The sequence below is a fragment of the Nicotiana attenuata genome, unplaced genomic scaffold (assembly GCF_001879085.1).
Source record: "Nicotiana attenuata strain UT unplaced genomic scaffold, NIATTr2, whole genome shotgun sequence".
Classification (NCBI taxonomy): domain Eukaryota; kingdom Viridiplantae; phylum Streptophyta; class Magnoliopsida; order Solanales; family Solanaceae; genus Nicotiana; species Nicotiana attenuata.
In genome coordinates, this window is record NW_017671532.1 from 97,950 (window position 1) to 170,038 (window position 72,089).

At 36.4% G+C, this 72,089-nt stretch overlaps 5 protein-coding genes and 1 non-coding gene across 6 annotated transcripts; 3 read left to right on the plus strand and 3 right to left on the minus strand.

Moving 5' to 3' along the window:
• The first annotated feature begins 14,234 nt into the window (after positions 1-14,234).
• TRNAS-AGA lies at positions 14,235-14,316 on the plus strand. The gene has a single exon. It is a non-coding gene; the product is annotated as a tRNA-Ser (tRNA).
• A 1,960-nt stretch (positions 14,317-16,276) lies between these two features.
• LOC109208834 lies at positions 16,277-18,243 on the plus strand. Its single transcript, XM_019371985.1, has 3 exons — positions 16,277-16,688; positions 16,775-17,718; positions 17,824-18,243. Exons 1-3 carry the CDS (start codon positions 16,277-16,279, stop codon positions 18,241-18,243), a joined length of 1,776 nt encoding a protein of 591 aa, XP_019227530.1.
• Positions 18,244-29,154: 10,911 nt separating this feature from the next.
• LOC109208828 (thaumatin-like protein 1b) lies at positions 29,155-32,047 on the minus strand. The gene is made up of 3 exons (XM_019371979.1): positions 31,673-32,047; positions 30,876-31,581; positions 29,155-29,798 (listed from the first exon to the last, which is right to left on the minus strand). The coding sequence occupies exons 1-3, from the start codon at positions 31,731-31,733 to the stop codon at positions 29,654-29,656; spliced, it is 912 nt and encodes a 303-aa protein (XP_019227524.1). The 5' UTR covers positions 31,734-32,047; the 3' UTR covers positions 29,155-29,653.
• A 5,032-nt stretch (positions 32,048-37,079) lies between these two features.
• On the plus strand, positions 37,080-38,562 carry LOC109208835 (uncharacterized mitochondrial protein AtMg00810-like). The gene is made up of 2 exons (XM_019371987.1): positions 37,080-38,139; positions 38,486-38,562. The coding sequence occupies exons 1-2, from the start codon at positions 37,080-37,082 to the stop codon at positions 38,560-38,562; spliced, it is 1,137 nt and encodes a 378-aa protein (XP_019227532.1).
• Positions 38,563-45,047: 6,485 nt separating this feature from the next.
• LOC109208830 (cold shock domain-containing protein 3-like) lies at positions 45,048-47,778 on the minus strand. Its single transcript, XM_019371982.1, has 2 exons — positions 46,700-47,778; positions 45,048-45,343 (listed from the first exon to the last, which is right to left on the minus strand). Exon 1 carries the CDS (start codon positions 47,496-47,498, stop codon positions 46,704-46,706), a length of 795 nt encoding a protein of 264 aa, XP_019227527.1. The 5' UTR covers positions 47,499-47,778; the 3' UTR covers positions 45,048-45,343; positions 46,700-46,703.
• A 574-nt stretch (positions 47,779-48,352) lies between these two features.
• Positions 48,353-51,259, minus strand: LOC109208829 (ferredoxin--NADP reductase, leaf-type isozyme, chloroplastic). The gene is made up of 9 exons (XM_019371980.1): positions 50,962-51,259; positions 50,642-50,876; positions 50,417-50,550; positions 50,064-50,142; positions 49,807-49,898; positions 49,633-49,710; positions 49,125-49,187; positions 48,792-49,026; positions 48,353-48,664 (listed from the first exon to the last, which is right to left on the minus strand). The coding sequence occupies exons 1-9, from the start codon at positions 51,064-51,066 to the stop codon at positions 48,597-48,599; spliced, it is 1,089 nt and encodes a 362-aa protein (XP_019227525.1). The 5' UTR covers positions 51,067-51,259; the 3' UTR covers positions 48,353-48,596.
• Positions 51,260-72,089: the final 20,830 nt, after the last annotated feature.

Sequence of the window (72,089 nt, forward strand, 5' to 3'; positions counted from 1 at the left end):
ATTCAAAAAACAAAGTTAATAACTTACTTCATCCGCAAGATCAGAGTCAGGATCCATAAGCTCGGTAAAGAATGATTTTTGAATATGAAGTCCAGCTAATCTCAATGGATTGGAATCATATTCACTGGCATCCATCTCCAACCACTTTTTAAATCTTTGGATCAATCCGCTGTCTTGAGAAACATAATGGAAGGGACACCTTCTTCTATTCTTTCCTACTATCCAATCTTGCCCCCTTGGCTTTTTCCTATAAACTACATAAGGAGATCTCAACCAAATACTCTCCATACGCATCCTTTTCCCTTTTTTATCTTCTTTTCCTTTTGATTGCTCTTCCTGCTGTTCCGTCACAACTAAATGGTGCTGTACAGCAGCAGGGTGGGGAACTACAGCCATCGTGGCGGATGCTTGATCAATTCCCTGCTGTTCACGACGTTCTTCTGTCTCTTCACGAACACCAACAGCAGCAGAATTACCTTCTGAATCAGCCCCTTGTGTACTACCAAGTGAAAATGAACATATATTGAAGTTGGGGATATCACTGGTATCACACATAGGAGAACTAGAAATCTTCCTTCTCTTAGGTTTTAGAAGCAGTTCTGATGCATCAGATGAGATCTGCAAAAGCAAGGAAAATATAAACATAAATAAAACTGATACAGAATACACATTAGGCAAAAAAAAAGACAGTAATCGAATTGCAGAAAATAATTACCTGGTCCAAGTGTTGCGACACAAATGGTATTTTCATTCCAACAGATCCTGTATCTTCATGCAAAAAAAAAACTTAATAAATAATACTCACTAAATTTTATAAAATAATACCAACACACTTCACACCTGTCTGTGACTCAACAGGTGTGAATATATGTATTTCTCCTTTTTCATATTGCTTCAGAATCTCACCGAATTCTTTTCGACCAGCATCCAATAATTCTGAAAAATCATTCAAAAATATAAAAAAGAAAATAAAATATGTAAAATTTCAAAATGTAGAAAATATACTTCGATCAAATATAATAAATTCATGATCTATAGAATACCTTCACGTTTGTCTTCCGCTGTGCTTTCCCCAGGCTGCATGCCTTTCTCAATATCAGCATTTCCAGCATCATTCAACTCTGAATCAACGTCGACAACCATTGCAGTATTCTCTGAAAGGGTTTTCTCAACTTTACCTTCATTCAAATGAGCATCATCACAGAGTTTTTGAGTTGTGGCAATTGAACCACAACTAGTTTCAACTTCCACTGCATATTCATAAAAGAGGGGGAATACATCAAGTAATTTTTTTATATATAAAACACAAAAATTTTTTATACATGTAGTGAAAATTTCACTACAGGATATTATAAAAAAAATAATTAAAACTTCAACTCTAACAAGGCTAAAGTTAGTCAATCACAAACAAAAACTTCAACACTTATCTAAAAAAAAAGTTCAGCTCTAGAGCTGAAGTTCGACAGTTATAAAAAAAAAACTTCAGCTCTAGAGCTGAAGTTCGACAGTTATAAAAAAAAACTTTAGCTCTAGGGCTGAAGTTCGACAGTTATAAAAAAAAACTTCAGCTCTCGACAGTTATAAAAAAAACTTCAGCTCTATAGCTGAAAGTTCACCAGTTACAAAACCAAAAAATTCACCAAAAAACATGTTTTGTAATTTGTACCTGTAGTAACAATTTCCTGTGTAGCAACACCTAGAAGTTCATTGCAAATCGCTATTACTCCTGCATACCGATCGTCTTTCAGATTTGAAGTACCAACAGGTGCTTGATCACTTTCCGAAGCACAACTCGGTGAATGTTTGTCAGCGCCAACAACTTGATCATCTGCACCTTTCTCTCCACCTTGTGGTTGAACAAGTTCAACGCCTCCGACAGCTGCTTCATTATATGTAGCATTATCATCTGCGACATTAGGCAATGCATCATGAGCAGTATGTTCTTCAGTCTCGACAACTTGATTATGAGCACCTTCCTCACTACCAATATTCTCAGTTGATAAATGTGCTTCATCATTTACATATCTGCTCAATCTATCAGGACTGGAATGTTGCTCTTCAACTTGTTCTTGAACATTTTGATCGCCTTCAAAAGCCAATGGATCTTCACAACAGTCATTCATCCTGTCATATTCTCGATCGATTCCATTTGATTTGTTGACAATCGTAAACAACTGTTCAAACTTCTCATCGAAATATTCCTAGAAAAAAAATTACTAAAAATGATTAATCGGAATAAAATGAGCACAAATAAAAAGACTTCTCTATAAATTAGCTTACTTTCACTTTTACAAAAACAGCATCCACAACAGCAGTTCGCTCCTCCTTTTTAAACTTATCAAAAACTTCGTTCACGATTGTGCTTCTTTCTTTTTCATTTTGCGTTTGAACCTCCGTCGTTAACCTCTACAATAGATAACACAACAAAAATTCAAATATAGAAGAAAACTTCAGCTCAAAAAATATGTTGTACTTTTACAAAAACAAACCCAAAAAACTTCAGATAAAAACTTACAGAGCATGTTTTATCAAGTAATTAATCTTCATCAAAGTCAGATGTAGATGGAGTAGAACGACTCTTGGTACGAGGTGCTTCGCCAATAAAAGGAGTTTGATTCAGTTCTTTTGGTTGATTCCAACTACGTGGTAATTTACCAATGTCATGAGTTTGATTCACTTCTTTTGATCAACTCTTTGTAGGTGGTGATTTACCAATGACAGGATTTCGATTCAATTCGTTTGGTCGACTCAGAGTAAGTGGTGATTTACCAGTTGAAGGAACTGCATTATCTACATTTGAACGAATCCTACTGCACGGTAATTTCCTAATTAAAGGCATTGAATTCAATTCCTCTTCTGTAGGAATTATATCCAATACCCTAAAGTCGCGATATCTCTGTTTAATACAAAAAAGTATATTATGAGAAGAAAAAAACTCATACATCAGCATATTATTACAAAATAAAAAGTAACTTACTTCATGAGTTTTGGACATATAATAAAGTTCAGGAAATTTAGGCTCTCCCACGCAACATAACGTAACATCCTGGGGATCTGAGGCTTATCAAGGTACTCATCCTCTGCTACATACCTCATCCGAACATCTGGGAAGCGCTCATAGAACCAAACACATAACGGATATGGAAATTCAGTAAGTTTATACTCAGTTGCATGATGTTTGTTCTGCTTGTCCAATACATGTTTCAATGAATGAATGAGCTTCTCATAAGCCACATTACCCCAGGGATATTCAACACGAGCCTTCTCGTCCTCAATGATAGATGCATACTCCTCATTCACACATGAATCGTTATTTTTCCCAAACAGAATAGACTCTAAAATAAGAATTTCCACAAGCGTAACTGCATCTTCATCATTCTCGCATACGTGTGGATAATTCACAGCATTCTTTGGAATTGCATTGCGAGTCATAAAACCTCGAATATCCTTCAGATACACACCCTTGGACTTACCAAAATACCGGTTTAGAACAGTGCTCTTTCGATTAAATGGTTTTTCAATATTATGTGCTGTTATCGGCAAACCACACATAATGTGAAGGTCCTCAAGGGTGAAGGAAACATCATGCCCAAATATCTTGAAACTAATAGAGTCTCGATCATTCGTGAATATTCGAGAAAGACACAGACAATGAACCAACTTCATGCTGCATTTGATATTCTCCATAGCAATAATGTGTTTAAATGGACCATTACTAAGCTTAGCCTGTTGTGCAGGAGTCAAGAAAGATGCAATTAAACTCTTCAAATCATGGTTCCCCTTCCAGTAACCCTTAGAGTTAAACCATTCTGTATACTCAAAATATCTTTGTCCTGGTTTTGTAGGTAGAGGCTGAGGGAAATAAGGACCTGGGACTACTACAGGTAGTCTAGGTTTTTTAGGTGCTTTGCCTTCTTTAGCTACTTTAGGATCTTTAGGTGCTTTAGGAGCCATCTGTCAAAAAAAATAAAAGATACAAAAAATAACATCAGGACATTATCAAAAAGATCATTTAAAACTTCAACACCTAAGAAGGCTTAAGTTCGACAGGTATAAAACAAAAACTTCAGCTGAAGGTTTTAATTTATTACTTAAAACTTCAGAAGGAGCCTGGCTAAATTAAAAAATGATATTGCACTAAAAAATCTTCGGCCAAGCAGCTGAAGTTTTTTTGTTATTACTCAAAAACTTCAGCAGGAGGCTGAAGTTTTCCACATACACTGGCTAAATTAAAAAAATGATATTGCACTAAAAAAACTTCGGCCAAGCAGCTGAAGTTTTTTTGTTATTACTCAAAAACTTCAGCAGGAGGCTGAAGTTTTCCACATACACTGGCTAAATTAAAAAAATGATATTGCACTAAAAAAACTTCGGCCAAGCAGCTGAAGTTTTTTTGTTATTACTCAAAAACTTCAGCAGGAGGCTGAAGTTTTCCACATACACTGGCTAAATTAAAAAAATCATATTGCACTAAAAAAACTTCGGCCTAACAGCTGAAGTTTTTTATTTATTACTTAAAAACTTCAGAAGGAGCCTGAAGTTTTCCTCCTACACTGGTTAAATTAAAAATTGATATTGCACTAAAAAAACTTCGGCCAAGCAGCTGAAGTTTTTTTGTTATTACTCAAAAACTTCAGCAGGAGGCTGAAGTTTTCCACATACACTGGCTAAATTAAAAAATCATATTGCACTAAAAACTTCGGCAAGCACAAAACATTCAGCCAAAAAAATAAAACACAAATTCAAATCCAAAAATAATGCCAAAACATGAAAAAAACTTCAGCTCCTATCTAAAGTATCATTATCATCTGTTTAACTCTGAAAATTTTTAAAAATTTGAACGTCGAATCACAGAAGAATTTATAGAAATTACATTAACAACATGAACAACCTATCAAACTAAACCCTATCATAAATACATGAATATCAAAACCCAAAACCAGAAATTAAATCATAAAACAAAACCCAGAAAGATAATGCAATGTACCTGTGATTAAATCGTAATATGGTAACAACGATGACTAGCAGTTGAAAATTCGAAAGAACGACGAAAACCGTTTGATTTCTGAGAAGAGCAAATCGAAAAACGCGAATAACGGGAGAGAGAAACAGTAGAGCACTAGCGTATACTTGGAGAGAAAGTAGTCTTTTAACAAAAAAGGGTAAAATAGTCTTTTCAAATGGCTTTTAACAAAAAAGTGGATATGGGTGCAAACAGAAAGACAAAGCGGGTACAGGTTAAAAGGGGGCGCCCAAATAGGGCGCTCCGTGCAATTTTTACTGATAATTACCAATGAGAGATAAAAGTTGATGGTGCGGCTTTTGACATTCATGGCTGAAATACTTTAATATTCTTGGCAAACTTGTAATTATGCTAGACTTCCTTCTCTTCACTTGTAATATTAGTTGTTATTTTATGCTAGCCTTCCTATGAAGTAGTAATGTAAGAATGGTGCTTAAGATTGAGTTCACTGAGGATAAAAAAGGGGGAAGTACACAACCAATCATTTTTAGGGATGTTATTTAGGGATTCGTCAGTACTTATTTTGTCCTAAAATTTAAACTTAAATCTTCATTTCTGGACAATTCAGGACATTTTGTCCCAAAAAATTGAATTATAAAACTACAATTCAGGATAGATTGGCTAATGGGATTTTTTCCTTCCTATACCATATATGAAACTTTATTACCAAATATGTGCATAGTATCTAAATTAACCGCTCAGTCCATATTTTTCCTACAATTTCTGTACCATTCATTTATTAGGAATTAATAGGGCAGAATCTTCCCTTAATAACGCGCGAAAAATTAGGAAAAAATCTTGGAATTGATTTATTTTACATTAAATTCAAGTTTTGAACGGAAAGGAGATTTCGCATCTGCATAATTTACTCTTAAACTACAATTCAAAAATTTAACAAAAAAAAAGTACGAACAGCTTCAACAAACTGAATTCAAATTGTAGAATTCAAATCTTCGAGATTCAACAACTCAAAATTGCTATATTCTGTTCTTCGTTGTTTTCAGAAATCAAATTGGCGATCATATATCTGTTCTTCATCTTTTTTTCTCTCAATCTAGAAATCCAAAAAAACGAAAAAATTTAGAATGATATGGGGTTCGTGTGTATATGGAGACCAAAAAGGAGAATAAAAACTTAGGTTCATATCCGTTATGTATAAGTGTACGAGATTTCAATATGGAATTGGCAATCACCAACGATAACACAAGTGCAAATTTGTATAGTTCGAAATTTCATAGAATTATGGTTCTACGGTATAATCTACAAAAAGTACTACATTTTCCTACAATTAAACTACGAATCAGTTTAATGAAAGAATAAAGCAATGTTGTTTTCAAAATTATCTACAAAGTTACTACATTTATACGACAAAATAAACTACAATCTATGATTAGAAATTGTTGATTTCAAATGTCTGACATCCTAAAATGGATGACTACAAAATTTTCACTATATCTACAAATTATCTACAATTGAAATGGGAATTGGGATATTAAAATTCAATGTATCCAGTTTGTAGATATTTTGTAGATAAATTGTAGATTATTTGTATTCTGATTGTAGATGCATTGTTTTCTGTTTTCACAAATTCAAAACGACTAAAACTTCTACAAAATCTTCTGCAAAAAACAGTCTACAATTTATCTACAATTTCTGCAATATGTCTTCTTCTTCTTCTTCTTCTTCTTCTTCTTCTTCTTCTTCTTCTTCTTCTTCTTCTTCTTCTTCGAGTTTCAATCTGAATTTCAGTCAAAACCAAGTATGTCCAGAATATTTATGAAAAACAAGAAAGTTAAACAAAACTCATTTTTCCTAACTCTTTTATACATTGATATTAATTGCAGGTCAAGATGATTCTGCTATAATTATGCAGAAGAGGAAATTGGGAAAGAAGACAAAAAGTTATGCTTATAGAATTCGTGAGCATGGTATGCGTCTATTTACATCTAGTTCATTCTTTTCCTCTTTCCTTCTTTAAGAAAACAATAAAAATATTTTCCTATTTTAATGTTTTGCAGTGAAATTGGGGCCAAAGTTTTCAAAAACGGTGAAGGAGAAGTTGAAAATAGTGAAAGAAAGAGGGAGAAGGAATATATTCAGGAATATGTTTAATGTAAACGAACGAGAGAAGCTGCTAAAAGATACAGAACAAAAAAAAACGGCCCATTTTTGGTACCTTGAATTAAGGAGGGATATATGTTGCATTAATTGTACTCTTAAAATACACTATGGTATAGAATTGGTAATTTAGTACACTAAATGTAATTATATCAAACCTTAAACATTGAGGGTAATAAGGTTTCCTATATGGTATAGGAATGTAAAAATCCCTTAGCTAATTCCTAAATAGCAGTTCTTTAGAGTAGCTATGTGGTATCATTTCTACATAAAGAAGGCCTTACAAGCAAACAACCCACTTAGTGTAAAACTAGTTGGGCCTGGTTAAGGTCTCTTTTCTCTTGGGAGAGCCTTCGCCTTCTCCAATGAAGGCCGAAAGTGGGCCTTTCTCATCAAGGTTATCCAATTGAAAATTTTACCTCATATAGCAAAGGTATACACCCTATTTATTATAAACCAAAATTGTTTTAAAATATTATTTTCTATAGTTACCTTTTATATTTTATAGCAAAATAAATATTTACAATATATACTACCATTGAAGCATGAAATAAGGCATGAAATACGTTATTTATGTTTTTCCGCTCTCTTATACAGCTGGACATACCTATTTTTAAGGTGATTGTCGTTACTGTATTCATGAATACATGACGCGAATACATGTGAATACATACGAGTACAGCTGGACTGCCCTGATTTTAGACGTTTTTTGCTGCTGTATTTATGAATACATGTGAATACGTGCGCGTACAGTTGGACTGCCCTGATTTTTAGGCGTTTTTTGCTATTGTATTCAATACAGTAGCGTGAATACACTACCGTAAAAACTGAATAGTAGCTATATGAAGTAATTATGTATATGGTAGCTATAGGAAGTTAATAGCCACTAAAAAAAAGTGGTTTCTGAAAATTCCTCAATTTTAACTTATTTACATGGTCATATACAATTTACCAATTATATACAGAATAGTTTTAAATGAGTCTCCCTTGATTGTAGCCCATTAATTTAGTAAATCCCCTGATCACGATGCTTTTCCCTATTTCTCTCTTTAAAATCAACCATCTTTCTATAAGGTTTTTTCTTCTCTCAAATTTTCTCTAACACTGGCGGAGAAATAGATTAATATATTTTTTATTGATCTGAATTTTTCCATGTCTGGAGTTTTGATTTTTTTTTGGGCTTCCCTTTTTTTTGTTGGCGTTCAGATGGCGGGCTAGCAACAGATGGATATTAATCAATAAATTTTGAAGGTGTTTGACTCTCCACTATTGACAACTGACACACCTCCTTTTTACACACCTACCCCGAAGGATAAATGTATAAGGGAGTTTTTCCAATTAAAGTGACATTATTCGAAATGGAATTATTTATTTATTTAGAGTCGCCACTTGGGATAGGTTTGGCTTTTGGTGTCCCAAGTCACCGGTTTAACTTGAATCCCAAATCGAGGAAAATTTCGACTTCCCAATTAGAGTCTGCGAACCAGAAATTCTGAATAAGGAATTCTGTTGACCCGAGGGAAGGTGTTAGGCACCCCCGGATCCCGTGGTTCTAGCACGGTCGCTTAAATTATTACAAATGGCAGAGATCTGATTTTAATACATGTCATCCTATAGTGCAATTTTAAAATTAGTTACCACTTTTAATTAATTTTTAGGAAATTAAACGTCGTTTAAAACATGTTTTTGGATCACGTCACATGAAATGCACCCGGATCCCCGACATATTTTATTCAACGTTTTGGGATTTGGAGTTGGGTCACATGAAATGCACACCCGAATTTAGGAAGGTAAAATTATTAAAAGCGCGCCTAAAGCGGCTAACGAGTTATTATCTTTGCGGGAGGCCGTGAAATTCGCTAAACGGCACGCCCCGAATTCTAAGTATTTTATTAAGCATTCAATGAGGGCCCCGCAATTTATATGTTTTGTTTGGCGAGGCTCGGCTCACTTTATGATTTTAAGGCCAACCTAAGGCAAACTACGATTTTTCTATTTATTTTGTCTCTAAAGAGCCCCTAATTAATTAACATTATTGATAAACTACTATTAAAAGTATTCAAACGAATTCGGGCCTCAAGATCAAGTCCAAACTCAAACAAAAGGATCTCCATCATTGAAAACCCCTTTAACTTGAGCTTGCTACTTAACTTGAAGAGCCCAAACTTGCATTATATCAACTATTTCAAACCAGTCCCAAAATGAGGAAATTTAGTAAGGTTTTGTAAGAAGCTGCCCGGTCGCGGGCCTATGCGCAGGCCCGAGTCGAAAATAAGCTGTAAATTGGGACTCAGTGATTTAAATCACTTGGGCTTTTGATTATACCATTAGGCCCAAATCTCGTTTTTTAAAAGGTCTACTGCTTTGGCTCGTGAATGAGCCCAAACTGATGTTGATTCTTGGGCTTGTTAATAATTTTGTAAACAAATGCATAATTTACTCAAATCACAGGCGTGCTAACTTTGAAATGAAAACGTTTCCTATAGTTTCAACCTGTTTACTCATTGGTAACCAATACACTCGATCTGAAATTTTTAATAACCTTTTAGTTTCAATTAATACACCTTAAAACAGCTCCATTGTAGACTGAACATGAAAGTGACTACTGGAGCTTCCACTTCGTTTCTGAATCATTTTTAAACAAAACAGATGATGTAACTATTATTTTCAACACATATCTAATGATCAACCACAAACGTTTGATGAGTAAACTAAGACTAATATTATGTTCAAACTACAGGGCCTGCTTCATTGCAAGCATGATCATACATGTTACTTTTAGATTCTATTTTCAAACGGCATCTTAACCTAAGCTTAAATCTCAAATTAATCTAATAGCCTAAACTGAAATTATCTACAACTAGTATTCTACTCATAATACTCACATAAGTCTGAAAAATAACAGTTCATACAGTCCGATTAGAACAAATGATGTAACGTTCAAATGACTACAATTATAACATGTGTTTAAACTAAGTAGACTACAAAGGAATTCATAAAACAAGCAGGTTGTATTTCATGATCTCTTCCGATATTGATTATACACTTGACTCAAGTTTCACATGTCATTTGAAGCTGGAAAAGTACCTGGAAATTAGAGAAAGTAAGAAGAAGAATCAGCAAAAGCTAACAGCAAGCAATCAGCAGTTTCAAGTTGAAGTCGAGCCCAGAAATGGTGACAGATGACCACAGAAGTAACTTCAAGCAGATAAACACCAGTAGATAAACCCAAACCAGCTTGAATGCACCAGATTCAAATCAAAATAAACCAGGAGTCTCTGAAACCTCAGCTACTAAGATCACAAGGAAACTTAAGCCATTTTTCACCCTAGATAAGCTGGAGCTTTAGTTTAGACCTTTCAATCACTCTAAAGGTTCAATGAAACAGTGATTTTCTTCAGTTTTTGTTGCCTCCAGTTGCAGAAACTTTTCAGTATTTCTTATGCTTCCAGCTTTCGATTTGAATTTCAAATTTTGGATCTCTAGACCTCTCAATTTTTGAAACTGTTTTCAAAACTTTTTGAATTTTTTTTAGCTTTTCCTAAAACTTCTAAACTTCTCAGATTTTTTCCTCTCCAACCTTTGTCAGATTTCTAAACTTCTAAAACTTTTTGGGGATTTTTTCAGATTCTAAAACCTCTCCCCTATTAAAACGAGGCAAGGGGTATGCCTTTTTATAGGCAAAACTAGGGCAGCATCAGATTTTTGTTTTACACCCTCAGTCCCTCTTTTATTTTCAGATTTTAACTACTTAAACCACTCATTTTATGCCTTGTTGGCCAAGTAACACTACTAACTTTCTGAATTTCAAATTAAAACCCCATCTAGAAGGTTCTAGTGATTTCCAATTTCAGTTACTGCATTATCCTTTATTTGAATTACTTATATTACCTCTACCTTGGTTCTGAAATTACCAAACTATGTTAACTGACCCTAACCCCTTTGAACTTAGTCAAAATGACCATAGTTAATTAACCAAGGGCTGAGATTATTCAGCTATAACCAAACCATTTTCTAATCAACACAAAATCCTTAAAATTGAACTATCAAATCTAGCTAATTCTAACCAGAACTAGAAATTAATTCTAATCAATGCTATACCCTACGACTAATTTATCACTGAACTAATAAAACGATAAACGAACAAATCAACAATTCAAACATGAAGCTATACTATAAAAATAGAAAAATCAGCAAACATGGAATCAATCACGAACAAAATTAAAACTATAATCATAACCCTAAAAAAACCTAACTCAAACACAAAAAATAGAAACATACTGAGCAAAAGAAAAAAAAATGAACAGAAAAGCAGAGAACAGAGAAATTCCTAGAGTCAATATAAAGAGAAAAAAGCTAAAATCTAAGAACAAGAATCAATGAGCAAGCAAATGCACTAATTGAGTTATTTAGCTAAACTAAATAATAAGAAATAAAAATTAAAAGATTTAAAGCCTATGTTAACAGAACCAAACACTATATGTTGAATGAATTAACAGAAAACAAAGTTTAAACAAGGAATTTCGAATAATAAAGAAAAACGGGAAGACTCACCTACGCATGGTTAAACAAGTCTGGACTCCGATTCGAGCCTCGGAATAATGTTAAACGTTTGTTCTTCACCAAGAACAAACGAAAATATGATTTCGTGACTCAAATCCAACACTTGACTCAAGAAATTGGGAAGAATTCGAGTGCTTCGACATTCTAGGGTTCTGCCGCTCTTTTGATTTAAGATTCGAGAACTTCAGGGAACATTTGAAGGAAACCAGTTAGGGGTTCGGGAAGAGGGAGGTGAGGAGAGTCTAGGGTGTGAATTTCATGAGGTTTGGGAGGTGGCGTCGCCGTGTGCGGTGGTGGCGGCGCCTAGGGTTTGGAAGATTTGGGGCGTTTAGTTGGGATTCGGAGGAAAACAATGACGGATATGGGACGGGAAGATGAAGGAGATGACATGGTGAAAATTTTGGACGATTTGGACGTTGGCCGCCGCCGTGAGGCGATTTCCGGCGGCGGCGTTAGGGCGGAAGGCGGCGGAGACGGTGGTGTTACAAGGTTATACGAGGAAGATGGGTTATGTCGTTGATTTTTGTAAATTGTTATTATATTTATATTTAAAATGCTGGGACAAACCTTGACCGTTGGATTGGGAGAACGGATGGCCTGGATTGATGGACGCCCAAAACGGCGTCGTTTAGGGGGGGAGCGGATCTGGACCGGGTTAATGGGCATTTGGGCTTTGTTTGGTCCGGATTTGAAGGTTTATTTGGGCTAGCCTCGGATTTTGGCCCAAAATTTGGTCTTTTATTAAGACCATGCTCTCTTTAAAATCTTTTTGTTCCTTTCTTTTTCCTTTTGTATTTATTTTTTGTATTTTACTTATATTTATTACTTTTTTTTGAATTTTCTGATTTTATTATAAAAAGACCCAAATTAAATCCACTAATTAACTAATTCCTAATTTAAGAGAAAACTAAATCGAAAATGTAAAAATGCAAAGTTTAAGGTTGTAAATAGACTATTTTGTTATTTTTCTTTTATTTCCAATGATGTTTAATTAATGTAAAGATCTAGAATTAGGTCCTAAATGCAAGTATGCTATTTTTGTAATTCTCATTTTTTATGACACCTAAAAATGCACACAAAATGCAAAACACAAAATCATGCAATTAATTCCTAAAAATTCAAATACTAAAAGAAAAATTCTAATTCAAATGAATTCTATAGGAGTAATTTAAGCGTGGCAAAAATCGCGTGCTCACAACAACTATTAAAAAGCTTTGAAGCCTTGATTTTGAATTTGTATTTTTCAAAAAATATTTTTTGTTTGGATTTGGTGTTATTGCAAATGATTAGAAATATTTTATACAGTTTATATCTCGATTTTGAGAGTATTTGGTGAGGATTAGATTTGATTTTGACAGGATTTTCATATTGAAATTCGAAGAAGAAATAGCAAAATACACCACATACAAAATATATACAAAAGATATATTGTATAAAATTATGTGAAAATTATATTTAAATTGTATGATGTTGTAATTATATTTAACTGGGTAGAATTGACGTATGAAAGTTGCATATAAGTTGTACGCTATATAATTAGCTGTATGAAATTAAATTTGTTTTTATTATGTATGTTGTTGTAGATATATCAAATATTGTATTAAATATGTATAGAATTTTGTTTTTAAGTTGTATCCTGTCGTACCATACATTATTCTTTTCTTAAAATAGGTTATTATGGCAATGAGAGAGAAGATTTGCGCTAATTATGGCTTAAAGTAGGTAACACACAACTGTAAGGAGTCTAATTTTGATAGAAGGACAATTTGGATTTTGTTCCCTTTAGTTACGCCCTTTTCCAAGCAAAGAATCTTCTAATTTAAGGCACTAATAATAGATTGCATATAAGTTGTAAGAAAAACTTGTTTAGGACGAAAAATTTACAAAATTTGGACAATTTTGATAAGTGAGTTTCTGAATTCGCAAACTATTATGTCTCTACTAGAAAGGTAAAACAATGAAAATTAAAAAAAGAACTTAAAGAAAAAGTCACGTGTCATATTTTTTTCTCATGACCAAACAAATTTGAATATAGTAATTCGTTATACTGTAATTAAACTCTAGCTACTTCGTTCGATGTAGATGTTGTTGGCAATCTTTAGTATTTAGAGCTGAAATAATCCACGCGTAGATAGAAAATCTCTCTGCTTACAGTTTAATGCTTCAACAAATTTATTTTTCAATACTTGAGCCATTATCTTTCTCATCGCATATTCTATTTGCTCTCTGTATATTAACATGTTCGAATATCTCCATAAAATTATGACTGAAAATATAAGGATTTTTTTTCTTTTTGGGACTAAGTGTGTGCTGTGGTATCAGGTATGATGAATGACTTTAGGCATGCTTTATCTGCAGCAATATATTTAGCAGCTTGACTTTATAACACACTGGCCTAGCATATGTAGCTTTTTTGTCTTGTTTATTATTTATCTCTTTAAATCTTAAATCTTGTATAGTAGAGAGGTGATCAAATTGGTAAGTTAATAGGATAAGAGGCAAAAAAAAAAGATGCATTTAGGTTCATCAAGTGGTCGTGCCGGAGTGGTTATCGGGCATGACTAGAAATCATGTGGGCTCTGCCCGCGCAGGTTCGAATCCTGCCGACCACGTTAAAAGGAAGGGTGCGAGTCTCAATTAGAGTTTCAGCTATATATTAGTCCATCCTATATGGATTAACCTTTTTAGAGTTGTGACTGCTTAATGTCTAGTTGCTCAAAACCTTGTAGTCTTTCGGCGTGCAGACAAGAATCGGACCTTTTATCTGCAAATTGGTGGAATCTGTCAAAGCAAATTTGCCTTTGTTAAAGGATAACATAATGTTGCAATTTTAAAGTCTAGTTTCTGGATTAAAAGATGCATGAAATCTGAATAACTATCACTCATATTAGCATTAGTTTCCTCCTTTTCGGCTGTGATCGAGTTATTCTATAACTTCCAATCAGATTTCATAGAGATCAAATGTTGTATAACTACGCGAGCCTAGCTGACACCAAATCGTACAATTTCCAATTAATTAATGTCGCAAATATTTGATAGGAAATATGATAAATGGTAAAGGCTCTAGTTTTTACCTTCACTTCATTGGGTAGAAAATTGGCCGAAATTTTGCTATTTTTTTTCAGTACATATGAAAGCAAGACAACTAGTACCAGAGCCACGATTCTCTGACGTAGGAAAAGCAATTGAGCTTCCACGTGGGGTGCATTCTTAGTTTTCCTTTTGTCCTTTCTTTTTCTATTTCTATTTCAAATGGGGAAAGGGGTGGGGTTCAGATTTTGGGAGGCATGTTATATTGCCTTCAATTTTTTTTAGTATATATTTCCTTTAATTACTTAAGGTGGGGTCCATTATTTTAAAGGATAATGTACATTAATCCTAGCTAATCTACTTACTAAATGATTAAAATAAAATAAATTACGACAGCTATGGGTTTTATGTTTACTTTTAGCCACGATAAACGGTTATGAATACTTTCATGATCTTTTTACTTTTCACTTTTCTTCTAGATTTCATATTGTTCCTATTTATCTTACGATTTCTGTGGTGATATTAATATTGTCTCATTTTTGTCCTTTTATTTTCTTGAGCCGAGGGTCTTTCGGAAACAGCCTCTCTATTCTTTCGGGGTAGGGGTAAGGTCTGCGTACACACTACCCTCCCCAGATCCCACTAATGAAATTTTACTGGGTTGTTATTGTTGTTGTATGATCAGATAACTACTGATAATCAAATGCTAAAAAAGAACGCCTAAGATATAGACACAAAGATATCGGCGCTGATGGAAGGCGTAAAAGGTATATTGAATTTCTTTAGTTATATGCATTATCTGCAGCAGTACTATATGTAGCAACTTGACTTTATAGCAACCTGGCCTAGTATATGTAGCTTTTCTATCTTGTTTTTCTTGATCTCTTCATCTTATATCTAATATAGTGCACATATCAAGTTGAGAATTTTAGCAAGTGGTCGATGGTTAACAGATACTTGACCTTTTGCACGTGCTATTTTTTCCCCTAATGGAAAATTGCTCATGAACTTTTAAGTCTTGAGACATGTAGACAAGACTTGGACTTCTTATCTGCACGTTGGTGGAATTTGTTAAAGCACTTTTGCCTTTCTTAAAAAATAGTTGTTGTAGAGAAAGATATAACATAAGTAAAGAAGGACAATTTAGTAATTTCATATAGGTTAGATTGTTAGTTACTAACCACCAATCCTAGAGTTAGTTAGCTCACTAATAACGACTCTCTCTAGTTAGTTGTAATTAGCTTAGTTAATTACAATTACTCCAGATATATAAATACCTACACTATCTATGTAAAAGATCAGATGATTAATATCAAATTCCCTTTCTCTTAGCTCATCTCTTCTTCTCTCTGCTTCTTCCCCTTCTCTCATCTTCTCAACTCCACACTTTGGATTCAATCCAGAAACTATTTCATGGTATCATAGCGGATCAGGCTAATTCAATAAGCTTGAATCTCGATCCAACATCTAATTCCGCAAAATCAAAAGAAGTTCTGATATCAATTCTTGCTTAGTTCAATTCTTGAAGAAAACTTGATAGCTATGGCGACTAATGAACAGCCAGCTGTTGTTCCTCCTGTAATTCCGCCTACAAATTCAAATCAAGGAGGTTTGCATGCAATTGATTACAATCATCCACTGTTTTTAAGCCCTTCAGATGTTACTGGCATTCAAATCATATATTTTCAACTAACTGGGAATGAAAACTATTCACTGTGGTTTCGATCTATGAGAATGACACTATTTGGAAGGAATAAGTTGGGTTTGGTGGATGGTACATGCACAAAAGAAAATTTTCCAGAAAATCTGTGGAATTATTGGGAAAGAGTAAATGCTATTGTGCTTTCTTGGTTGATGAATTCTGTCAGTGTTGGGCTACTTGGTGGTATAATGTATGCATCAAGTGCAAAGGTTGTGTGGGACGATTTGCATGAAAGATTTGATAAAGTGGATGGTTCAAGATCGTACAATTTACGTAAAAAAATTGCTACGCTTAGTCAAGGAACAACATCTGTTTCTGCTATTTTTCAAAACTGAAAGATTTGTGGGAGAAATTTGAAGCACTAGTTCCTGCACCTGGGTGTGACTGTCCAAAATCAAGAGAGTTTGTTGTTCACTTGCAAAAATTAAAGCGGTTTCAGTTCTTGATGGGGCTAAATGATTCCTACAGCCAGGCTAGAAGTCAAATCTTGCTCATGAGCCCAATGCCAACGGTTAATCAAGCATATGCCATGGTGATTAGTGATGAGAGCCAGAAACCAGTTGCAGCAAATGCTGGCCTACTAGGAGCAAATCCTACATCTGGAACTAGTCAATTTGATATGGCAATGTATACTAAAGCTGGGTGGAATTATCAGAAAACTCGAAAAAATTTCAATCTATTCTGTGATGTGTGCAAAATGAAAGGGCATTCTAAAGAAAATTGCTATAAGGTTATAGGCTATCCTCCAGAATATAGACCAAGAAAGAAGAACACAAATACTTACAGTGCATATAATGTGCTATCTAATGTCAGTGTACAGGGTAATCAATTTTCTAGAGGAAATTTGAATGAGAATTGTTTACAAAATTCTCAATTAACAAGCAGTGTTGTGAGTGCTAATAATTCTCAGAATTTTGGTCAAATGGCAAATACACCTTGGATGGGATATTGCACATTCACAACAGAGCAGTATGACCATATTGTGCAACTGCTGAACAAAGACAATTCAAATGCTCCAACACCATCAGCTAATGCTGCTTCTACTACAGCAACACCATTAGCTAATGCTGCAGGTATTCCTTGTGCCTTATTAGCCTCTAAAAGCCTACAAGAATGGATCACAGACACTACAAATCGCATGGTAGCTGATATAGAACTGTTAAATAAAGTCTCTCTAATGCAAACAAATCAGTCAAAGAAAGTACATTTACCTAATGGAGAAACTACTCGAGTTACTCATATTGGAACTAGTACCTTAACAGATCAAGATATAATAACTAATGTATTTTACATCCCTCAATTCAAATATAACCTCTTGTCTGTCTCTAAATTAACTAATGAACTGAAATGCTCAGTTGCTTTCTTCCTTGATTTTTGTATATTTCAGGAACTCTTCAGTGGGAGGGTGAAAGCGATTGGTAAAGAAGACAGTGGTCTATACATTCTCAGTAGACAAAAATTACCAGGAAATAATGCAATTAGTTTAAACACTAAGGAGACAGAAATCAGTAAAGAGACTAATTCAAATGATATTGAACTCTGGCATAGAAGACTTGGACATGTGTCTGCTACTGTTCTCAAGAAGCTATTTTCTACAAATGCACAAGATATATCTGCTAAAATAGATCTATGTACTAAATGTCCTTGTGCAAAGCAAACAAGGCAACCCTTTCCTATCAGTAGTATAAAAACAACTGCTAGCTTTGAATTAGTTCACATGGATGTATGGGGTCCTTATAAAATTCCTACTATGGATGGTAATAGGTTCTTTCTAACTGTAGTAGATGATTTCTCTAGAATGACATAGATTTTCTTGCTGAAATTGAAATATGATGTATGTGTGATTATACAACAGTTCTTTACTTTTGTCAAAACTCAATTTGGAACTACATTTAAAACAGGGCAGAATAGCCTAAATGACACTTATACTTGTGCCACTTTGTCATGCCGGTCCCCAAACTTATCATTTTGCCAATTGAACACTTACACTAGTTCAAATCGTATATAATAAACGCTTATGACAGGATGTTACCAGTGCGTGTAATACAATCTCCTACACGTAGGACGCCACGTCATTACTAGTGCCACATAGGAAAATAAACTATTTAAAAATAGGATTTTTTAGAAAACCCTAGCAATCTGCAAGTCTGGCAACACAAAGCAGAGTTTCTCTTTTACATCACCCATAAGAAAATACTCGTCCATCAAATTAACGCTCCTGTAACTCACTAACTCCTTCATGAAATTGCTCAAAGCTTTCCCACCAAGATCAAGCCTTTTCACTCTGTTATTCAATGTGAAATTCTGAAACACGGGTGAGTCATGAGTAAATGACGAGATGCCTCATTCTGAAACACGGGCGAGGCATTGGGCTTTAGACACAATCCCATAAGGGCGACGAGATGCCTCATAGAGATGGACCAAAGAGGGGGAATCCGAAACATAGAGAGCCTTAAAATTGAAATCATCGAACCACACATACCCAGAAGCTTCAAGCGAGCTTTAATGGCGTCTCTGCTTGTCCCTCCGGTTTTGATCCTCAAACACAAATGTTTATCGCATTTTCAAGTCTAAATTTCAATACCCAGCTAAGTTTTAGTACTAGGTTTCAAACCACTAGATTCGTTCTTCGCAAGACCAGCAATGGAATTTTGAAAATTCTCAACAAACAAGCCTTTGAATCTCTTCTCCAAAATCCGAATAAAGATTCAAATAGTGAAACACAGCAACAATAACCAAAACAAGCCTTTGAAGGCTCATCCATTGTTTACAGTAGTGTGGAGGAGAAAGAGGGATTGGGGGCGAGAAGAAAGGTGGGATTTTTGGCCCGATTTTGTGCCTGATTTTAGTTTAATTCATTTTTAATTAAAATCACTAATATCACTCTCTTTACACGCGTATGTTACACATAACTTTTCCACCTCAGCCATGTTAATGCCACATAAGCTCGGTCAAAGGTCAGAGGGATTTAGAATATACGATTTGAACTAGTGTAAGTGTTCAATTGGCAAAATGATAAGTTTGGGGACCGGCATGACAAAGTGGCACAAGTATAAGTGCCATTTAGGCTATTCTGCCTTTAAAACAGTGAGAACAGGTAATGGTACAGAATTTATTAACTCACTTTGTGAGAATTTCTGTAAGAATTTAGGAGTAATTCATCAAAAGACATGTCCTTATACTCCTCAGCAAAATGGAGTAGCTGAGAGAAAGCATAGACATATACTAGAACTTACTAGAGCTATCAGATTTCAAGCTAATATACCTATTAAATTCTGGGGTTATTGTGTTCTTGCTGCAGTATATATCATTAATTGGCTGCCTAGTTCTGTCATTGGAAATAAAAGTCCATATGAAAGGATGTATAATAAAAAACCTACATTGCAACATCTTAAAGTTATAGGTTGTTTGTGTTATGCAAAATTAGTTAATCAAAATGATAAACCAATGCCTAGAGCAAAACCTGCTATACACATGGGATATGCTACAACCCAAAAGGGATATGTATTATATGATCTAATAGATAAAAGTTTCTTTGTAAGCAGAGATGTCCAATTTAGAGAAGACATATTCCCTTTTAGAAACAAACAAGACAACAATAAATCTTTATTTATCCATCCAAACGTAACATACTTACTTTTACATAACACAGATTCAACAGTACAAGCTACAACTTCAGAAAATAATATGTATTCAAATGAACAAGAAAATAATGTCATGTCAGAAGTGATACAAGAATGCACACAACATTATGAGAATACTCACATAGAATCTACTCAGACTAACAATCAACAAACTTCAGCTACACAACAAAGAAATCAAATCTCACAACCAATAAATGTCAGAAAATCAGGAAGAGGAAAGAAACTACCTATATGGATGAAAGATTTTGTGTCATTAACTGCTAAACAGAATGAACCCTATGCCATATCAAAATTCATAACCTATGATCATATAACTCCTAAGTATCAAGCTTACTTGACAGTAGCTTCAAATATAAGTGAACCAACTCTATACTCTGAAGCTATAAAGGACCCTAAATGGATAGATGCAATGAAAGCAGAGATTGAGGCACTACAAAATAATCATACATGGGACATAGTAACTCTGCCTACTGGTAAAATTCCTATTGGGTGCAAGTGGATTTACAAGATTAAGTACAAGGCTTCTGGTGAAATAGAAAGATTTAAAGCTAGATTAGTAGCCAAAGGTTTCAGTCAAAAGGAGGGGATAGATTATCAAGAAACTTTTTCTCCTGTCATAAAAATGAAAACTGTAAGAACTATATTAGCTATAGCTGCTGCAAGACACTGGCATATACATCAAATGGATGTATATAATGCTTTCTTACAGGGACATTTACTAGATGAGATCTATATGCAACTACCCCAAGGATTCACAAGTCATAGGGAGAATAAGGTATGCAGACTTGTGAAATCTCTATATGGTTTGAAACAAGCTCCTAGACAATGGAATGCTAAACTGACCGAAGCACTAATGAAGTCTCAATTTCAGCAAAGTCAACATGATCAGTCTTTATTTTTTAAGAAAACAGCAGAAGGTATCACAATGGTATTAATCTATGTAGATGATATGCTTGTGACTGGTGACTCTCTAAAACTAATAGAGGAAACAAAAGCACATTTACAACAGTCTTTCAAAATGAAAGATCTAGGGGAATTGAAGTACTTTCTAGGCATAGAATTTGCAAGATCAGAACAAGGGATTCTTATGCACCAGAGGAAGTATGCACTGGAACTGATTTCTGAAACAGGAGTTGCAGCTGCCAAACCATCTATAACACCTCTTGACACAAATATGAAGCTTACAACTACAGAGTATGATGAACATCTAAAGAAAACCAAGTCAACTGCTCAAATGAATGAAGAACTGGCAGATCTAACTTCCTATCAAAGACTGATAGGCAAACTCTTGTATTTAACAATGACCAGGCCAGATATCTCATTTAGTGTTCAAACACTAAGTCAATTTCTCCAAAGATCAAAGAAGTCTCACATGGAAGCAGCTCTAAGAGTTGTTAAATACATCAAAAACAGCCCAGGACAAGGTATTCTACTTTCAAGCAAATTAAACAATACTATCTCAGCATACTGTGATGCAGATTGGGCAGCTTGTCCTTTTTCAAGAAAGTCTGTTTCAGGTTACCTAGTTAAGTTTAAAGACTCTCTAATATCATGGAAGTCCAAGAAACAAACTACTGTTTCTAGAAGCTCCACAGAAGCTGAGTATAGAAGCCTTGCAACAATTGTTGCAGAGCTCATTTGGTTGATTGGTCTGTTAAAAGAAGTGGAAGTTGAGGTCAAATTACCAGTTGAAGTGTTTAGTGGCAGCAAAGCTGCAATTCAGATTGCAGCAAATCCTGTTTATCACGAAAGAACAAAGCACATCGAGATCGACTGTCGTTTCATCAGAGAAAAAATTGTACAAGGACTTATCAAAACAACATACATATCTACCAAGGAGCAACCAGCAGATATGTTAACCAAAGGTCTCAACAAGGCTCAGCATGAATATCTTTCTTCCAAGCTAGGTGTTCTTAATGTGTTCTCAGTACCTAGCTTGAGGGGGAGTGTAGAGAAAGATATAACATAAGTAAAGAAGGACAATTTAGTAATTTCATATAGGTTAGGTTGTTAGTTACTAACCACCAATTCTAGAGTTAGTTAGCTCACTAATAACGACTCTCTCTAGTTAGTTGTAATTAGGTTAGTTAATTACAATTACTCTGGATGTATAAATACCTACACTATCTATGTAAAAGATCAGATGATTAATATCAAATTCCCTTTCTCTTAGCTCATCTCTTCTTCTCTCTGCTTCTTCCCCTTCTCTCATCTTCTCAACTCCACACTTTGGATTTAATCCAGAAACTATTTCAGTTATGGAGTTTTAGTTTTAATTAAATTCGAATATCTGGATAAATAATGTGCCTGGTTTGAATGGTTATGGCATATATTGGCGTTGATATCCTCCTACTCGTCTACAATCGATTTAGTTCATATTCCAGTCAGATTGCTTACAAATAAAATGTTTCATCAACTAGGCAAGCACAGCTAACACGAAATCGTTTTATTTCCAAATAATTAATGAGGCTAATATTTTGAAAAGAACAGATCGCAAATGGAGGCAATCTTTTTTTATGGCTAGTTTCACACACAAATTTTAGAAGTTTTTATAAGTAGTATTTGCATCCAGTCACCTTTGCCCTTTCGTACTACGCAAATGGGAGAAAATGAGATTATGGAGTCCATCCAATGCTTACTGAACACACTCTCTTGACCAAAGCCAATTATTTAAAATTGAATACCTGCCCATATTAGATTGACTTAAATTCTTTATCTGTAGCTAAAAATATCGTTTAGTATGGTTTTTTATTTTTATTTTAAATGGTTATATTTCTTTCAGAAATGGATAGATGAACCTCTAGTGTTAAAATTGAATAATGTTAAGGACATTTGTAATCCGATAATATCATGCTACAATCGGAGAGACTCAAGTTGTCACATAAGGTCTTAAGCTTCAATTTCAGGGTGGCTATTTGCAAGTTTAGGTTTTCAGAGCACAAATCCTACGGGATTAGAAAAATATTAACATATTCTTTAACAAGAAAAGAATTAAGAGAAAGAAAAAACAACTGACATCCAGCTTTATTCTGTTCAATCTTGAGTTAAGCATTTTCTTATCATCTCCACCCATTTAAAGACATTTCCTAAATCTTTTAAATTCAAAGTTCTTTAATGTTCACGTTTGATACTTGCTGTTTGTATACGGTAGAAATCGGGCTCGTCCACAACATGTTAGATCGGGCTCTTAACGTGAGGGACTAATGATCGACCCAAAATTCCACCGGGCCAGAACTCGAGATCAGAATGTCTGTCATCGAGAACATTGAATCCGTGATCCAGGAATAGACCCTGACCCCGAACGAGCTCGGGGAAACGTTGTCAGCGCAACCAACAGAAGACCGAAATAACAGAAGGCCGAAATATCCGTGACCGATCGGATAATACGGCGGGATTCTCGACACGTATCAATAAGGAACCTGCAAATCAATGAATCAAGAGATTTTTACCTTTTATAGAATAGTACCTAAAGTAGGACTCCTCTACTATATAAAAGGGATGTGATTACTTGTAGAACAGGATATAACACGCATTTCAGAAGCAATATACTGTTACTTTCTCTTTAAGCTCTTATTCAGTTGTGTCTTGACACTGACCAAAGTGCATTCTGTTCAAGGGTGGCTCACCCCAAGGCTGTAACTGTTTAATTCGTGTGGTTTGAATTAACTTTATCATATTTTATTTCAATTGCAATTTAATTTATCGATTTATGTCAATTTAATCCACGTCCTTAAAATCACTTACAAATTCAATTGTTATCCGATTTTGAGGGTAAACACTATATTGAGAATTGTAATGTATTTACATGGTCCTTCGAAGCTTGAGGTCTAGTCTTCCTCATTCCTGAGTCATTCTCTGCAGTTAGAAAGAAATCAAATAACTAAGGGACTAATCGTACTCAGAGCCACGATTTCCTGACGTGGCGAAAAGCATTTGAATTTTGAAGTTTTATATGGGATGCATTCTTATACTGATTAATTAATAATTTCTCCTTCAGTTTCTTTGCCTTTTCTACTTCCATAAAAATAATGGCTGCGGGGTGGGGTGGGAATTGGATATTGGGAGGCATGTATATTTTCTTAATTAATTACTTAAGGTAGGTCCATTATTTTTGTAGGATAAAGTTTATTAATCCTAATTACATTATCAAACCAAAAGGAATTACGGGGGCCACTTCGTTCACACCTACATAGCTAGAATACAAATTAATTGTGTTAAAAATCACAACGACCCTACATAAATTACAAGAGCATAACTTGATTACGTAAAGAAGAGTAGACATTCAAACCTTTTCTAATTGTCGTGATCAGTATATAAGCATTAGTTTTTTTTCCCTCTGGATATATAAGCATTGGTTGACAATATAAAAAGATATAAACCTTGTCCTTAAATTACAAAAAACAATTTCGACGCCAACTATTATAAATTAAATTCCAATACGTCGGCAATAAGGTTTTACAACTTGGCTAGCTGCCCTTCTTCTTGTTATCAGTTTTTTCCTTGCTTTTTGTGCTATTTATTCTTTTACTAAAAAGGAAAAATGTTTTTACTTCACATGCATGGACAGGACTCTAGCAAGTTTTCCAAGACTCCAAAATATATATGACGCAACCTTGGTGTTTTGTTTCACTTGTAAAATTGGGTATATTCTCTGCCGGCGGCAAGATTTTTGAGCTAAGAATTGTGGAAAAAACTATAGGGGTTTGTTTTAAAAACGGAAAAGGTCTAAAAATGTCACCCAACTAACATAAATAGTCTATCTATGCCATCCGTTAAAAGGTCGCCCTATTCATGCTAACGTTATACTTTTGGCCTATTTATGCCATTGTCTACTAACAGTTCCATTTTCTTATTTTTAATAATAAGAATTAATTTTCGACCCCACCTTTGCCACATGCCTTTATATTACTGGTTCTTCTTTACTTGACCCTACATTTCTTTTAACCCTGATTATGTATAATTAACCATGCCCAACCCGATAAAATCCAACCATCTTTTAACCCAACCCCTAATTCCTTGTCACGGCCCAAAATCCAACTAGTCGTGATGGCACCTAACCCAACCCGCTAGGTAAGCCAATTAACAACTATCCAATTTAATGAGATTTTTTTAGACAAATAAATGATAAAATAACTGAACCTTAATACTTTTCCCAAGGGCCGGTAATACAAATCATGAGATTCTAAGATTTTTACAAACTAAATTGAAATAAACAAAATATCGGTTTCAAATAAATACAAATCACTGAACACTGATCTTATCGGGTCGTGACAAGGAATTAGAGGTTGGGTTAAAAGATGGTTGAATTTTATTGGGTTGGGCATGGTTAATTATACATAATCAGGGTTAAAAGAAATGTAGGGTCAAGTAAAGAAGAACCAGTAATATAAAGACACGTGGCAAAGGTGGTGTCGAAAATTAATTCTTATTATTTAAAAATTAGAAAATGGAACTGTTAGTCGACAATGGTATAAATAGGCCAAAAGTATAACGTTAGTGGCATAAATAGGCCAATAGTATAACGTTAGTGGCATGAATAGGGTGACCTTTTAACGAATGGCATAGATAGGACTTTTATGTTAGTTGAGTGGTATTTTTTGGCTTTTTCCGTTTTAAAAAAGAAACATGTAGAATGTTTTTTTTTTTCCTTTTTTTTTTGTACTTCCGATTGTTTTGAGTGGCTCAATTAATTCAGAGAGCACACTTAAAGCCCAGAGATCCTCTAAGCAAGATCAATGCCACTGCCTTAATTAGCTGCCAAATGACGAGTTAATTTCATTACCTGCCAAATGCCAAATAGGTTGGGTAAGCTAGTTTTAAGTTGGTTGTCAGGTATCGCAATCTTCCTCTTTTATCGTCATAAAAATTATTTTTTATAACATTAAAATAACTAAACTAGACGTATCATAACAATAAAGTCATTAAAAATTTTGCGGTCTAACAATAAAAGCTACTCAGTGAGGTGGTTAGATTGTTATAATGAAAAAGATTTTATTACTTTACTGTTATAGTGAGTAAAGTTCAATTACTTTAATATACAAAAACTAATTTTACGACGTTACTTCCTTCGGTCCAAAATAAGTGATTTTTTGGTTGTTTTCATACATATTAAGAAATTTACCTTTTAACATTAATTAGCAATGAAATTGACCATATTAACCTTTACTCTTCACATAAACACTCCTAACACACACTCCAACGTTATTTACTCCAAGGGCAATGTAGGAAAAAAATAATTAATTCATTCTAGAAATCTGAAAAAAATACTTATTTTGGACCATAAAAAAGAAAGCCAAAAAATTACTTATTGTAAACCGGAAGAAGTATTATTATAGCAAATAATTAATCAGTTCAATGATCATAAGTGAAATTAACACGCATGGTGGCTGCATAAATAGAGACCATCAAGCTTGTCACAAAAGGTAATGGAGCAGTGGTTAAGATACCATTTCTATTGACTAATGAAACATTGTCTCAATCAGTTTTCCAATTGTTATCTGACTGCAAAATTATAGGAGCATTAATGTAACACCAATAAGATGCAACCACTGATTTACTACGTATTAAAGAACAAGAAGCATAGTAGATATTAGTGGTGTAGTATTATATAAAAGGTCACGTGATATATAAAAGCGATGGCTGAGCATGGGCGGTGCCTTGTTAGGACATAAGTAAGCATTATGAATCTACGTAACGTGAAAATTATAGTTTTTTGTTTTGGTTTGATAGTACGACACAACAAACCGACTATGAGAAGCCAAGATGTAAGCATCAAATTTAAAGTATGATGCACATGGTTGTCCCCCTGATCAACCCCCACCATTTTTGAATTAACTTCATGAATTTTACTAAATTCTAGTATTAACTCTGGGAAAGCCACAATACTTATGTTTGTTATGTTAATTAGGTAACTGAATTTTATTAACTATAATAGTACTAAAGTTACTTAGCTTTATTCATCGTAATAGTAAAGCCACAAATTATTTTTTGTCACATTAAAGTAACTACATTATACTTACTATAACGATTGAAAAGCTAAAGAAGGCAAGCGTGAAAATAAGTCATCTTGAATTCATGCAAACTTAACAAATAAATATGGTAGTGCTTATGATCTCGAATTCACGCAAATATAGCAAATGAATATGATACAATCAAGTTAAAAGATCCATACATGCCAGGGGCGGAGCGAGAGCGGGTTTGGCCGAACCTAGTAGCTTTGGTTCAAACTCTCTATTTGTCTTAAAAAAATTATTGAATATGTATAAATCATTAATTTAAAACTCAGTAACTTAAGAGGATTAAAATTCCAAACCCATAAGTTTGAAATCCTAGCTCCGCCTCTGATACAAGCAACAACGATTACATCAAATATAACCGCAATAAATGCCTGTTTTTACTAATACCATCTTTTTCAGCTTTTTTGAATCTTCTTATCAGATAGGAGTAACCACTTACAGTAGAATGATAAAAACAAAGCTAAGGATAAAGACCAACGGCATGGGCTGCTGCTGGAATAAGCAAAAAGGTATGATGAATTACTTTAGTAATGCATTATCTACAGCAGAAAATATATATATATATGTGAAGTAGCAACTTGGCTTTATAAGCTGGCATAGCTTTTCTATCCGTTTCTCTTGATCTCTTCATGTTATATCTAGCAGCGTGAAGATCAAATTGGGAATGCTTACTTCAGAGTTGAGAGAAAGTGGCGCAACTAATCTCCAATAAGAATATCTGCAATTAATGGAATGCTTTCACGTGTTTTTTTATTTATTAATGGGAATTTGATCATACCATTTTAGTCTTGCGGAATGAAGACAAGAATTCTACTTCTTATCCATACGTTGGTGGAGTCTGTCTAATAAAATTTGCCTTTGTTATGACTTATTTATAATGCTAGCTTTTGTTTTGAAGTAGAATATTTGGATAAAAATTAGGTGATTGGTTTGAATCATTATCCATGCTATGGCACTAATTTCCTCTGTTTCGGCTATGATCAATTTAGTTCATTTTCCGATCTGGCCGCTTGTTAAAATGTTTCATTTTCAAGGCAAGCTAAGCTAACACTATACTCCTTCCGATCCACAATAAGTGATCAATTTGCTTTTGGCACGCCCATTAAGAAAATACTAAATTCTATACGAAAATACCTAGTATGACTAAACTACCCTTAATTAAATATTTAATGTGAGGAGTAAGAAAACTTTTTAGGATATGTACATAAAGGTAATTTTATAAAAACAAATTGAATTCTTTCTTGATTATATAAATGGACACTTATTTTGGACCAAAATAAAAAAAAAATTAATCAATTATTATAGACCGGAGAGAGTATCATACTATTTCCAATTAACTAATGATGCCATACTTTGAAAGAAAGAAAACATAAATGGAGGCAGGTTTTATTATGACTTGTTTCACACTTAACTTTAAATGAGAGAAAAATTGTTCGATCGAGGATTCATTTGAATGCTCACTAAGTACTCATTCCTCCCAAAAACCCAAACCAAAAAAAGAAAAAGAAAAACCCCACCAATTATTTTAGTAGTACGTAGCAGTACGTATTGGATTCATTTAAATTCTTCATTCTTAGGCTAAAAGTCTCTTTCGATATAAGTTTCTAATAAATAGATGGGTCAACATATATATTTGAATAACAAATCGATCGATCTCACCAACTAAATTGGATTTGTATTCCGATGCTAACATGCTATACCCTGAACCTCAAATAATCACTCTTCCAATTCCATGTTATGCCTGATATGGGGGCAAAGCTTGCTCATATACACGGATCTTTGGAAAGGCGAAATTAAAAGCATTTCAGCTTCCACATGGGCTGCACTCTTACATTAATTTTTCCTTCACTTTCTTTTTCTATGCCCTTGACTCCGTGTAGTAATAAATGGGGGTTAAATTTTTTGGTGGGCGTGTTGTATTTCTTTTAAAAATCCTACTAGCATCATCAAAACAAACAAACTACTATGGCGGCCAACTTCAGACTAGTTACACGGATAAATTACAAAAAGGATTATGTTAAAATTCACATACACCCATCAAAAATTACAAGACAAAAATCAGAGCAAATATTCAACCCTTTTTATTATATTGTCATTAACAGGCACGCATTAATTACTTGATAAATAAAAATGATATCTCAACTCATGCCAATAAACCCTGTCCTCACTTTCTTTTATTTTATATTACAAAAAACTATTTGAAATGCTAATCTCAACCAATCATCATAATTAAGTAAAAAAATCCATTACGTCGGCAATTTACAACTTGGCCTGCCCTTTCTTCCTGTTCTTGTCGCGCTTTTTGTTTCCCTAGCTTGCTGCTTCTTTTTATCAAAAAAAGAAACAGAGATTCCCACGTCACATGGATACCACTTCATCAAAGACCAAAATTTGGCGGACTTTGGGCTATTGAGTTCACATGCAAAAGTGGGTATACTCTCTTTGCCGGCAGCAACAACTTTGTAGAATTGTGGGGCAAAAATATTGAGTGGCCCCACTTCAAATAGCTAGCATACTCAGAGACCAGAAATCTTTTTATTAATAGTAATAACAAAGATCAATGGAACTTCCAAAGGGCAGCTATAATGGTGATCATCAAGCTTGTTAAGAATGGTAATGGGCCAGAGGTTAACGTACTACCACTGTTACTGACCAATGAAACGTTGCTCCCACCAGCGTATTGCCCTCCAGATGATTTCTGACTGCAACAATAACATTATATTAGTACCATTAGTAGATCACCGATATAATTACTAGCGTTAACTAACAATAAATATAGCTCTTAATTAATATAATGTCCTATTGGATTATTAGCTGTTGTAGTTTTATATAAAGGTGACATGATATAACATTGATAGTTGAGCGTGGACAGTGCCTCAATTTGTTAGGACATAAGTAAGCATTTTGAATCTACGTAACATGAAAAGCATATGAGAAGCTAAGATGTAAGCACTAAATTATGTAGGATAGCGACGCACATGGCCCAAAACCTCCCACCTCCTATTTTCAAACTTTCGAGATTTCCTTTTAGTTTGCTTAAAATCAAGCCAACAATTCTTTGAGCTTCATTTCTAGGTGTGACTCATTATAAGATCAAAAGGTAGTTTGAGACAACTGACTACACATATGCTCTCATTTCCGACACACATGAAACATATATATTTGCATGTTACTTTTGTTTAACAAATCTCACCAAATAACCGCCCTATTGCATGCATATGACTACTTAGCCTAACCAAGCACATGCTTTGCTAATAAATAATTCTATTAGAATACACTAACGAAAAGATTTAAAGAATTATTATGGTGTCAGACATATAAGCTTTTTAAGTAATTACTCCATACCTTAAGTTGCCTCTAAAGGTTTAAGCTATACCCCAAGGGCGAAAATTTACTTCATCTGTATCTAAATTGTATTTAGATGACATATTTTGTTTATCGAGAGTCAAACTGTAAAATTTGATCAATATTTTAAAATATATTTTGTTATCATATTGACATGAGAAAAATTGCAACGTATAGTACTTTTCATGTTGGTTTTGTATATCTAAATTTTAATTTTAAAATATTAAGTTGAACTAATTCAATTTAGCTTTAAAGTTTAGTCAAATTAGATAAGCGAAATGTGTCATGGAGATAGTATTTAAAACACAAAACCTATTGGAGAAGGGGAATTTAATTGGAAAAACTAGAAAAGAAAGAAATTGAAGAGACATTAAATTGAACCAAATTGAGAAAAGAACTTGCTTTGCTTGATAAGGAAACGGCGAAGTATGTACCTAGCAGCAGGAGCAGGACAAAATGTGATGACATAATCAGCAGAAGCACAAGTGAAGGTGCTGGTTCCATCATCATACGCATAGCTGTAAGCGCGTGGGCATGAACTCTTGAAAAACTCCGAGTAATCCGTCGGCATGCATGTATCAGGCGTAGCATAGGGCCCACTACAACAATATCTCGGATTCCCAAACGCTTCACACGCGCTCTTGCATGCCACGCACTCGCCGCCGCCTCCGTCGCTGCCGGTGCTCATCATCTTCAGCTCCGCCGGACACGGCCCATTAAGGTCTACAACACACCCAGTTGCCGAACAATTCCCGGCGCCGGTCCCACCTTGTGGGCTCACTAACATAGGCAAGTTATAACCATCCACAAGGCTAACGTCATAGAAATCAAGGCCACCGGCGCCGTTGAGAGTGAACTCTGCTAGAGTGGCCGGCGGTGCAGCTCCGCCGGTGCACTCAAGTGTTCCAGAGCCACAATCACCTGTAACGCAAGTGAATTTACCGGTGGAATCTTGGGAACAAAAAGTCCGACCCCATAAACGACCCGACCAACCCGCTGGAACTGAAATGGGTATGGCCTGTCCTGGATTTAGCTGAAGTCCAGTTGGAGAAAGCTGGGTAGTACCTGCACCTGATAATATACCCGGCCATACTGTATAACTGCACTGGTTTACTAATGTAAATGTTGCTGATAACACCCCTGTTTCATTAAACCAACAAAAATGAATAACAAAGCTCCAAACTTTACCACAAAAATGTGAATAACAAGAATACGAGAACCAAAAACTTACCAGAAATAAGGAATACGGAACATAAACAGAATAAGGCAAGAAAAACTTGAGGTTTCGCCATAGTAATGTTTCTTTGTTTTGACTAAGACGTTTGAAGGGAATGAAAAATGAAGTTGTTGGCAATGTGGAGTACTGAAATGAATGTCGGACGGATCACGTGGTCGGACTAAGTTATTTATAGAAAGTTTTTGGACCGACGTTGGAGGGGAAACAGAACACCGCCAAAGTGTAAGGTCGGCAACTGTGTCGAAGCAGGTCAAAATGGCTTAATTAGAAATTAAGAGAAGAAAGCTTTGGGATTGGAAGAACTAAAATTCGTAAGTTTCAAGGATTAGTTTAAAGCTTTGGGAGTAATGCTTAGGCGGGGTTGCGGGAGGATTTAAATAGAATGCGATTTAAGGAGAGATGTCTCTAATTACTGTATCTAAAATTACCAGAGGGAAAAAAAAAAAGATAAAGTAACAGAGGGGACTTTTGGGTAATGGGGACGGGCGAGGAGTTAATGACGGTTAAATTCAACGGCCCTACGCGCCCTGGGAAGATTGGTGTGGGACCCCCTTGCAAATGGCAATAAGACCCAATAACGGTCCGTTCATCACTTGCGGGACCCATCTCTATGAAAAGATCAAATAGCGTAGATTCTTGACAGTGGCAAGTTGAAATCAGTGAACTGAACCTTAGCCGCAAACACAAATTAACACATAATTATATTTTTATGTTCTCTAATTCTTTACTAATCAATTAATATTGATGGCATATAGTCGTGGGGCTCCCTTCATCGCTGAAACAAAAGGGAAAACCAAGAGATCGGCTCATTTAAACCCAATTCAGCTGCTTCCAAGTTACAAACCGCAGATTTTGCAAAATTTGGTGCCGTCATGCTCATTATGAGAGGGAGTATCAAATTGTTTGAAATTTAAAAGAAAAGAAAAACAAGTGAGATACATTAACTAATACTAGTAATAGGTGTTGACAGAAAAAAAAAAAGAAAAAAAACTGTCGTAGTGCAATCCAAATGGGGAAGATGGTTGTTGCGAAGCTTGAAATTTTACTTAAGAGCTGTCAAAATATTTAAAGATAAAAATACAGAAACAAAATTAGAGGAGTTAACATATAATATATATGCATATAATAAAACTTTTGACTAAGCTAAATATTGTAATTTTTCAACGAAGGAGTATATGAGTTGGCTCGCCATTGGTTGTTGGTTGATACTCTCTTCTGTTCGCTATATTAGTTATTACGGAAAAGGCCTAAAAATATCACTCAACTTACAGAAATGGCCTATCGATGCCATCCGTATTAGAGATAATGCTATTACTTGAAGGATTGGGCCACCTTTGTATTTATTTGTACTGGGCTAAGCCCAATTGTTGGTTTCTTAATAAGTTGGTCGGGCAGTGGCCCAAGTAGTTTAGTGGATTACCAATTTTACCCTTGTATATATATAGCTTTTAGAATACAGATGTAAGTAACAATGAATAAATTTCTAAAAGAGAATGAACATATGCTTCTCGATTCCTCTCTCACTTTCTCTTAAACCCTAGTTATTTTTCTTCAAATCTTTCGATATACAGATGTTTACATGGTATCGCAGTCAATCCTGATGAATTTCGTCATTCTCTATCGATCGATATTACCCTCCAGCCGTTTTGGTGGAGTTTTTCATGTGCATCGATTTCTCGGTTTTGCCGTCGTTCGAGCTTTTTACCGGTGAAGCTTGTTTTTCTTTGGATTTTTCGCTAATCTTCCTAGTATTCCAGCGATGAACGGTTATTTTTTTTTTGGATCTTTCATCATCTACTGGTTCGAGAGTTTTCGTGTTTTTTAAATCTTCTTCAGAGCTAGGGCTTCTGTCAAAAGGACGTATCTTCCGGTTGTGAAGAATTTGGGTAACATCGATTTTCTTTCCTGCTCGTCTTCATCTTCATTGCATATATTGAACTGAGGTAGTGTTATACAATCTCTATTTTGGTTGTTTGAATTGTATTGGTATTAATTCACAAAAATGGGTGATACTACTAGTAATGAGTTTGAATTTACTCCTCGTGCTTCAAGTCCTCTATTCCTTCATCCTAGTGATGTCCCTAGTACATCATTGATTGGTGTTCCTTTCTCCGGTACTGGATTTGGAGGTTGGAAAAGGAGCATTATCGTGTCTCTTTCAGCTAGAAATAAGATAGCTTTTATCGATGGAACTCTCCCTAGGCCTCCTATTAATTCACCCGAGTGTAAACAGTGGGATAGGGCGAACAACATGATAATTTCCTGGTTGACAAGCTCAGTGTCCCCTGAAATTGCAGAAAGTGTTCAATATTCGGAGACTGCTGAGAGTATTTAGGCAATTAAATACTAGGTATGGAACAGTTAATGGAACTAAGAAATTCGAAATCAAGAGGGAGTTGGCTTTTACATGTCAAGGGGCTCTTGATATTGCATCTTATTTTAACAAGTTGAAGAAGCTTTGGGATGAACTGATAGTCATGTCTTCCAATCATGCAAAAAATTGTAATTGTGCTGCTAATCCTGGTCTGGAGCAGGAAGAAGAAGAGAATAGGGTGCATCAATTTTTAATGGGGTTGAACGAGACATATGTTAATGTTAGAAGTAACATTCTGCTCATGAACCTACTGCCTTCACTTGACAATGTTTATAACATTCTTTTACAAGATGAAAAACAAAGACAAGTCATTCCTACACTCATTTAATTATGATATGGCTTCTTTCCATGCAAGTGCCAACAATAAACCTCCTTCTCAACCAAATCTTAACAAACAATACAATCAGAGAGTTAGTTTTGATCACTCCAATCAAAGGATAAATCTTGGGCAGTATAAGGGATCTTTATTCTGGAAGTACTGCAAAAAGAATAACCATACCATTGAGACATGTTATAGGCTGCATGGTTTTCCACAAAACTTTAAATTCACAAAAGGCCGGAAGTATGATACTGCTGCCAACATTGAATCTTCTGCTTCTGGAGTTCCTGATGCCCCTACTACTTCTGGATCTGTTGGTCAAGAATCTATGATACCTGGACTGACAAAAAAATAGTGCAGTCAACTGTTGATGCTTCTGCAAAGTTCAACTTTGGACTCTGACTCTCAGACAAATCTTATGGGATCTGCAAACTTTGCTGGTAACATTTCTACTCAACATTTGCCTGATTGTGATAGCTTTGCTGCTTGCATGTTGTCCAGTGCTGTTAGGAGTGTTTGGATAGTAGATTCAGGAGCAACTGACCATATGACATCTAGTAAAGATTTCCTTTTTGACATTAAACCACTTCCTGTACCCTATTTAGTTTCATTGCCAAATGGTTACAAAGTGAAAGTAACATGCACTGGTTCACTTACTTTGTCTCCTTCCTTTGTTTTGCATCATGTGCTCTATATTCCATCATTTCAATACAATCTCATATATGTTTATAGGTTGATTCAACAGTTTCACAGTTTTGTCCTTTTCACATCTTTTTCCTGTTATATACAGGACCTTTCCAGGAAGAATCTTCTGGAACTTGGTAGAGTGCACCATGGTCTTTACAAGCTTCTTCCATTTACCACTTCTAGCTCTTCTACTTCTAGTCATTCTACTGTTCTTCCTAAACTGAATTGTATCTCTATTTCAGATTTAGCTGCTAATGTACTCTCCATGCATTCATCCCCTGCCTCTTCCTTAAATGATACTATATCAGTTGTAAATAATTCACCTTTGAATAATAATGTCCCTATTGTGTCTGACAGTACTACTTCTACTCTTCCTTGTGTAAAGTCTGATGTTTCTTGTATGAATTCTGTGAATGCTGTAACCAGTTCTAATATTCTTTGGCATTATAGATTGGGTCACATCCCATTTGCTAAAATGAAGGCCATTCCTGCTATTTCTTCTAATATTTCCTTTAAACAATCTTTCATTTATCCAATTTATCCTCTAGCTAGACAATCTAGATTGCCTTTTTCAAATAGTACCTCTAGTTCCACTTCCTTATTTCAACTAATTCATATTGATATTTGGGAACCATATCATACACAAACATATACTGGTGCAAAATACTTTTTAACAATTGTGGATGATTATAGTAGAGCCACTTGGACTCATTTAATGCACGCCAAAAGTAGTGCTTTTCCTCTTCTCAAGGCTTTCATTGCAATGGTCCAAACACAATTCAACCTCCATGTTAAAACTACTTGAAGTGACAATGCCCTAGAGCTTGGTTCTTCCCATTCCATGTCTCAATTTTTTCCTGATAATGGGATTTTACACCAAACAAGTTGCCCCCACATACCTCAACAAAATGGTGTGGTTGAGTGCAAACACAAACATCTTTTAGAAACTTCAAGAGCTCTTTTATTTTAGTCAAAACTTCCTACCAAATTCTAAGGGGATTGCGTATTAACTGCCACTTATCTTATAAATAGATTTCCCTCAACTGTAATATCAAAAAAAACTCCTTTTGAACTTTTATATGGTGTTGTACCATCCTATAACCATTTGAAACCTTTTGGCTGCCTTTGCTATGCTTTAGTTCCCAAGTGTCAAAGGGACAAATTTCAGCCAAGGGACGTCCCTTGTGTGTTCATTGGTTACCCTTTTGGGAAGAAAGGGTATAAGTTTTACAATTTACAAACTAAGTCTGTCCTTATTTCCAGAGATGTCCATTTTCGTGAAGTTGTTTTTCCATTTCATCTCTCAGACTCTCCTTATTCTATACCTTCTCCTTTACCTCCTTCTCCATCTCCTATCATTTCCGACCCTTCTGGTCCTTCAACTGTTCATGTTTCTCTTCCTCCTTCCTTCACCCCTTATTCACCTATTTTTCCCATTTCCACCCCTGCTTCACCTCCTTCCACTTTTTCTTTTTCTCCCCAATCTGATTCATCTCTAGCTCACTCCTCTCCTTCACCTATTTCTTCCAGTCCTGCTGCTCCTAGGAAATCAACCAGAACCCACAGTCTTCCTTCTCATCTTCAGGATTATGTAGTATCCCTTCCTCCCTCTTTCTGCACCTCTACTACCACCACTACTGATGCACCAACTGCTGTAGTTGAGCCTCATTCTTACCATCAGGCTGCTATAAGTCCTGCTTGGCAAGAGGCCATGAAAAAAGAGTTTGAGGCTTTGGAGGCTAATCACACATGGGACATTGTTGACTTGCCTCAAGGTAAGAAACCAATTGGGTGCAAATGAGTTTACAAAATCAAGTATAAGGATGATGGTTCTGTTGAGAGGTATAAAGCGAGGCTAGTAGCTAGAGGTGACACTCAAGTATAGGGTGTAGACTTTGCTAAAACATTTTCACCTGTTGTAAAAATGTGTACTGTTAGATGCCTCATTGCTTTTGCTGTCAAACATAATTGGTCATTGTTTCAATTGGATGTGAACAAGGCATTTTTGCATGGGGACTTAGATGAGGAAGTCTACAAAGAAATCCTTGTATGGTTTGAGACAAGCTTCTCGGCAATGGTATGCAAAGCCATCTCAGTCTCTTTGTTCTAGAGGGTACACTCATTCTTTGAATGACTATTCATTATTTTTCAAAAGAACTGCTGCTTCCTCTGTTTTCATTGTTGTCTATGCGAATGATATCATCCTCACTGGAAATGATATAGCTGAAATTACTGCCTTAAAGAGTTTTCTGGATGCTGAATTTAAGATCAAGGATTTGGGCCACCTTAACTATTTTCTTGGCATTGAGGGGCTTTATCATTCATCATGGGTTCTTCTACACCAAAGAAGATTTATCTCTGACCTATTGACTGAGTTTAAGTGTTCAGATGTCTCTCCTGTTGTGTGTCCTCTTGCTTTGTCCACCAAGTTACATTCTGAGGCTGGGGATGTCTTGCCTAGGCCTGATACTTATCGGAGCTTTATTGGTAAACTCAATTTTCTCACTCATACTAGGCTCGATTTATTTTTTGCTGTGCAACATCTTAGTCAATTTCTTAAGACCCCTCGAGTTCCTCATATGGAAGCTGCATTATATGTTTTAAGGTACTTAAAGGGTACTCCTGATATTGGTGTTTTTTTGAACAATTCTTCTAATCTTTCTCTCCATGGCTACTGTGATAGTGATTTGGCAGCATGCCCTGATACTCGCAAGTATGTTACTGGTCTCTGTGTTTCTTTTGGAGGTAGTTTAATAAGCTGGAAGTCTAAGAAACAGCAGGTGGTGTCTCTCTCTTCCGCTGAAGCAGAATACAAGGCCCTAAGTAAATTTGGGGCTGAATTGTCTTGGTTGGCTCGTTTGTTTTCTGATCTAGGTATGCCTCTATCAGCACCTATACCTGTTATTTGTGACAGTATGGCTGCGATTCATATTGCTAAGAATCCGGTATTTCACGAGCGCACCAAACACATTGAGCTCGATGGCCATTTCATTCGCACTAAGTTGGCTGATGGTTTAATATCTTTAAGTCACATTCATACTGCTTCCCAGCCAGCTGATGTATTCACTAAGTCTCTTGCAGGTGCTTCTCAACATTTTTTGCTTGGCAAGTTGGGCGTGTGCATACCCTCCAACTTGAGGGGGGGGGGGGTATTAGAGATAGTGCTATTACTTGAAGGATTGGGCCACCTTTGTATTTATTTGTACTGGGCTAAGCCCAATTGTTGGTTTCTTAATAAGTTGGTCGGGCAGTGGCCCAAGTAGTTTAGTGGATTACCAATTTTACCCTTGTATATATCTAGCTTTTAGAATACAGATGTAAGTAACAATGAATAAATTTCTGAAAGAGAATGAACAGATGCTTCTCGATTCCTCTCTCACTTTCTCTTAAACCCTAGTTATTTTTCTTCAAATCTTTCGATCTACAGATGTTTACAATCCGTTAAAAGCTCGCACTTTCCATGCCACTACGTTAAACATTTGGCCCATCTATGCCATTATTTGACTAACGGCTGAATTTTTTCTTTTTTAAATATTTATAATTAGTGAATAGACCCACATTTTCACGTGTCTTTTTATTATTGGTCCGACTTTACCCTTGTCCTACATCAGTTTTAACCTTGATTAGGTGTATTTACTCAAACCCAACCCGGTAAAAACATACCCAAATTATTAACCCAAGGGATACAATGCTGCGAAATAAAAGCAAAATAAGCATTATCTGGGTCATCGAGCAGCGCGTGAGCAAGAAGGCGGCGCGTGGCGGAAATGAGCGTCGGCGATAAGCGTTGAGTTCTCTTCGAATGTATAAATCTATCAGTAAAAACAACGGTTGGAGGTGTGATTTTCACTGTAAGGTCAGCGTGTATGTAGATATTATACAGATGCGGATCGAAAGCATTGAAGAATTTGTGCCATAAGGATTCGAAGTGTAAATCGGAGTTTGTTAGGAACAAAAAGGCGATTTTGGGGCGGCGGATGGAGGCGGAACCTAGACGGAATTTGTTGGAGGGACGTTTATGAGAGGGCTTTCTAAGGAAAGTGGAATCGGCGGCGATGGCTTTGTGAAAAAGGAAAAGATCGCCGAGTAACCAATATGGGTTAGGTTGGGTTAATAACAGAGTTGAGTTAATAATTTGGGTTAGGTTGGGTTAAGAATTTGAATATGTTTTAACAGGTTGGGTTTGGGTAAATGCACCTAACCAAGGTTAAAACTAATGTAGGGCAGGGGTAAAGTCGGATCAATAATGAACAGACACGTGGAAATGTAGGTCTATTCACTAATTATAAATATTTTTAAAAAAAGATTCAGCCGTTAGTCAAATAATCGCATAGATGGGCCAAATGTTTAACGGTAGTGGCATGGAAAGAGCGGGCTTTTAATGGATGGCATCGATAGGCTATTTATGTAAGTTGGGTACATTTTTAGGGCTTTTCCGTAGCCATTATGATAAATCGAAAACGTTTTCAAAATATTGAAGTTTTCAAAAATTAAGAAGTTATTTAGTAGTAATACTTTTTCCCCTAAAAGTTCTAATTATTTCAATTGATGAATTATCAACTAAATGAGATATTTAAGGAAAAGATAAAAATGTAGTTTACATTCTATTTGGATCATTGTTCCCCGTCGTTTTATAATGTATTGTATTGTATTTTACCGTATCGTTTTATGAATATAATGTTTGGATAGATTGTATCGTTTGTTATTGTTAAATAATATTTTGTTGTTTGGTTTGGATGTATCATACTGTACTATAACTTATAAGTTTTCTAAAATACCCCCAATTGTTTAATATTAAATTTATCAGAAATTATGTATAGAAATAATTTTAAAAACAAAACAGAAGAGGGCAAAACACCTTAAGAAAGCAGAACAAAGGAGCGAGACAGAAGAAGGCAAAACAAAGGAGCACAACTAATTATAATTGAGTTAAAAGCAAATTAGGAGAAAAAATAAAACAGAAGGCGGCAAAACACCTTTAACATTGGTCTGGAAACAAAGTAGGTTATATGTTGGAGATCTTGAGTTAAAATAAAAAAAATATAAAAAAATAAAGGGTAAAATAGATTTGTGGAGTAATAAGTTAGGACATAATTGGAAAGAAAAATAGGAAATAATTCCACCACACCAAATCGGTTGTTTCAAAAAAGGAGACTTTTCATTATTCCGGAACAATGGATTTAACAATACAATGCAACTAAAACAATCATAACAAACATTATTTTAGGAAAACAATACAATACGATACAAACCATCCATAAGCTGTTAGACAAATAATCTAACGATTATATTATTAAATAAAAAGCTCACTTCAAAATGTGCGAAAACCTGACAATATAGAATAGAATATTAATATCCAATAAATTACTCAAAAGCTTTTCGCGGTAGCAGGAAAAATTCAACTTCAAAAGATGAAGTAAATTTAAGAAAAGATGTGTCCGCCTTGCAAATTATGCATACAATCCAAAAAGAAAACGGCAAAGTAGTAATCAAGTTGCTTACCCTAACTATAGGCAGTTTAATTGTAGGGGTTATCTACTAAAAGCTGTAATTATTTTTTTAATAAAAAAATTATCAAAGACGACCACATGCGATTCTGATTCCTCCTGCAAGTATGGGTTAATTTTTGGGTACGATGCAAAGGAAAGAAGACTGGCTATTAACACACAAGAGTTGCGTCACATTTTCCAAGGAATAATCAATAGAAACCATTCAATGGAAAGTTTTACCATTATTCATTAAGCATTTGCTATGATACACTGTTACAGTCAATATTCCATTAAGCTCTCTTTAAATTGACGGTGCAAGCTCATCAGCTATGCCGCATCTTAATACGGTGCGAGTTTGCATGATGTTAAAGTTAATAATAGAAAATTATATTACTGTAAGAAACTTAAAAATCAATAAAACGACACAAGTTATAGAATAGAAAAAGCATTACGGGTGTGTTTGGTACGAAGGAAAACATTTTCCGAAAAATATTTTTCAATTTTTCCATGTTTGGTTGGCTTAAATGTTTTGGAAAACATTTTCTTTATGAACTCATTTTCCTCCAATTGGAGGAAAATATTCCTTATCAAGAGAAGGGAAAACATTTTCCGTTATACCAAACACACCCTGCGTATACTATGCTTTTCTTGAGCTCGATGGTCTATTAGAAACAACCTTTCTACTTTCACAAAGTAGAGGAAAGGTCTGCGTACACCCTACTCAACCCTCCTAGAACCTGCTTGTGGGATTACACTGGGTGTAATCCTGCAAGCGGGTAGTTTTTTCTTAGAGATTTTTTTCTTTCCTATACCATATATGAAATCTTATTATAAAAAATGTGCATAGTTTCTAATTTACCTGCCCTGTCCACATTTTTTCTACATTTATTATACCAATCATTAAATACTGATTAATAGTAGCTGAATCTTCCTAATTTGTCGAGCTAAAATTGAGGAACAGAATATTCTAAAAAGATTTGGCGTAAATCAGATCAAATCATATTCTTCCAGATATTCCTATTTAGGCGTGCTACAATTATGAAAGTAAATATTCTTCCAGATATTTTCCACAATTGATAGCCATTAAAAAGCTTGAAAGCTTTGAATTCAAATTTGGGTTTTCAAAAATCATTATTTGTTTGGATTGGGTGTTGTTGAAAATAATCGGGAATATGGTTTGGAGTTTATATCTCAATTTTGAGGGGCTTTGGTGAAGATTAGACTTGGTTTTGACTGAAATTAAGATTGAAACTCGAAGAAGAAGAAGACATATTGCAGAAATTGTAGATAAATTGTAGATTATTTGTATTCTGATTGTAGGTGCTTTGTTTTCTGTTTTCACAAATAAAAAACGGCTAAAACTTCTATAAATCTTCTGCATAAAACGCAATTATGTCGAAAATGCCAATTATGCTACAATTGAAATGGGAATTGGGATATTAAAATTCAATGTATCCAGTTTGTAGATATTTTGTAGATAAATTGTAGATTATTTGTATTCTGATTGTAGATGCATTGTTTTCTGTTTTCACAAATCCAAAACGACTAAAACTTCTACAAAATCTTCTGCAAAAAACAGTCTACAATTTATCTACTTTTTGTTCTACAATTTATCTACAATTTCTGCAATATGTCTTCTTCTTCTTCTTCTTCGAGTTTCAATCTGAATTTCGGTCAAAACCAAGTCTAATCTTCACCAAAACCCCTCAAAATTGAGATATAAACTCCAAAACATATTCCCAATTATTTTCAACAACACCCAATCAAAATAACTAATAATTTTTGAAAATCCAAATTTGAATTCAAAGCTTCAAAGCTTTTTAATGGCTGTCAACGGTGGAATTGCTGCTCTCTTGTCTCTTTGAAGGTTTGTTCTTCTTCGTTGAAAAAATTTGAAGCTGAAGGTAAATGTGTGTATGAACTTTGAAGATTTGACTTCAATTTTGATGAACTTTGTTGTTCTTCATTGATGAACTTCAACTGGAGTAAAATGGAGAACCAACTTTGTTGAAGGGTTTCTTCAATTTTCTGTGAATTTAGAGGGAGCATTTAATTTCAGAAGATGGAAAATGGTAAAAAGAACGTGGGTATGGGTAAAACGTGGGCGGAACTGAGGGGTTAGGAGAGAGAAACGTGCAGATTCCTTTAATTAAGGAGTAAAAAATATATAATTAATTATACCCTTAATTAATTATGGTATAGAATTGGTAATTTGGTATACTAAGTGTAATTAAGTCAAACCTTAAACATTGAGGGTAATAAGATTTCAAATGTGGCATAGGAATGTAAAAATCTCTTTTTCTTATGACTAGAAAAACTAATAGATTATCCTAATAAGCGGGCTAATTTAGATCGTTTGCTACATTGGGCTTTCCAATATTAGCCCCTAACGTCTGTGGAAACATTCAGTAAAGAAAGGAGAAATTCAAAAATAGCCAGATTTACAAGTGGTCGTTCAAAAATAGCACAGTTTCAAAAGTAATCGAAATTTAGCCACTTTTCATGTAAAGATAAATCTGAACGAAAACACTGTTCCAAACCCGAAAAATACGCAAGTATATTATGCTGGAGTTCCAACATAAGTATACTTGAACTCCAGCATAATATGATGTAGTTCCAACATAAGTATACTTGAACTCCAGCATAATATGATGTAGTTCCAGCATAATATACTGGAGTTCCAGCAAAGTATACCGGTCCAATATAATATGCTGGAAGTTCATACACAAGTACTCGAATCCCAGTATATTATGCTGGAACTTTCCGTGTGTTGGAGTTCCAGCATAATATGCTGGAAGTTCATACAGAGGTGCACCGAACTCCAGTATATTATGATGTACCGGTCTCTGTTGCAGCAAAATAGTGACTATTTTTCATTGACTTGGTAAACGCTGGCTATTTTTGAATGACTAGCCCGAAAGCTGGCTAGACCGTGCTATTTTTACTAAAAGAATGAAATACTAACGAGTGTAAGAGTTTCAGCTTCAGCTCTCCTCCAGTATTTGAATCTAGAGAAACTATCATAAGGCAGAACAAAGTTCTGCTTAAGCAACAATAACTGCTCAACCAGAACAACCCAAGTTTTTCTTAATCTTCTGATCCTTTTAGTTATTCATGTAAAAGTCATGATCAGGGTAATCTTTACTCTTTCAAACTCTTCTGATTCTTTAACCATTTAGAGTCTATCCAGTTGAGACTTTCAAACATTCAGATGCTCAACAGGTAGTATTCTTCTATCACCCGGTAATATAAATCAGTCCACTTAATAGCTTAACGCCACTCACAGCAGACCTTGTACACATATTCATCTCTTCCCATACAAGCTAAGTAAATTTTGAACTCTGATAAGTAGGGTATCCCATCATATTAGAGTAAATTCGTCCTGAGTTTGGAGCTAGGTGTTTATTTGGGGGAAAAGGTCTGCTACAATTTACACTTCGCAGAAATAATACGAGGGATCGAGGATCTAACTTGTCAGCCGGCTCCACACTGAGGAGCAAAACTTGGTTAAAATAAAATCAACAGGAAAAGCTGTCACATAGGAGTAGAAAGCTGAAAGGTAATTAGGGGTGTTTAACGAGAACACAAAGGTTCTTCTCATTTCCTCAAGACAGTGAATAGATAGACTATCACCATGGAGGAAGAGAAGTCGTTTAACATTTTCCAACTGGGAATTTTATGGGAGTAGATTTGCGAGATTGGTGCTTCATTTAATGTTTGGCATTAGGACAGATTTTAGCTGGCCGTTTGTCCTGCTAAGTTTCAAAACATAGCTGAAAGAAACCTGATCAGTTCTATTAACTAAAACTATACATGATATCTAACTCACTATCCCACATTCTAACTTTCCACTAACCCACTAGCAATTCAACTGCTCTGTTGAAAATCCAAATTGCACGTTTAAATGATCATAAATACTAGACTAACTAATATTCCCCACATAATCATTTATTACCAGAAAAGGTCATAATCAATATGTCCCAGAGAGACACACGGACAGATCAGACACAGCCTAAAGTACAATGTTGCAGAGTCCTCCATGGACTCAAGATGTGATGTGCTTGAACTCTAAACCCTATTCCCTCATTCCTTGTTCTCTGAAAACAGAACTATTGGCTCCATAATATCAACAGCCAAAGATCATGAAGAATTCTTTCACTAAAGAACATCATTCAAGTCTACATTAGTCCTTGAAACACAATCCTTTTCATATGATATTCAGAAGTAAATTAAAGTAAAACCAACCTAATAAGCTATAAGAAAAAAGAAGAGATTATTAGGATGAACTGTCTTTTGTTACTCAAGATCCCTACAGCATGACTAGAGAGCTATGGCAAAGATTCAACAATAAAAAGAACGTACATGAAACCACAAGTTGAAGTCCGCCATGGCTAGAGAACTATGGCAAAGATTCAACAATAAAAAGAACGTACATGAAACCACAAGTTGGGGTCTCAGCTCAGTTGCACAACTAAATGTAAATAACACAAACAAAGGCCATAACAATAAAAAAAGATAACAATGGCCTAAATCTCAACCAAACATCCGGACCAGGGGTCATGTAACTCCCACTGTTTCAACTACAAATGTACAATGCACCATATGACCGTATTTAAAAAGTCTAAAGGGGGACAATGTTTATGTATCAAGTGTTCCACCGGAAACTACTCGGTCAACCAACTACTACTCAATCTCAAGCTAGTTAAGATTAAATGTTATTTCAAAACAAATATTCGCAAAAGCTTATCCAGCTACTCTTCAGAATTTGATTCCCAAACTTGCACTTCAATTGACACCTATAATGTCACCAACAAAATAAATTAAAATAGAATCATAAGAAAAAGGGACACTTTAAATTTCCCTAGGTAAGTTCTCAGAATTCCCAAAGGCCTCAAAGGGTTCCCTTCCCAACCAATTGCCTCGTGCTCTACCTACTACCCCATATCGCCCAAATCTTAGCACACCGGCCGCCTTGCCAATAAGTCGTTCTCAGCTATGCTATTTCCATATTACCTCATCTTTCTATTTCAATCCCTTAATACTTTTTATTTGTTCAACAATTCAATTTTTCCCAAAAGTAAAATGGCAATGACATGAAAATTTTCTAAATTCCAATAAGAACTTGCGTGCACTTAAAGTTGGAGTAGCTAACGACAATAACTAAAGTGTCTGAATAGTGCAAATTATGACTAGGTAGAGGGGTGTTGAATAGGTGAAATGTGTCGGTGTAAAAGAGATTGGAACTGCAAAGGAAGGGGAGACAGAGAGGTGTTTGGGAATAGAGTCTACTGCAAAGGAAGGGGAGACAGACTTGTGGGTTGTTGCATCTTCTTTTTTAAAAGGAGTAAAGGAAAACTAATTTTTGCAAAACAATCCGAATTCCTGCTTAAATAGAAGTGCTAAGCTTAGGGAAGTTTTGCTAGATTAATTGTTTCAAGACAAGACTCTTTTTATAAAAGGAAAAGATCAAGAGCACCTTTTTTGCTAGATGCCGATGATGCTAATTTGGAAATTATTTTTACAAAATCTTAGAAGAGATAGTTTGGGAATACTTCTTTAGGAGAGAACTAGAAATTCTTTAATTACCTACTATTAACCTACTATTGTATGTATCTCGGCATATTCCAACAAACAGGTATAGTTCAAACAAAGTTTAAACAGAAAGCATTAGCTTGAATATTTTGCTGAGAGGACCATCAATGGAGCATATTCCCAACAAACAAATACAAAACAGAATTATAAACACAAGCAGAAATCACAACGATTAATAGACTGCATATCATAGGACATGCTTACTATCAAGCTCACAACTGAAACAACAGACGTTTATCAGCTTCATGCATTATGTGGGTTCTCAAGTTTTCCGCGCGCGTATGTGTGTATTGTATATAGTGTATTAAAATTGCACAACAGATACATATACATAATTATGATGAGCATAACAGATTTGCTTAAAGTGCAAAAACTGAACATCCAGCATTTTATATACTTGTTTATCAACTACTAACCAAAAGTATGCATCCGAGAAACATAATTCCAAAAGAACATCCAGCCATATAGCTAACAAAATAACAACTGGAAAAAAACATGTCCAATGCTAACAAAAATGGAATATTACGAGGACTGATAACAAAAGGGGGAAGATCATGTACATGATCAGTTGACGGATTGGCTAGTGCATTCCCTAGCAAAGTGACCCGCCTCTCCACAGTTGTAACACTTGCTTCCTCGTCCACTACCACCACCACCACCATATCTCCCATAACTACCACCACTAACCCCACCCTCACGGGGACAGTCTCTTGCCATGTGTCCTTGTGCACCGCATGTGTAACAAGCCCCATTACCTCCTCCACCACCACCACCACCACCAAGACGTCCACTACTCGGGCAGTCTCGAGCCATGTGGCCATACCCGCCACAAGTGTAACAACCATCATTACCACTCCTCCGATAACCATCACCACCACCACTGGCACGGTCACAATCCCGCGCTAAATGCCCACTCGCACCACAGTTATAACACCCGCCGCCTCTGCCACCACCACCACCGCCGCCTCCACTGCTACGATCACAATCCCTAGCTAAATGTCCCGTCTTTCCACAGGTATAACACTCACCACCGCCACTACGATATCCACCGTCACCACCGCCGTTCCTGCGATAACCGTTACCGCCATAGCCGTAACCACCACGGGTATTGTTACGGCCACTATCGAGAGGAGCACCATCAGGACCAGTGACATCATTAGCCTGATACTTATCACCCTTCACAATCATTGTGAACTCCACTTTCTGGCCTTCGTAGAGAGAACGGTAGCCGTCGGATTTGATCTCAGATTGATGAACGAATAGATCCTCGGATCCATCATCAGGCTTGATGAATCCGTAGCCTTTTTGGTTGTTGAACTTGGACACCACACCTGTCATTCTCGACGTCTCCACCGCCATTGTTAACCGATGGCAAACCCTTGAAAAAGCTCAAATTCCGCCGAGAGATTCTTATAGCTAAAGGGGAAACCCTAAATAGAGTTTCGGCGCCTTAAAGCGTTTTAAAGGGGGGACGTTAGGGCTTTTCGGTTCCTGATTTTTGTTGGGTTTGGTTGTAAATTTGTTGCATATTTATCCAATCCAATAAATATGGTAAGACCAAGAGTTTACGTTGTAAAATTTGATTTCTAGAATTTATTTATCTTGTATTTTGAATTTCTTTCTTAGAGAAATTATATGTGTCTACTACCACTTATTACATTTTTTTTATTTTTAAACAAGACGCCCCAGAAGAAAAGTAAAATAGATAAGATACGTCTTCGAGTTCATTTAAAACAAATTTAAAGCTAATATAGTTGTAGTGTCGATTATCATTATGAATCTAATAACTTTTGTTTATGTGTATCCTAACAGGTTTGAAAGATTTAAACTCAGTATCAATCTACTTTGGCTGGCTAATAACAGGAAAACATTAATGTTTTTGGTCATAATATATAGAGAATAGAAATCATAGCTCACTAAGTTAAATTTCTTTCCTCAAACTGTTAAAGCCTCTGACTAATCTTATGGGATTTGGTTTTTGTTCTAAGTATCTGCTGTTTTCTCCTTTAATTTCTTGTCAAAACACAACCAAGAGTCTTGCCTTTCTCTATCTTTTTTTCTTTTGGGTTAGTGCGTGTCTATATTACGAAATGTTCGTGTATAACGATTAAGATTAGAAAAAATAAAAAAAATTAAATGAAAACACACAAAGGAATAAGTCAATTGAATATGCATCATATGCTTATCCCGTGTATTCAGAAAGCAGATACAAGTAGAGATAAAGAGACTGCGATTGAGATTGATTCAGCTATATGTTATTGATCCATGCCCCTCAAAATACAACTTTTAGAGGGCCAATGCCAATACACTGATTCATTTAAAGTTGAAATTTCAGAAAAGAGAAAATCCAAAAAAAAATATAAAAATAAATTTCAAAAGAAAAATTTACCTATCTACAATGCAGGGGAGAGAAGCATAAAGTTGGCTCATATTTGTACAAAGGAAAGTAAAAAATATTTAGTAGACTTCCACATTCCATTGCTCTGCCTTCTTCAATTGCTTCTTGTAGTCCGCCCATACAATACCTTTAATAGCACAGCAAAATGTAAGCCTCAGATCGATATTTATAGTGAATAAAAATGATTAAGGATTTTAATATTTTATCAGAGTGTGTGGGAAAAAAATGACGACATAGTTTGGACATATGTTTACCATCTCTAGCAGCAAGTGAAGTCATAATGTCATCAATTCCGGACTCCATGCCCTTGAGTCCACACATGTAGACGAAGGTGTTGTCTTTCTGTAGCAGACCCCATAGTTCTTCTGCATATTGTGCCATTCTGGTTTGTATGTACATCTTTTCGCCTTTTTCGTTTGTTTGCTCTCTGCTCACAGCAAAGTCCAGTCTAAAGTTTTCTGGGGCCTTCTCCTTCATTTTCTCGAATTCCTACAGTACAACATCAAGAAAATTTCCATAGTTGTAAATCTTAATCAACAAAGTGCACAGTGGAGAATCAAGGATTACTGAGTATGCTTGAACATTACCTCTTTGTAAAGTAGTGAGCTGCTGGTGGGAACACCCAAGAAAAGCCATGCCAAACCGTTGAACTGTACGATAGCAAATTCATATCATTCAATCGAGTAGTCAGAAGAGAGAATACCAATGAAATCAAGTCAAATACTACAATGATATTCTATCATTAGCCGTTTCTCTAGTTCAAAGCCTTGCAATAAACTGATGTTGGATATTTAAGTGTTTAAAGTCAGTCATCTTTGGCTCAAATAGCACTTAATAATTCACTATTTCGAAGATTCTACAACTCTAACTTTTGTGCTTAACTTGACTTCATTAGATAGAACACTTTGATGGTTCATAATATCGGACTCCAAACTCCTTGAGGCTTGAGTTTTAATTCATACAAGAAACAGTTGTTGCCTATGACCAGACACTTTCTTCTTTTAGTTCTTTTCTTTTTACTAGCATGTGCAGTGTGTTGAAGCCAAACAATAAAAAATGAAGAGAAACAATCAAACAAATGGTTATTTTGTGTACCTTGTAATCCTCATGTTTCTCAAAGAACATTTTCCACAAGAATGAACGGAAAGGAGCAATTCCAGTTCCAGTCGCAAGCTGATTGACAAATTCGAATTAGCAAAAAATGCATAGTCAACTAAAAGGCAGCAGAAATGACTTAGATGACAATAAACTAGCTAAAGAAAAACTCACCATAACAACGGTGGCATTTGGATCTTTTGGCATGAGCATTTCTTTCCCAACAGGTCCAGTAATCTTGACCTCAGCTCCAGGCTTCAAGTCACCTGAAATATGAAACATTTGAAGTTACACAAATAAGCAGGGCAAAACCTTATACTCCTACTCTACATTAGGAACAATCACTCTTAATCCAATCTGTACTGGATAGCTAAAATAAAACAGATAAACAGTGACATCGTCTAAGAAATTAGGGAGTCGTTGATTCTTACATAAGAAGTTTGAGCAAACTCCTTTAACTTCTTCCCCTTTGTCATTGGTGTAGATAAGCCTTTTGACACACAGAGAAACCTGTATGAAACCTCAAGTTCAGACACTTACATTTGTGTAATGTATGACCTATAGTTGGTAGAAATGATGATTGCCACTATTAATCACACTCTAGACATGTTTATTGATCTGTTAAGACTGAACTGTAATATAGAGGTAACTAATAAAGTTGTTGCCATGTGACCAGGAGGTCATGGGGTCAAGCAGTGGAAACAGCCTATTACAGGAGAAATGCAGGATAAGGCGGAAGCTTATTAGTGCACCGGGCTGCTCTTTATAGGAATTGAAAACTTACGGTTTTGGAGTCGCCGAAGTCACCAAGGGCACTGCTAGCAATGGAGTACAATCTGAGCTTGTGAGGCTTCCCGTTGGCATCAACACCATCGGCAATCACACCAATGGATTGTCCTTCTCTGTATGGGATCTCTCCTAATAAATCCAACAAAATTAATTCAGCTCCCAACAAACTTAATTAAGAAAAAAATAATATCAATGAGTTAGTATTAGATTAAGGCCATACCCTCAGTGCTAAAGACCATGTGCCAAGTTTCACCAGGAGCATCATCACCCGTGATCTTAGTGTTGAGTAGACATCTACCAACGTAAGGTTCCTTTGGCCTGAACTTGTTTACAACTACACCCTCATCCTGTTTCTTTGAAATCTTCTCAACTTTAGCAGGAGCCTCTGTGGTCACCTGGGCTCTGATTGAAACCACTCTACTACCAGCTGACACATTTCTGTAGTACAACGGCACCTGTCACAAACCAAGAATAAATCCATGGTCAATATATAAACAATTTCCAAGAAAAAGAATTACCTGAAAATAAGTCGAATTTTACCTTGTTGAAGTTGATCTTTTCTGGGGAGATGATGGTGGTTCTGGTGGGAAAAGAGGTGGACTTAGATGATGGAAGAGAAACTGCAGCACTTACTGCAGCAGCCATGTTTGAGATATTAAGAAATGGAATAAAAAATTAAGAGGAGGGAATTGATAATAAGGTAATGGTGAAGAAGGAAAAATAAAGAGAAGAGGAGTTGAGATCTTTTTAGAGGGGGTATCTAGTGGATTAAAGGATTGGGTGGAGGAGATTTGAAGGGTGGGAGATGTGAAGATAAGAGAAGTGTATGATTCTAGAGCCTCTAGCCTCATGTCTTTTCGCGATTGTGTTTTTAGTGTGTGATATGTGGCCAAAAACGACGTGATTGATATTTATTGGGCAGCCCGTACACTAAACTCATGCTATAAGCGGGATCCCGGGAAGGGGCTAGATCACAAGGGTCTATTATACATAATCTTACCACATATTTCTGCTAGAGACTGTTTTCAATAATAGAACCCGTGATTTCTGGTTACATGGCAAAAACTTTACCAGTTACACCAAAGATCCCTTGGCGATTGATGAGAGTTCCATGTACGAATGGACATATAAGCATGCTACTATAAGTCTACAACAGCCACCAGCTACGAAATCTGTATTCAAGAATATGGACTAATTGGTTTGCTTAGAAACACAAAGGAATTTAATTTTCATATATAAAATCTCATATTACATATACATCACTTGCTTTCCGATATAGTATCTTGCATAACTATCAAAATCTTGATATTATAAGTGATGTAGTGTTTTGTTTCCACTACATAAATTGGTGGAGTTTAATACTACTTACTACTGAATACTAAACAATGTATTACTTCAAAGTTATATGGAATATTATTTTATGAGAGATAGAATATCGAATAATAATATGTGTATTGACAATATGTGAATTAGAGTATTTAATGATAAAAATACTCTTAAATTGAGCAACACTATATAACAATTTCTGTATTTATATTTATTGCACAATAAGTCCTACAGTATTATTCACCACATAGCTAATTCCTGCAATTTAACTTCACGCATAACTTGACATAAAGCCAAAGGTGCGCCAAGGCTGTCAACTTGATGCCCAATTTGCAACGGATATTATGTTAGGATGAAGGAAGAGAAGTTGTAGTAGCATATAAGTGTGTACCTCACTACTAAAACCTGGCTAATTTCATCCAGAAAAACTGACCAAAATCGGTCGGAAATTGAGAAAAAGTCATCGATTTCCGACCGCTTTTAATTGGTCGGAAAAATGATAGTCGCTAAGGTGTTTCGACCGAAATCGATCGGTTTATTCAATGCGTTAACTGACAGTCAAACTGCATTTACCGACCGAAATCGGTCGGTATTAATTAAAATTTTTTATTTAATTTTCAAAATACCGACCGAAATCGGTTGGAATGAATTAAATTTTATTTATTTATTTTTCAAATACCGATCGAAATCGATCAAAATTTTAAATATATAATAAATTTAAAAATCTTCCAGATATATATTTTTTTGTATCGCATACTCCCCAGCTTGAGGTATGATAGCATCACAATATTATATCTTATACTACTAATTAGTACTAGTATATTTATCATTATTATTTTATTGAATTCTAATTCTAAATATAGAATATTAAATCTTATTACTAAGCACAAATTACAACCTTTACTATATTTGTATATTTTTTGTTAGTCCACAGCTGTTGGACTCTATGCATCAAAGCTCAACTTATAAGATGGAAAAGCTCACATCTTTCCGCCGATGTGGGACAAGAGTATAATTTCAAATTCCGACCGAAATCGGTCGGAATTTTTGAAAATTTTTAATAAAAATTATTTTCCCATTTCAGCCATTGTGGGACAAGAGCATAATTTCAAATTCCGACCAAAATCGGTCGGAATTTTTGAAAATTTTTAATAAAAAATTATTTTCCCATGGAAAAACCCACTATTTTTCTTCCCATGAAATATTTATTTAATAATTAATCCATTTTATTATTTGTTTGTTTCTTTCTTTTTTATGAAAAAGTGCATTAAATAAGGATTCCATAAATCAATAAAACATTATTTCAAGTGAATAAAATTATGATTACATTTTAATGTAAAAATATGCTTACTAATTCTAAGTATAGAATATTAAATCTTATTACTAAGGACTAACTACAACCCTTCCTATATTTGCAAATTTTTTGTTAGTCCACACCTGTTGGACTCTATGCATCAAGGCTCAACTTATAAGATGGAAAAGCTCACATCTTTCAGACGATGTGGGACAAGAGTATAATTTCAAATTTCGACCGAAATCGGTTGGAATTTTTTAAAAATTTTAATAAAAATTATTTTTCCATTTCAGCCGTTGTGGGACAAGAGCATAATTTCAAATTCCAACCGAAATCGGTCGGAATTTATTAAAAAATTTAATAAAACATTATTTTCCCATGGAAAACCCCACTATTTTTCTTCCCGTGGAATATTTATTTATTAATTAGTCCATTTTATTATTTGTTTGTTTCTTTCTTTTTTATGAAAAAAAGAGTGCACTAAATAAGGATTCCATAAATCAATAAAAAATTATTTCAAGTGAATAAAATTATGATTACATTTTAATGTAAAAATATGCTTAGTTACTTTTTCCTAAAATTTCATTTATAATCCTGAAATAACACATTTATATAAGATGTATATATAGTATAGTATAGTATATAAGCTATATAAGATGTACATATAGTAATAGTATAGTATAGTGTATATATATATATATATATATATATATATACTATACTATACTATTATTCGATAAGCTATATTCGATAAGCTATATATACATCTTATATAAGCTATATAAGATGTATATATAGTATAGTATAGTATATATACTAAGTGTATAGTATATAAGCTATATTCGATATAATTAAGAGCCTAACCTCGACGAGGCTACATCGGGGTAATTACAATATAACCTGCATACAGTATGTAATAAAGCGAAAAGAAGCACGCGACAAAATGAAACAGTAACTTGAAACAAAAATGAATAGGGAACTCAAATATCTTATCAGTACCCAGCTATAACCAATCCTTAAATGAGGTACAAAACTACAGAATAACTTCACAGCAGAAGAAGAATACATAAACACATAAATTGATGTGGCACGCATCCCGATCCTACCATATAATCAGTAACAATATGAACATTCACCCTTATTACTCCATATCAATCCATCATTATTCCTCCTGTTGCGGCAGCAACCCGATCCCACCGTACAATAGCAATTCACCCTTATTACTCCTCAATATATCACCCTTATTCCTCCTGTTGGGGCGTGCAACCCGATCCCACCATATAATAGCATTTCGCCCTTATTCCTCCTCAATATATCACCCTTATTTCTCCTGTTGCGGCGCACAACCCGATCCCGCCATATCAGTACAAATCACACAATAAGAACAAGATTTTCACAATATAGCTCAAAACTCTCCACAATATTTAAGCCTCAACCAAAGCAAACAGAAAGCTATACAATTATGAAACTTCACTCAATTAATACTACACAGTGAGACCAACCCAAAATGTACCATAAAACACCGATAAACCATCTTAAACCAATAATATGATACAATGAAACTACGGATAGCTAATCTTCAATAATGAAAAACAATGTCTAACAAGTAGCAATTAAATATGGAAATTCCAATAAGCATGTAGTAGTTAAGACAGGAAGACAATATATTAAGAGCGGGGAAAGGAACAAGCAGAACAGATAATTTGGTGGCGCATAGGTACTCGTCACCTCACCTAATTTTCACATAGCAATTAAGTCGGGGATCCCTAATCACTCGAGTCAAAGTTAGACACAACACTTACCTCGATCCACAGGCCATTCACTGCTCAATTACCGTTTTTCCTTTAGTTTCCACCTCCGAACCACTCGTATCTAGCCATAATTAACTTAATAACATCAAATATCGCTAAAGAAATCAATTCCAATACATAAATTTAAAAACATTTCCCCCAAAAAATCAAAAATCGACCCGCTTGGTCAAAACTCGAGGTTCGGCCAAAATCATTCACCCATTCACCCCCGAGCCCGAATATGTAATTAGTTCTGGAATTCGACCCCAAATCGAGGTCTAAATCCCCAATTTATAAACCCTCCCCCCCCCCTCCCCCCCCAAATTCTTCCAAAAATCCCTCATTCTACCATGAAAGAACAAGATTTAGGACTAGAAATCTAATGGGTGATAATAGAAATTGAAGAAAATGAGTTAAAGAACACACACCTATGATTTGGTGTTGAATTCCCTCTTCAACAATCGCCCTAGGTCGAGTTCTAGTGAAAGAGACATGAAATTTTGAACAATTCCCGTGTTGAAGTCTTTTTTAAAAACATTGCTCTTCATCGCATTCGTGGAAGACTTGTCGCGATCGCGATGCACAGGCCTAAGGCCTTCGCATTCGCGAGCCTATCTACGCGTTCGCGTAAGGCAGCTCCCCCACTGGCCTTCGCGTTCGCGACCCAATGGTCGCGTTCACGTAGAAGAGCATGACCCCTCCCCCAGGTCCCATATTCTTACAGGTCACGTTCGTGAAGGGTAACACCACCGTTGCTCCGCGTTCCCGACCTAGTCTACGTGTTCGCATAGAGGAAAACCACCCCCTGCCCAATTTCCCATTCGCGATCGCGAGAGTGGCTTCGCGATCGCATAGGACAAGGCATCAGTACACCAGATGCAGCAACATATAACAGATTTTCTAAGTGTAAATCATCTCGTAGCCTATCCGAAACTCACCTGAGCCCTCGGGGCTCCAAACCAAACATGCACACCAGTCCTAAAATATCATACGAACTTGCTCGTGCGATCAAATTGCCAAAATAACACCTAGAACTACGAATTTAGCACCAAATTGCATGAAATTTTCAAGAAAGTTTTAAAACTTCTATTTCCTCGACCGAAGGTCCTAATCACGTCGAATCAGTTCCGTTTCTCTCCAAATTTCACAGATAAATAAATATCATAACGGACCTGTACCGGGCTCTAGAACTAAAATACGGGCCCGATACCAACAAGATCAAATATTAACCAAATTCTTAAAACCATTATTATTTCAGTCTTTCAATTTTAATCAAAAATTCATATCTTGATCTAGGTACCTCGGAATTCGATTCCGGGCATACGCCCAGGTCCCATATTTTACTACGGACCAAAAGGGACCGTCAGAACATGGGTCCGGGTCAGTTTACTCAAAATGTTGACCAAGTCAACCAAAATCAATATTTTAGGCCAAAAATTATTATTTCATCAATTTTCCATAGAAAAGCTTTTCGGAAACACGCCCGGACTGCGCACGCAAATCGAGAAGGAATAAAATGAGGTTTTGAGGGCTCGGAACACAGAATCGAGTTCTAAAACATAAGATGACCTTTTGGGTCATCACAATACATATATATATATATATATATATATATAGTTTTTGCTATATTAAAGACCAATTGCCTTGGGCGGGAAAGCAGAATTTCAAATTTACCGATCGAAATCGTTCGGTATATTTGAAAAATTTTAATAAAAAAATATTTTTGTAGGCATTATATAAGTTTGATCAGGTCTTGGTCAAATATTGACCAATTTCCTACTGAAATCGGTCGAAAATTTTATATATTTGCTGTGGGACCACCATTTCCCTTGTTAGAAATATTTTCTTTGACTTTTGCGACCAATTTACTTAATTTCCGACCGATTTCGGTCAGTAAGCTGTAGACGAATTTTGAAGGTTTTCTAGTAGTGTCGTTTTCCTTTCTTTAGTTAAGAGGTACTTAAAAGGAAGAGACATCAATATCGAATTCGTGAAACTCTTTTTTCACCTTTTGAAGAATTGAATGCAGAGTAAGACAAAATCTCTTTTGTGTTAATAAAAAATTAATGCAAAACTTAATGATGAAAAATTATGCAAATTTGAGGTTGTGTTAAACAGATCTTGTATTCAGTAACTAGTTTAACTAAATCATACGTATTTATGTAATTTGTCATCACTAGATGATGCACCAACAGCCTATGAAATCATCAATTAGTACTTATTAGGAAACAATTACTTTACCTCAATGAAATTAACCTACTTTTAAACCAGATCAAGTTTTCAACATTATTTTCACTGAATGTAACCCCATATTTTCATTAGCAAGTTAAAACTGTTCTAGAGCAAATTGACCTATTCTTTTCGATATGTCTACATTCTAAAATATTTCACCATTTCAATGCACTATTTGTTGAGTCAGTCTTTTCAGAGAAGATTGGAAGAAGATCTTCCGAACATTGTTGAGATCAAACAAAAAATTGTGAAAACCAGCATGTAGAATCTGTTGAGTAAAGTAAGCAACAGACTGAAAATGAGGAGATTTGCCTTTATGGAGCACAACAGACTGAGAATCTATGGAGCACAAGATTTGTGCTGGATATTTTTAACTTCATTAATCAATAAACTGAAGTAAACATTGCCTTTATATAATAACAATAAGCGAAAAATAAAATGTTATTAAGTTTAGAATAATGTGTATAGCATAAGTTTGTCAGAAAATTCATCCTTCTACAACGGTTGATGAAATCCCTATTTATAGTGGCACTTAGGGAACAAGGTCCTACGATCAAGCCCCTCTTAAATGATAATTATGAGGACCATTGAAGAATGTGTAACGACAAGATATGAATGCTATATTCTCTATTATGGACTATGTGTTTAATACTGCAGAATATTCTTTATTGAATACTATTGGGTGACATGCATTTATTTGTCTTCGTGAGCAACATTCCCTTCGGGGGCTTTCCGGTGCCAACCAAGATTGGTGTCTTCGGTCTTGACTTCCGCCTCTCGCTTTTCATCTACCTCTGCTTCCACGTGTCCCTCTATTATACGAGCATTTAATATGAACCAATTTTACCATATACAGATAGTCCTCCTGATTTTCGGTGGCACGTCCTTGTGTCATCGGAAAGTTGGTAAAGATACCTTTCTTAGCTGAAAATTTACCGACTCCCTCTGAAAAGATTCTGACGCTTGATAATACGCAAGCCTCTCCACATTTAATGCCCCGAACATGCGTCATCCCATGGTTTAGCAATACTTTCGCCGGTTCTCGAGGTAATCATGGCCACATTTTAGCCGCCTATTCCTTTACTTATACGCTTCAATCTTCTTTCTTTCACTTTATAATTTTTCGAACTCTCTCAAACTTTATTTACTCAACTCACTCTTACTTTAACCTCCTTCTTCAGAGAAACCCTTACTTCCTTCTGCTAACTATGGCCTCCTCTTCGTGAAACTCCAGTTCTTCAAAGAACAAAAAAAGCACTGATGATGTTGCTCCTCCTACAGTGAGCACTATTATCCCCAAAAAGCTTACTTCGGCTAAGGACTTCGAAGAGAAGTTCCCTTCTGCTACCTCCCGCACATGGGTTGTTATTGTATACCCTTCTTCCATTTGTCCTTCTAGCATCCCTACTATGAAGAAGAATGCAGTTTCCATGACTTGAACAACGTTGCTCCCGATCTAGCGGAGCAGGTGACCTTCCCCAAGAAGGGTTTTACGTACGTTTACATGTACAGTCAGACCTCTCTATAACATCATCCCTATATAACAACACCTCACTATAAAAGCCAAACTTTTTCGGAACCAATATTTATGTTATGGTATAATATATGTTCCCTATAACAGCACTTCGCTATAGCATCAAAAAATATTTGGAACAAACAAGGCTATTATAAAGAGGTTTGATTGTATAACTTCACTTTAGGCCCGTTTTCATTGAGCGGGGGACTTGACTCCACAATCTAGGAGTTTTGCCTCCGCTATCAAGTCTGCTTGGATCAGGTGAGCCCTTCTGTGTGGCGGGCGGTAGCTTATCTTCGACGGTTATGACAGGAGATGGGGGAGGAACCCTCCCTGGCTCGATTGATGAACCTTTATTCCCCCAAGATTTTTCGTGGGGGAATGATAAACTTCAGTAAACGTGGTCACTATGCTTTGCTCACCATCATGGATGATGACAACGATTGTGGCTGGATGGAGCAGTTTATTGTAGTTGTCACCAGGGACATCATCCCAGCCACAACTCCATCATTTCCTTAATCATGGAATCATACACGTAAGTTCAACGTCTATCCTTTCTTCTAGTTAAAGGTTATTCTAAGCTATCGTTGACCCTTCTTTTTCCATTATTTCAGCAACTCGGTGGGTACCACCAGGGGTTGAAGGCTTTGATCAATGGGTCTAGAAAATTTTGTATGTTACCACGCCTTAGACCCGCCGGTGGAAAGAACTGGCCCTCAAATACGGGTAGAAGACCAAAAATCATGGTAAGTTGATTCTTGAGTTTATCTTGTTCTTTATCTCACATATAAGAAAACTGGATAACTTATCCTTTTGTTGAATTCAGGTATTCCCTGGGGCTCTTTTACCATCCCCGAGGAGGACATTTTGGCGAATCCCGCAGACGCGTCGAGGTTATTGCAAGAGTCCTTCGCCCTAACAAGTGTCGCCGGATCTGCTTCCGGTGTGAATGCTTCCTCTCGGAGTCCCCGTCCAGAGAACAAGCAACAAAAAAGGCGACGCTCCACTACGGCCAAGGGTAAAAATAAAAATGTGAAGAGCGTCGCGCCTGAGCCAGCCGCACACACCATAGTGATCGATGATGATGGAGGAGCCAGTGATGAAGGGGCTTCTCTACATAGAAGACGATGACCTTCATCAGCTTAACAGACTGCTCAATCTGTTGAGCTAATTACATCAACCGAGGATGACGCTCAGGCGCTCTGGGGAGAGTGTGATAGAGTGAAAGATGCCAGCTCTCGCTTCCGGGCCCCTGTCGCTGCTCTCGGTACCATGAGGCTGGGTATCGGGTCTTTTCCATCTTTGGTTGGTGAGCAAACAATAACTAGCATTGCCTTTGTTGCGGTTGCTTCTAAACCTACAACATTATCAGCTTCATCTCCTTTCTCGCCAATCGTGCCTCCTCCACTAGCAATTGCTACATCATCTCTACCAGCCGCGAACACCCGAGAGGGGGATGTCCCTCCTCCACAATTCCTAGTCCTTGGGAATTTGGGGCATAACTATTCGCCCCCTCCGAAGATCCTCAGAGGAAGATGAGCATTTCCCTCTCGGTTTCTACCGGGTGCCCTCTACTGTCCCAGCCAGTGGAACTTGCCAATTACCTGAAGTCTCTGGCTTCATAGAAAGATAGGAAAAAATACAGTTTCTCTCGGGAGAGTGTATGGTAAACAATTCCATGCACAATGCAGCAACAGTACGATATATGTTCCTTTTGATGTTCCTTGTATCTTTGCTATGACAGGATTTTTAATTTGAAATTCTGCTTTGCAGGGTAACTTCTTTGCTTCCGAGGGCCTTCAGAGATTGATCCTTGATAAAGAAAACACACATCCGAGCGGGATCAACTGTTGGCCGAGCGGGATTAAATTGATGCTCGCCTCCCTGCATTGGAAGCACAAGCTGCTGAGGTCGTTGAGTTGGAGGCTCAGTTGCAGCAAAGCGAGCAAGAGGTGGCGACCCTCGGCCAAGAGGCCCACCCTGTTAAGGGTACAATTTGAACAGGGCAAGGCAAAGTGGGTTAAGGTCCAAAATGTCGTTCTTGCTGCTGCCGATCGCGAGGCTGTCTCTACTGAAAGATTGAATAATTTGGAGGCAGCCTTGAAATCTAAAGCTGAAGAGGCTGCTGCTGCTGCTGCTGTGGAAAAGCATGCTCGGTTGGGAGAGAGGCATAAGAAGGTCATAGAGCATAATAAAGTTTATAACTCCACTATCCGTGTTCTTGATGTCAACCTCCATGTCGCTAGATCTGAGTGGAATAACCTTTCAACCGAGGTTGACCAGCTTAAGGAAGAACTTCAGCACCGAGCGGCTTCTCTCATTGTTGAAAAAATATATTCTATGTATAGCATGAGGAGAAAAACCTTGGAAGAGGCCAAATCAGGCGTCATTGACTTTGATGCAGAAATAGCCAAGGCTCGTGAACTGGAGTCAACTGCCCGAAGGGGTCTCCCAGTCTAACCTGATGCGACTGACTCTTCTGGTTTCGGTTTTGAGTTCTCGAGAATGGAAGAAGAACCTGAAGGGGATGAAGATGCAGGCCAAGATCTTGAGTTGACGGCAGATCCACCTACTTCTCCTGGGGGCGCAGATGCTTCTCTTCCCGGATTCCGGGGATGCAGTAGTTTAGGATTTTGCTTTATTTTCACTTTGCCTTTCTTTTCCATAATTTTGTACTTGTGCTGATTGGCACATCTTTTGTATATAAAAGTGCTTTTCGTTTAAGCATTGCACAAATTTTACTTGTTTGCGTCGAGTTATGCAAAGCTTTGGGTGTATTTTTCCCCGATGGCATTTGGATTTCGAGCATAAGTTGTTCCGGAATCAACCTTTTACTGTGAGTGTGTCATAAAAGAGGGCCCTCTTATGTTTACGGTGCTCTTGAAGAGGACGTCTCCTGTTCATTCCGGCACTACCATTTGAAGTACTTGATTAACTTTCAAATGATAAAACTAATTCATCGTTCGGACAAGAAACAAGATAAAAATAAATGGACTTTACTTCATGCCTTCTATTCTCAAAAGTACATAAGCATTCATTGTGCTGAAAAAAATTGTCATTACGTGTGGCTAATTTGTGCAACTTATTTCTACGGGGTTGTACGTGTAGTCCCTGTCCTGATGATACATCCTTGTTCCCGGATTTCGTAGTCCCGGTGTATGTGGCAGTCATATTGTCGTATTCTCATATCATTCCCCCCTCCCCCCATTGTTCGAATGTGAAGAATGCGAATTTGAACACTGGAAGTCTTGCTCCTTTGAAGATCCCACTAGTGAATGGTTGGATAATCTTTGGTCCCATAGCAAGCTTCATTTACCATTAGAAACTTTGATATAGAGCCAAAGGTTACCTAACCACCCCCAGTGACTTGTACTCGTGAATGGTCGGGTAACCTTTGGCCCGATAGAAAGCTTTATTTCCCGGTAGAAATTTTGCTATCGAGCAAAAGACTATCTAACCATCCCGTAGTGTCTTATTGCTTCCATGCCTTATCATTTAAAGGTCTTACTTCTGCTAATGGTTCTTTCTTCGTAGTATGCTTTCCATTGCTGCCTCGTTAAAAACCTTATCAGAAAAACCCAATTGGGACAAAAACTGGACGAAGGAAAAAAAAAAGTGTAGCACATACTTTCAGTATAGGCGGTGCTCATCAATAATAGTATTTTTTGAGGTGTGCCACATTCCAATTTCTCGGCAATTTTACTCTGTCTTAATTTTTCAATTAGTATGATCCATTTCTGGTGACAGCTGAAACCCGGTACGGGCCTTCCCACGTTGGACCCAGCTTTCCCGCGTTGATTTTTAGGGTATTTTGAGTTACTTTACTTAAAACCATGTCTACCACTTTGAAAAAATGGATATTGGCTCTTCAGTTTGTAATCTTTCCATCCTTTATCTTTGGGCTGACATCTTTATATGTGCCAATTCCCTGCGTTGCAGCTCCAATCTGAAAATTAGTGCTTCGTTGATTTCTTCTTCGCCCCCCTCCCCCCGGAAATATCTCATAGTAGGTTCTCCTACTTCCATTGGGATCAATGCTTCTACTCCGTATACGAGAGAGAAAGGTGTATCCCCCGTGCTTGATTTATTTGTTATTTGGTATGCCCATAGCACTCCCGGTAGATCTTAGGGCCATTTGCCTTTGGTTGCTTCCAATCTCTTTTTAAGATATTGAATAATTACTTTATTCGTTGATTCCGCATGTCCTTTTGCGCTCAGGTGGTACGACGATGACGTGATTCTTTTGATTTTCAGGTCTTCAAGGAACTTTGTGACCTTTGCGCCTATAAATTGTGGCCCATTGTCGCAAGCTATCTCTTTTGGTATCCCGAACCTGCAAATTATGTTCTCCCACAGTAAATCGACTACTTCACGCTCAATGATTTTCTAGTACAGACCTACTTCAACACACTTAGAAAAGTAGTCAGTTAAAATCGGAAGAAATCTTACCTTACCGGGAGCTGGAGGCAGCGGACCGATTATATCCATCCCCTATTTCATGAATGGCCAGGGCGACAAAATCGAGTGTAATAGCTCTGGCGACTGACACACCAATGCGTCGCGTTGACACTTATCGTATTTATGAACATAAGCCGTAGCGTCGTGTTCCATCCAGGGTTTAGTAGTATCCTTCCCTAATTAGTTTTAATACCAAGGAAACCGTTCCCTAATGATGTAGTTAGCTTCGGAGGCTCCCAAACATCGGGCCAACGAGCCTTGAAAATATCTTCTGTATAATTATCCTCCCTTAAAGCAGTATCGAGATGCTTTTGTGCGCAGCTCAGGGATGCCTTGGGATCATCGGGTAGCTTTCCATGCTCGAGATAGTCAATGATCTCATTCCTTCAGTCCCAAACCAAATTGGTCGTGTTTACTTCATGATTGACGTCCAAATCCAATACCGAATGCATAAGCTGCATGACCGTACCGGAGTCTGACCCCTTCATTTTCATGGACGAGCCTAGATTGGCTAGCGCACCCCCTTCCGCGTTTTCCACCCTCGGAATATAGGTTACTGACCATTCCCTGAATCGTGCAAGTAGAGCCTGGACTTTCACTACATATTATTGCATGTGCTCCTCTTTGGTGTCGAAGATTCCGTAGACCAGATTTACTACCAGTTGGGAATCACATTTGATTTCATGACTTCGTAGTCCGGTCCCTGGGCCAACTCGAGTCCTGCAATCAAGGCCTTATACTATGCTTCCTTATTAGTTAAGGGAACAATTCTTATGGCCTTCCTCAGGGTTTCTCCTGGATGCGTGATTAATACTACACCGAGCCCGGGCCTTTTTACGTTGGAAGCTCCGTTCGTGATCAAAGTCTAGACTACTGATGTCGATTTTGACACCATCACCGCTTCTTTGGTGGCCAAAGGCAGCAGTCCAGGACTGAAATCAGCCACAAAGTCAGCAAAACTTGTGACTTGATCGCAGTCATAGGTTTATACTCTATGTTAAATTCACTGATTCGACTGCCCACTTGGCCAGTCGACCTAAAAGTTTAGGTTTGTGAAGGATATTCTGCAGGGGAAAGGTTGTCATCACGACTATCGTGTGACATTGGAAATAAGGCCTAAGCTTTCGAGCGGTGACTATGAGAGCTAAGGCCAATTTTCGTGGTGTGGGTAGCGAGTTTCCGCTCCCGTTAAATTTTTACTAACATACTAAATAAAAGATTGCGTACTTTCATCTTCGCAAATTAAAATGACGCTTACCGCTACTCTGATGCCGTTAATTAAATAAACAGCTCGCCTTCCTCGGGTTTCGATAGTAATGGAAGGCTCGATAAATACCTTTTCAAATTTTTCAGAGTCTGTTGGCATTTCGGAGTCCATTCGAAGTTGTTCTTCTTCTTTAGGAGTGAGAAGAAGTGATGGCACGTCTCCGAAGACCGGGAAATAAACCTGATTAGAGCAGTCGGTCTTCTTGTCAACCTCTGGACCTCTTTCACATTTGACAACTGGTAGGGAATGTCTTTGATGGCTTTAATTTTATCGGGATTGACTTCGATCCCCCTTTGTGACACCAGGAACCCTAAGAACTTATCGGAGCTAACTCCAAATGCATATTTCTCGGGGTTAAGCTTCATGTTGTGCTTTCTTAGGATGTATAAGTTTTCTTCGAAGTGTTTCAGATGATCACATGCGTTCAAAGACTTAACGAGCATATCATCTATATAAACCTCCATTGTTTTCCCTATTTGCTTTTCAGACATTTTGTTTACAAGCCTCTGATAAGTGGCTCCGGCGTTATTAAGCCTGAAAGGCATCACATTATAGCAATATGTGCAAAAATTCATTATGAACGAAGTGTTTTCCTGATCCTCCGGGTTCATTTTGATTTGGTTGTACCCGGAATAGGCATCGAGGAAACTTATCAACTCGTGCCTAATCGTCGCATCAATCATTTGATCAATGTTTGGTAATGGGAACGAGTCTTTTGGGCACACCTTATTTAAATACTTATAATCTACGCATATGCAAAATTTATTATTATTTTTTGGAACTACTACTACTACGTTACCTAACCAGTCAAGATACTTTACCTCCCAGATTGAACCAATATCAAACAATCGAGTTACCTCTTCTTTGACAACTTTGTTTATGACCTCGGCAATAGGGCGTTTCTTCTGCCTTACCGGAGGGATATTAGGATCCAAGCTTAACTTGTGCACTTCTGGTAGAATACCTATCATATCCGCATGTGACCACTGATCTCGTCCAAGTCACACCTCTATTTAAGGTTATGAAACGGTCGATACAATAGTAATACCCAACAAGGAGTCGGGGTCGATTTTCCATAGGGAGCTATGAATGGGATTTAGGGTATATGTTATAGTGTATGAGCTTGAATTATCTCAAATTGAAACAAACTTGGGTTGTTTCTAGGTCTAATTTAAACTAAGATTACAAACTAAGAATTTAAACTAGGAAATTATTTTTGTTGTTGTTTATCAAATGATAAAAAGGCCTAGGGCTATGACCTTCACCTAGGTGTTTGCCTAACGGATTGTAAACTTTAAAGCTTGTTTTATTGGTCGGGTGTATTATTGCTATCAACACTTGAGTACCCACTCCATACCTCTCGGTCACAGAGTGATTTTGCCAAATTTGGCTTTCTCAAGTCCAAATGGGTATAAAACAAAACGGTTGATGCAAAGCTAAAGTCGGATTTTACTATCTCTAGGTTCAACCCTTTAATTAGGCTTGTCAATCTCTCGATTGACCCAATTTCTTGTTAGCCAAGTTTTCCTAGACTAAGTCTCTCTTTCTCAAGAAGAGACTAAGTCAAATAGGCATGAACTAATGTTTGCAACCATTAATTCAACAATTAAAAGCAAGAACAAGGCTAAATAATAAATACCCAACCATGAACAAGCAATAAATCAAACACCCATTAAGATTACACTCTAGGGTTGGGTCACAACCCTAGTGAAAATCCAGCTACTCATGCTTAAGATAGAAGAAATAGAAGAAGAAGTGATAATTAAACCCATATTGATAATTAAAAAGATGAAATCTATATTCAAAAAGCTCAAAATAGCAAAAAATACTAAAGAGAGTAAAGAAAACCGTCTATTGTAGCTTTTTTGTTTTTAGCCAAAACGGAAATATTATTAAAAGCTAAGAAAGACAGGTAGTAGAGTTTGTACATAAGGGGACTATTCTTCTTAGCGTCTACTGTAGTTGCTGATGTTAAAACTTGACCTAAAAAAGTGAAACTCTTCTATTTATACAGGGCTGGAATTTTCGGACAAAAATACCCTTTCGAAGGTTCTGTGGCTGCACAATTCCATTTGCGGTCCGCACTTAGCTTCAGCCTGACAGGATTGGAAACTTGCGGCCACATAATTTTGAACTGTGGACGCACTTCTCTCTTTCTGCGGTACGCACAAATGTGTCTGGGGCCGCACTTTGCTCTTCTACGGACCGCACAAATGTGACTGCGGCCGTGTAGCTATTCTTCTGCGTTTGCACAATAATTGTGCGCCCGCACTTCTGTTGAACTTGAGATGCAGGTTCTCTGAACTTTTGCTCTTGCACGGTTTCTGCGGCCGCACATGTCATGTGCGGATTGCACTTTGCATATGTCTCTGATAGGAGTTTCTTCACAATCTGCGGCCGCAGATGATAATTTGCGGTCCACACTTCTGCGCTTCTGTGCTTGTTTTTGTCCTTGAATTTAGATCACTCCTTCTTGAGTTGTATTCCATCTTGGGGGCTCATTTTCCAATATTCCTGCAATTAAGCATATTTTATCAATTTTCTGGAACAAAATTAAATACTTTTGGACTAAAACGAAAGGTAAAAGGCGCTAATAAGTAGTCAAAATCCCCACTTATCAACTCCCCCAAACTTAAGCTTTTGTTTGTCCTCAAGAAAATAAGGTAATTCCCACCTCCACAGGTTAAGAGCTATTCCAGCTAATCAAAGATGCATCAATCACACATCAATTGGGACCAACAATTACCCACAACACTTATGAATTATCAACAAGGCAATGGGTTAAACTTTTAAGCACAAATAGTTCTACTGTGACACTTGAGCATCAAGAGTTGACTTTATTTATCAAGGAAGCTCGCTCTTTCATGTCGGTCATTGTGGACCCAGACTCCTCCTCCTCTACTCTCCGTTTGCCTATGTCACTCAAGAATATAACACTCAATTCAATGATTTGTGAAAGGTTCGCTCATCTCTCTCAAAAGAATGTCACAAGTACGGCCTAAGTACCATAGGCTTGCCCCTCATGTAAATCACTACTAATGTAAGCTCACTCGGCTTGAAATCACATAGGGCTTTTTTGGAATGCCATGAAAGCTTTTGGACTAAGGTTGGATATGCTATGATAAAACGGGTTCATCTTTCCTTAAGCACTTCATTTTCTCTTATCGGCTCATGCTTTGCCAACTCTTTGAGGCATTTTATTTTCCTTAGGGGAACTAGAGAGACTTAGAATCACTCTTTCTTGGTTTCTCCAAGAAACCAAAAATGAAGCTCCATGCTTTCTCCTTCTTTGCTTTCTCCATGCTTTCCATTATTACTTTTCTTTGAATCCCTTCAATTCTTCATCTTATTCACTTTCTTTTTTGCATTTGTCTTTTTGTTCTTTCTTTCTTTTTCTTGCCTTTCCTTCTCTTCATTTATTTTCTCTTTTTGTGCCTTAATACCTTTTTCAAACTCCTCGTCTCTCCCCTAAACTTATGTTTTTAGCCAATTGTTTCTCAATAGTGTTAAGGAAAGCTCGGGTTCCAAGAGAGGATCACAACAAAACGGGTAAAGGCTTGTAACATAGTTATCAAATGAGAAAGGTTTTTAGGCTCAAATGGGTTGAATAGGGATAACAACATTGGTGGGCCATGGAAAATTTCAAGAAGGTAAAGGAGAGCCTACAATCACTTCTCAAGCCAAGAAAAACTTAAAATTTCGGCTCGAAACACATTCGGGGCAAGTGCTAAACCATTCACACGGGTACTTGGACTTGCAACAAAAACATCTCACCTCTCACACAACTGAATTGTTAAAGAGGATAGAGTCAAGGTCCCACAACGACCATATTCAAGATTGAAAATCACTATGGTTTGACTAAACCACTCGATGATTGCTTAAGTCAACACAAGAGTCAGAAGGTCACTAATTAGAGCTACTTCTTTCCTAAAAACTTGTTTTTAATCTTAAGCACTTAGTTAAGTTTGTTTGTACCAAGTGAAGCATGTTTGACTCTTCGAGCGTGACTCAATTAGGTCTTTTTATTCATTATTACTACTATTCTTACCTAAACACCAAAAACAGACTCAATCTCTTAAGAAGGTTGTCATGCCATCCATTGTTGGGAAGAGTCACCCAGTTCACACAAAAATTACCTTTGGAAAGAACCGTGGTATTAAGAAAACCAAAGGCTTATTGTCCACTCAAACATAAAAAGAAGATACTAGATTAAAAAGAAGCTATTAGATTAAACAAGAATCTACTAAATTAAATATCGACTAATAAGGAAACAGAATAAAGAAGCTACAAAGCAAATTACTAAAAGAAAGCATAATGAATATACATAATGAGAGAGGAAAAGAGAGAATATATACATCAAGATAGAGAGAGAGAGAGAGCGGTGGGGGGAGAGAATATATACATGATAAAGAGAAAGAAGAAAATATTGTCAATTATTACAAACCAATTGTCTAGAAATCATCCAAATAGCAAATAAACTCCACCCCAGAGACAATGCTTAACAAAATAAGAATAAAGAAGGGTAAGAGTAAAAAGGACACCCTATGTGGCCTTAGACATCTCCGTGTCCATAGCAGCTGTCACACCTCCTTTTTTCTTACTACACCCCGTGAAGGGTATAATAAAGAAGTTTTTCCAATTAAAGGACAATCGAAACGGGATTCGTCTATTAAGAGATTCAGAGTCGCCACTTGGGAGTTTTATGGTGTTCCAAGTCACCGGTTTGAATCCCGAATCGAGGAAAGGGTTTGACTCTGTATTACAATCGCGAACATGAAATCCGGGTAACGAATTCTGTTAACCCGGGAGAAGGGGTTAGGCACTCCCGAGTTCCGTGGTTCTAGCACGGTCGCTCAACTGCTATATTTGGCTAAAATCTGATTTTTATACATGTTAAAATCTATAGTGCGATTTTAGAATTATTTACCGCTTTTAGTCAATTTTAAGGAAAGTGAACATCGTTTAAGAACGTATTTTTGGATCACGTCACATGAAATGCACCCGGGTCCTCGACACATTCTTATTCAACGTTTTGGGATTTGGATTTGGGTTGCGTGAAATGCACACCCGTATTTAAGGAGGTAAATTTATTAAAAAGCGCACCTAAAGTCGCTAGCGTGTTATTATCTTTGCGGGAGGACATGAAAATTCGCTAAATGGCACGTCCCGAATTCTAAGTATTTTGGTATAAGCATTTAATGAGGGCCCCGCAGTTTGTGCATTTGTGTGGCGAGGCTCGTCTCATTTATTATTTAAAAGGCAAACCTAAAGCAACTACAATTTTCTACTTAATATTGTCTCTAAAAGGGCCCTGGTTGATTAGTATTGTGACATTCGGCCTCAAGTTCAAGTCCAGATTCAAACAAAAGGGAGGAACCTCTTAGTTTGAACCCGCTACCTAACTCGAAAGCCCAAAATTACATTATATTAGACTACGGATTGAAACCCCTAAGCCAAATTCGAATTAATGGACCAAACGGGTATGACTACGACCAATCGCCGCAAACAGGCCCAGATGTCAGCCCCTAGAAAGGGAATTATTTGGGCCTGGTGTAAACAGAAAACAGGCCCCGGCGGGCTGTAATGCTTCAAACCACCATCAAACCAACACCATGATAACAATGAAATGCAATTAGAGGAATTAATAATCTAAGCAGAATGTAATGTCAATTAGACAGGGATTATCGTTAATGGGTTAACTAAAGTAACTAAAACAAAAATGGTGATGCCTATCGATTTGAACCCACAACGTGCCATATATCAGCCATAGTCCAACTGTAAACCAATTATGAAATTTAACAGAACTGAGCCTTTGAACAAGTTACCAATTAACAAGACTTATGAGCCATTTTCAAAGTGATTGTAGCATTTCTTGAGACAACTACACCTTAACTGCTTTTGATTCATGATTTGAATTAGCATATGACAATGTGAACATCAGTCCCAAACTTAACTCAAAACTAACATTACTAAACACATGATTTATTACTAAACGTTTATCCTGCTTAGATTAAACATGGACGGGGCCTACGCGTTGCTTTTCTATCCAGTTTCCAGTTATTAAAATAAACGAGGATCATAAATCCCAAAATCCTTTTCCTGTTTCAACTACCTTCTGATTTCAAAACTACATCTACTCAAAGCGAAACTAATTTACCATATGGCTAATGAATACTCGCTAGTCTGACAGTCTCTCAGTCAGTCCAGTTATACAAATTATAACAAATTATAGAGAACTAAAAAAATACAAATTAAGAGCGTACTCAAACAAATACAGGCCAACTATTGTTTATTCAACTATGACGATTCAAACACACATCTCCCAGGAAACAAATGGATGAGTATTTCATTTCATCATTTCTTTTCACAGCTTCATCAAAACAGGATTCGAATTTGTACCTGGAAGTGCAAAGTAACGAGAGGAAGAGAGAGGTCAGCAGCAGTTCAGCAAATCAGAGCTCACACCAGCAAATATAGGGCCAATGTCAACTCAAATTAAACCGCAATACCCAGGAAGGAGTAACAGGGAATCCACAATAACAAATCAACCAAAAACACACTTGTTTGACCTCAAATTTACTCGAAATTGAACTAGAAACCCTTTGAAAACTTCAGCAACTAGAAGGGGTGAGAATTAATGCATAGAACTCAAAATTAACCTAGAAAATGTTATGTAACAGTGTTTTTTTTTTTTGGATTTTCTACTGTATTTTCGTTTGTTTTTGGATTTTCTAGAGAACTTTGAATTTGAAATTCAGATTGGAGCTAATGAAGGCTTGTAAAAGTGGAGAAAATTTTCAGAGCTTCCAAACTTGTCTTCTAAGGCAAGAAATGATGCCTTTTATAGGCCAACGCCTAGGGCATCCCTTGCAAGTTTTACTTTGCACTTTAGTCCCCCTTTTTAGCTTAAAAATCCCTTATTTATTGACTTGTTACCCAAGTCACACCATTATAATTTTGAAATTACAAGTAGAACCCCTTCTAGGTGCTTTTAGGGGCTTCTGATTTAAGTTGCCAAAGATTCCTTAACTGAAAATACCCAGTATGCCCTTGATTACCCGTAAATATTATCTAAAATTATTAACCTAGGTTAGACTAAACCCAATCCAACTATACCAACCCCTTTAACTTGGTCATTGCTGACCATGGCTAATTTCAAGGGCTTTGGATTATTCAGCAACAACAAAACGACATTCAAACAAAACCCCAAAATTGGAATGCAAATCCAACACTCTAATTTTCAAGCTTGTACTAACTACTAGAAATAAGAATCAAAAGCTACTATTATCACTTATTAGTCAAACAGAAAAAACTAAAAGAAAACATAATCATGTAGTATGAACAAAGGTAAAACCTAACAGTCAAAATGAGAAGAACAAATTAAAGAGGAGAACTGGGTTTAATTTCAAACGGAAGAATAGTTCAAATATATATAAGAATAAACAAAACAAGAATAAGAAAACTTACTGATTTAGACTCGAAAACATCGAACGATTCTGATTCAACCTCAAAATAGTGTAACTCGCCTATTCTTTGGTAAGAACACACGAATAACACCATTCTAAGCTGAAACAGACTCCGGACACTCAGAGAAATGCGGAGGACTGAACTTGCATGCATAACATCCAATTTGGCTCCTAAAACTCGAACCCTAATTTTGAAATCCGACCTCATACGAAGGGAACTGGCTTGGGATTTGGAAAAGGGAGAGTGTGGTGGTTGTTTGGTGTTGATTTGGGTGGGATTGGGGTAGGCGCCGCCGTCGGAGAAAATTTGGACGGCGCT

Bases quoted from the DNA above. Each gene is read 5' to 3' on its own strand.
- LOC109208834 (XM_019371985.1), top strand. From the start codon at position 16,277: ATGGCGACTAATGAACAGCCAGCTGTTGTTCCTCCTGTAATTCCGCCT. The intron at 16,689-16,774 runs GTTCAAGATCGT...CAAAACTGAAAG, and splicing joins AAGATTTGATAAAGTGGATG to ATTTGTGGGAGAAATTTGAA. The intron at 17,719-17,823 runs GTATTTTACATC...TGTATATTTCAG, and splicing joins ATCAAGATATAATAACTAAT to GAACTCTTCAGTGGGAGGGT.
- LOC109208828 (XM_019371979.1), bottom strand. From the start codon at position 31,733: ATGGCGAAACCTCAAGTTTTTCTTGCCTTATTCTGTTTATGTTCCGTA. The intron at 31,582-31,672 runs GTAAGTTTTTGG...TTAATGAAACAG, and splicing joins TTCCGTATTCCTTATTTCTG to GGGTGTTATCAGCAACATTT. The intron at 29,799-30,875 runs GTACATACTTCG...TTATTGTTGCAG, and splicing joins TGTCCTGCTCCTGCTGCTAG to TCAGAAATCATCTGGAGGGC.
- LOC109208835 (XM_019371987.1), top strand. From the start codon at position 37,080: ATGAGGAAGTCTACAAAGAAATCCTTGTATGGTTTGAGACAAGCTTCT. The intron at 38,140-38,485 runs GTGCTTCTCAAC...TTCGATCTACAG, and splicing joins ATTCACTAAGTCTCTTGCAG to ATGTTTACAATCCGTTAAAA.
- LOC109208830 (XM_019371982.1), bottom strand. From the start codon at position 47,498: ATGGCGGTGGAGACGTCGAGAATGACAGGTGTGGTGTCCAAGTTCAAC.
- LOC109208829 (XM_019371980.1), bottom strand. From the start codon at position 51,066: ATGGCTGCTGCAGTAAGTGCTGCAGTTTCTCTTCCATCATCTAAGTCC. The intron at 49,711-49,806 runs GTGAGTTTTTCT...TTTGTCAATCAG, and splicing joins CAAATGCCACCGTTGTTATG to CTTGCGACTGGAACTGGAAT. The intron at 48,665-48,791 runs GTAAACATATGT...GTGCTATTAAAG, and splicing joins TTCACTTGCTGCTAGAGATG to GTATTGTATGGGCGGACTAC.